The sequence below is a fragment of the Corapipo altera genome, unplaced genomic scaffold, assembly GCF_003945725.1.
Source record: "Corapipo altera isolate COAL_440 unplaced genomic scaffold, ASM394572v1 64, whole genome shotgun sequence".
In the NCBI taxonomy this organism is placed as follows: Eukaryota; Metazoa; Chordata; class Aves; order Passeriformes; family Pipridae; genus Corapipo; species Corapipo altera.
In genome coordinates, this window is record NW_020884893.1 from 7,000,757 (window position 1) to 7,061,704 (window position 60,948).

Sequence of the window (60,948 nt, forward strand, 5' to 3'; positions counted from 1 at the left end):
GTTTGAGGGAAGGAGCTCCAGCACTGAGTAATCCTGGGCTCTCTCTGCTCTTGCTGAACTTTATCTATATACCCCAAAGCATCCCACGGACAGAGTTAGAGAAGTGAAGGCACCTCCACACAGACCTCAGTGAACTCCAGCGCCATCAAAACTCCCTCCCTCATTTCTCTCCCTGCCCTGAAATAGCAATATAAACCCAGCATTTCCAACTTCCTTTTTTTTTTTTTTTTTTTGTACGACATAATTCAGGTTATTGCCAAGAACTGCAAATTGTTTACCAGCCTCGTGCAAACAAAGGCTCCCATCAGCCGCAGAAGCACAGCCCTGGGGCTTTCCAGTGAGCCGGAATTCTTTAATTACTTAACAAAAGCTCAGTCTTACCTTTTTTTTTTTTTTTTTTTTTTTTTGGTCTAATTTTTTTTTCTTTCCTTTGGCTGTTTCCTTGGAAAACCACAATCCTGGATGCCTTCCACACCGCACGCTGCTAAAAGCCTCGTTTAGCAATGATTTTGCCAAAGTAGTTTCCTAGTTGGGATTGAAGTGGGGCCGAAGCCATGCTCCACCAGGGAGAGCTGCCTGGCACCAGCAAAATGGCCTTGGCAGGAGCCTTCCTGCTGATAAAAGTTTCTCCCAAACACACATGTGTGCTCATGGACACACGTGTCAGAGAACGGGCATTTCCTGCAAAGCCTGGTAGCTGCCTCTGGAGCACCCCCTAATTTCTCTCCAGTTTTATACCTTGAGTTTTTCTCTGATCTGGTTTTGGCCACCAGGACCCAAAAAAGTGCTTTGGAGAGAAGCAGACAAGTGAGTTTTCACCCATGTGATGGGAAAGCAGAGTGGGCACTGGGAAAGCGCAGGGTGGCTCTCACAGGCAAAACCCACCTCTCCTCCAGCAGCAAAAGGAGGGAGAAAGGAATCACCATCCTTCAGCTCTCACCTAACACAGGCTCTCCACTGCCACTGTAGCCAGGGAACAAGGCACATGGAAGGCAGAGTTTACTAAAGTTTTTTAAGGTAGCTTATTTCTTCCATCTCGGAAAAGCCTCAAGCCCCTATCATTGAAAAACTAATCTGCACATTTGAAAAAAAAACAATCATTTTTTAATAAAGAGGCCAAATTTGCATTGCATTAACTGAGTAGCAGTTCAAGGTGCAGAATAATTCACTGTCAATCTCGGGAAGGTGCCTGTGGAGGGTAAATAAGGCTCGTGCACAGCCTGCTCGGTGTAAGCTGTCACTGCAGCCAATGCATCAGTCAGGAGAAAAACATAACGTTGGAGGATCTCTGAATACATAAATAAAACATGCTTACCACTTGCCATCAGCAAAAAAAAATTTAAAAAAATAAAAAAGCTGCCTTTCGAGCTCCCCCCCCTCACCCCCCTTTATCTATACCACTTTGCCTTGTAGCATAAATTCAGTTTTCAACATCTCTGTTTTCAGACATCCAAATGGGCTCTGAGGAAAAGGGGGAGGGATGGAAAACAAACCCAAAAGTTTGGCAAAGCTGAGAAAATGCCAACTCAGCACAGAGAGACGGCATCAGCCTCATTAGAGCCCCTGACAGTGATTCCCAGGGTTTGGGAAAAGCAGGAAAGGCATGGCAGGGATAGGCTGAGCTCTGAGTACCCTGCAGGAGTCCCTGGTTTTCCAGCCCAGACCCCGGACAGACTTAATGCTGATGGTGGTGGCACCTCCCAGCCCTCCAGCAAACAACCCCGTCAATTCCCAATCAAATCCCTGGCAGCACGGATGTCACAGTCAAATGCAGTAAATTGATTTGCCATAAGTCATATTTACTGTCTCAGCCATAAATGTGTCAAACCCAATCTTTTTAACTGCAAATAATGCCAGAAATTCTCCTTTTTTTAGAAGCCTCCACTACAAAACCTCCAGCAGAGAACAGGAAGCGCTGTATTAAAGTGTGGGGGTGTCAAGGCTGTCTTTACAAAAAGATCTGATCCAGACAAGTTTTGCTTCATCCTCTGGGATCCACCACGGATGGGGAAGCCAAGAGGGAGGCAGGATGGTGACAGCTGTGGGATAACCTTTGTGCTGGAGGAAGGTGGAGGTGGGACCCCACACACAGCCCTCTCCAGTTCTCCCCAGCAAAGAGAGGAAGGTCAAAAGGGAGAGATGATATTAATTATCTGGCATAATGCTTATTTATCCTTCAGTTCCATGGGGAATTGCACACCTATCAGCAATTATCATGGAGCTATCAGCATCCATGAGCCCATGGATGTCTGATGCTTCATTTTGGGAGGATTCAATAAAGCACAAGGCCCTGAGACGGAGCCTGCCCACTGCCAGCCCTGCCTGCTCTGTCCCCACATGCTGAGTGCTGCCAGGCGTGACTTCCAGAGCTCCCCGTGGCTGCATGGATCTGTGCCCCACAAACAGGGATTTGGGCAGTGCATCACTAGCTGAGGCCACTGTATCCAGCATGTTCGGGGTCTCAGTTCCCACTAAAACACCCTGAGCATCACCAAACCCTATACACTGCCTAATATTCTGCTCTACATCACGTCTGCAAATCAAACACATCTGTCTCCAAAGTGCACTCCCCGGGCTGCTGCCAGACCAGGGAGAGACAGGACTGCAGTAATTGATGTCAAACTGCCCTTTCTGCCAGTGTTTCAGGGCTGATCTGACGGTACCAATGGAAATCACAGCTTAGGTTTAAGAGAAAGCTCTCTCTGAGAAGGAGCCCAAGCCCCATCCTCCCTCTGTCTTTTTGAACAGTGGTTGGAAACATCTCCCTCCACCCCCCTCACCTCCTCCCCATCTGTCAAGACCATCTCCATGATGCTTCTCACCTCCCCTCTCCTTTCTTTGCACTCTCTTTTCTTTCCATCACTCTCCTGTCTTTTCTGACAGGATCAAAGCCTGCCACCAAAACCCATGTAATCACAGACAATCATCCCCATTTCCATGGAATTACACAAGAAAATGAGGCAGTGTGGCTGCAGGAGTGGTGTTTCCCTCCTGCACACAGGCAAGAGCACCATTCCCTCCTTCCAGCCCTTCCCAGCCTCTTGATGTCCCTCCATGGGCATCACAGGCCAAAACACCAGGTCCAAATCCACCCAGACAAATGAGACCCACGGCTGGAGGAAGGTGAGTTCTCTTCCAGTTCTCTGGAGCAGAAAGCTCAGCCTGTAGCAGAGGAGCCCTCTACCTCCAGCCCCTGTGCAATACTGTTTGCCCCCAAAAATCAGCTTTGACACCCCCACCACAGTTTACCAGTTGAATCACCATCCATCTTTCAACCTCCCTGCCCAGTTCTGGGTTTCCCTCGGTATTAAATTGCAGGAGCTGCAGATGGGAGAAGTTCACACTGGAAATCAGAAAATAAGGGCATTGCTTTGTGAACTTCCAGCTCACTGACGCTCTCTCCGATCATTAAAGCAGGCATCCTTTCAAGATGAGCACAAATCTCCCTCTAACCATGCTCCAAACCAGAAGGCACACAATGGAGGCAGCAATTAGGAGCAATTGCTGCATAGACAGAAAAATAATTGGTCAGTATTCCTTTGGATGAGCCCAGTGCTGGGAAAGCAATTGAGCTGGGGTGGAACAGGCTCCCTGGCCATCCCTGTGATTTGGACATTTTTCAGTTTTATATTGGGATAGAGTTAAATAAAAAAGGATCTGTGTTGGGTTTTGTTTGCTAAATGTTGAAAGGTGGAAGAATCAGGAATCTTTGGGAAAGGTTTACTCCAGGTGGGAAGGATAGGACGACTGTGCTGAGTGAGGACAGTTTCAGTGAGTACTACCTCTATAAATGCCACCTCCAAGCATCCAAAACACTGCTCCAGTGGAGCAAGCTGAGACCTGATGTAACATTTATTTACTTTTGTAGCAAGTTTTCCAATTTGTATCATACCCAGTGTCTCCTGAGCTTTCTGGGAGCCATGAGTGGCACAGGAACCCTGGGGTCTGGCCCTCCTAGTGGGCACCCATCAGCAGTGGATGTCCCTCACCACAGCAGGCTGGCCACACAAATTCAATGTTGCATATGCAACAGCTCTAGTTTGCCTCTTGAACTCTAATTTACTCAGTGTCTCTACGGGATCCTAAATGGACTTTGAGATATTTAATAAATGGACCATTAATATTCCCCTGTTTTTCCATGTTCAGCTGCATCAACATGTTTCTAATGCAAACCCTATGGCAGAGCTTCCCAAATGAGCCAGGTCCAGGGCTCCCACCTGTATCTCAGACTAAGCTTCCTGCTTTCCTCTGCTGCATCAGAGCAAAGCCAGCATGACACAGACAGGGAGTGGATACGAAACCCCCAAAAAGCTGATGCATTAGATCCTCCCAACAGCAAAGCCTTCCTCTAAATCAAATAAAGAAATGGCCCCTTGCTTCCATCAGCTAGCAAAGTTTAAACTCCAAGGATAATGTCTGCCACCAATTAAAAAGAAAAATGTGCTATGCCAAAGGATGCAGGGAGGAGATGGTGGTGGTGGATGTAACACAGCAGTGAGGGAAGAGCGTGCCTGGATGCTTGATTTAATTTAGGCTGAGAATTACATGCTTATCTACACTTTTTCCAGGCTAATTGGAAATTTCACAGCTTTTCAGGAGTGGCTCATGGGCGATTACTGAGGTACCTGCTTCCTCCGACCCCCACAGTGCTGTGGGCAGAGTGGCAGCTGGGCAAAGTGTGGGATTGCTCAATTCCAGCTCATCATGGACCCAGGGATGGTTCAGGCCACCATGGAGCCAGAGGGCAAGGACAAGGTCATGTGGTCATCCTGCCTTGGTGTCATCTCCCGGGAGGAAGCAGAGGAGAGCACAGCCCCCCCTGCATCCCCGCCTATCCCGTGCCTGGAACCAGTTGTACAGCTGAGAAACAGCCTAACGCAAACACTAATTACCCTAATTTTGATACAGTCTAAACTTCCCACGCTTGGCTTTGTAACAGTAGTGCTTCTTTTCCATCATCCGGTCGGGTGTGATTATATTTAGGAGGGAGGAAGCACAAGAAAGCTCAGCTGAGCCGTGCTGGAGCCACTGCACGTGTGAAGGAGTTAATGCATTAGAGGCTGCGTTCCTATTATCTCACACCTTAGTCACCATATAATCAGACATAAATCCAATATGCAAAAGAGGCACTGCACAAAAAAAAGCACTTGAAAGTTGCTTATGGTTTTGTTCCATACAGACAGCATTGATCTCCCAAAACATGGGCATTTCAAGGTGCAAATGAGCCTTTCCCGTCTCTTACAGGCTTTTCTAGCACTTCGACTTTGTGTAAGTGAGGTTAAAGAAGGTGTGAGAGGCACTTAATTACAAGCACACCAAATTCCTTTGACAAGTCCAAATGAGAGTTTGCCTAAGCAAGAATCATTTCAGTCTCAGCACAGAGCCACCACAGGCTCTGAACCATGCACGGGGAGGTGAAGGCAGAATAATTTAGGTGAGAGTCAGGGAAAACAAATCCTTTGACTGTAAAGTTCATCAAGGAGAGTTGCTGTTTTCGTACAAAGCTACTGATCTCAAGGGGGGAAGAGTTTGCAGATCCAGCGAGGGAAAAACACAGAAAATTTGCTCAGGAGTCCGAAACACAGACTAAAATTAATAGTGTGGGAGCTAACGCTTGGGTGAGTGCTGCAAGAAATAGCCACCGAATTCGGAGCCTGAATTTTTAAACGAACTCACCTCATTTAGGCTGTGCCTTTCCTCACATTCGCTTCCCATGAATATTCAAGCAGAGCAGAGAATTCGCTGGCAGGAATATTAGCGAGAGCAGTGCCAATATCAGAGCATATATTAGCTGGTACTGGAACGTATTCACAGGAAAGTGCATTTCAGAGCCGTAATTGCACTCGGCGGTGCCCGTTCAGAGGGGCCTGGCAGGGCCCTGCCAGCACTGGAGCCACTGCCAAGACAGAGCCAGGGCAGCCCCCATGGATGTGCTGGGGTCCAGCACCTCTGTACACACCGAGCATCATCCCCCAAAACCTGAATCACCCATGGGGCTGGCAGCCCTGCTCAGGGATAGCCACAGCCAGAGGGTGAAAGAAACAAGGGGGATAGAAAGGACACTGGAAAATAGAACCTGGGAGGGCCTCACCTCTAAATGTCCCTTCCAACCCAAACTATTGAAAGTTTCATTCCAGGATGGGACACTGGGAGAAGACCAAGACCTATGGTTCCCCCTATGGTGACAGGGAACTGATGGCCCCGTTGAGTCTGTTAATATTAATGAAGATGAAACCTATTAGGTCTTTAGCAGATTCTATTCTGCTCAGATGGGAAAGGAGCACATTTGTCCCCCCACGGCAGCAAAAATTTATTAATGTGCCTTTTGCCCAGCACACTCCAATTTCTTCATTAGGTTGAGTGTTTTTTAATGTGGAAATGAAAAACTGAAAGTCGTGAAAAATCCCGAGTGGGACAGGGCTATACCAAGGGCACTGGGTATTAGCTGGGATGGGCACAGCAGGACTCAGAACCCAGCAAACATGGGGGTCCAGTAAACAGAGGGGAGCAGGGAGCCAGGCAGAGGCACCTGCTCACCTTGGAGGGGTGGCAGAACCAGCTCTATGGTGTGTCCATGAAGCTCTGAGCAGTGAGAGATGCAAAAAACTGCAGGGGTTTCCTACAAGAGGGAGGACCACCAGCACCAGCTGAAGGATTGTCCTTGCAGCATTCACAGAACGGGGTCTGCAGAGCAAAATTTAAGGGATTTGCCCATGTGTGGCATCTAGTGGTCACCCTTCAAGCCCACTCTCATCCCCCTTCTCCTTAGCCAGCTGAAAGTGTGTTTCTGCTGAAGGGAGGAGAGCTTGTCCAGTGTTTCTTTTTTTGGCAAGGTCCATATATCTCAGGAAGCCTATAGCCAGTGAAATACATGACACACCGAGGGAAGTAGCACTGAACATATGGCTCTGTGGCGTAATATATTCAAAGAAGTTTGATTTAAAGGTAGCAGAGAGGTAGGTGCAGGTCCCACAATCTGTTTAGGGGGAGCAGTGCCTTTCAAAGGATTTTGAGGTTATTTGCACTGAAATCAGATGTGACACCAAGCCAAGCTCGATGACACCTGTGCTGAGTGTGTGGGGACAACATCAAAGAAAACTGCAGGAGATGCACCACTGTCCAGGTGTGTCTGGACTGGGCTCACATGGGACTTTCCCACTTCTCAGAGGTCACACTATGGCAAGAGGCCCTGGTTCCACCCATGCTAAAAGTCTGGGTCAATGTCAAGCAGTTTCCAGGGCTTTTTTTTTGAGCTCTCAAACCATAAAACCAAAAACCCCATCACTAGAGACCATGTGCAGCGTCCCCACCTGTGCTGACTCCTGCCCGGGAGCAGGAGGGAACTGATGCTGAGCCTCTGGCCTGCAGCAGGGAGCTGCTGGTCTGACAAAGGCTACTCCACACAAGGTTTAAAAGAAATAATTAGGTATAGCAGTTTAAAACACACACAGCAGCATTCTGCTGGTCGAATGACCTTAATTAGACTGTAAAGTGTGGAAAATGCTAATAGGAAACAGTGCCTGCCTGGAGATGATAAATAAAATGCATTGATCTCTAAGTACCAAGCTGGCAATTCTTTGTTTGGAGGGAAACATATGATTAAAAGTAATCCAGCAGTAAATACAGAGCAGCCCCTCTGTCATTTGCTGCGGGATGGCCAAGCATGACTCTGCCTCCAGTGTGGGACCAGCTGCACTGAGCTACAGGTCAGTTTTATACACGAGTTTGTGATATAACTGTCCTTTCCAGCTGAAGCTGGGGTCTGTGCTGCCATCATTGTGCTGTCAGTGAGGCAGAGGGAGATTTCCCTGGAAAATCCCACTTGAACTCACAGACAGCAAAATGGAGAGGTCTTTGCTCACCTGCCTGTATCACCTCCATCTCCCACCTTGTGTCAAGGACAGTCCCTCGAGGCCTCATGTGGTTCCCTGACAGCACAAACACAGCCTCTGTTTCCTCAGTGCTTCTATTCAAGCAGCCCCAAAGCCCGGAGGGTCAGTGGACTGTGCCAACATGCTCCAGGGGCACCCAGGGCCAGGTGGAGCCATGGATTTAACACCTGCTCCCTGCCAGCCTGGCTGTAAACCAGCTCTCTGCAGATCCAGGAGTTCGTTACCAGAGTTGTTCAATACAATTACGTTTTCTAGGGCTTGTCTGGGAGAACGAAGGTGAATCTCTGCAAGAGCAGGAGGAAGGAGGGTTTCGGTGCTCAAGCATCCCAGGGCTCTGGGTGGTTTCCCCAGCAAGGGATGCTGGCTGCATATGTATCTTCTCCTTCACCCCACACTGCTTGGGAATGGATTTTACCCCCCACAAAGCCTCTTTTTTTCCTTTTAAAATAAATTCTCCAATGCTCCCCAGTGTTATTCCATCTGCAGTTAATGGGGCCACCAAGGCTGGCACATCCCCTCACTGCTGCCCCTCGCTTGGGGAACAGAATGGGAAGCAAGCAGGGAATTTATTTTGTTGGTTTTGCCACTGAAGTAAAGCCCTTTTCATTTCCACACAGCTGGGGAGGTCAAAGACTCTTGGCAAAGGAGCCCCCAGCGAACAGGGTTTCTTTAGCTGTTCAGTATTTCTCCTTTCCACCATTCCCACATCCACAGGGTGCTTTGCTGGCTCCTTCCCCTCTCATCTCTCATTCTCCAGTGCTCCTGTGCCTGTCCTTTTCACCCCTATATCTCTCACAAAGCCAGAGGAAGCCTGGAATCATTCTGCATCTCTGTACCCCAGAGAACATGCTGAGTGCCAAGAGATCAGCAAACACAGCATTGACATTGGATTTGGAGGCTACAGGCAAGAAACTTGGAGCAATGTGCCCAGACCAGTGTCCTTGTAATTGCTCCCATCCCTCCTTTTCACCCAGAAGTACCTTCTCTGTGCAAACTGCAGATTGGTTTTACATGGTATGTGCTTGGTTTGTGATGTCTTTTAAGGGACTTCTCTGCAGAACTGTGTATTAAATTCCTTTCCAATTCTTGCTTGTTTTGGTACCAGAAGTGTGTTATCATACACCAGATGGAGCTAAATAAAAATACCAAGAGTGCTGCAGTATATTGATGTGATAGATATATAATAATTAGATGTGCTGTAAAGCTATTAAGGCTGCAAATCTGAAGTATCTATTATATTTTCTCCATTTCTATTTCTACAACATCCCTCACAGCACGGTGACAACTGGCAGTGTTAACATCCACATACATCTTTTTAAGGCACACACAGGCTGTAATATCTGCAGGATTTATCTTGGTGTGACTCAGTCTATCTGATAATAACAGAATGAAAGCAAAGCCCTCTCCCTGCAAAGGAGAACACCCCAGATCCTGATCCATTCCTCTTGGTCAGTGGGTGTGGGGGCAGCAGAACATCCGCGCTGCGAGGATGGGCAGGGACAGAGGGACCGGGGTCGGGGCGTCCAGGGACAGCGTTTCTGATGTGGCAGTGTCACCACACAGCAGCCGAAGGTTTGCAGAGAAACCAGCGTGGGGACACTGCTCCCTGCCTGCAGGCAGCAGGAACACATGCTCCGTGCTGCTGCCTTGCATGGGATGCCAGTGGCTCCTCGGGGATTCCTCGGGATTGTAGGGCCCCATTGCACCAACTCGGGGAGACTCAGTTTGAAGGGAGTGGAGACGAGGAAAGAGCCTGTCTGAGCCAGCATGGGTGAAGGAGTTTCCTGTCTCCAGCAGGTCCACTGGAAAAATATCCCAGAACAACACACCTCTCCCGTGTTTTCCCCTCCAGTATCCCTCAAGTTAAGGGACCAGCACCCCCAAGCTTTCTGATGCAGCAACAGCAGCTGGGTGTTCAGGGGGACGAGCTGCCAATTTACCCAACTTTTCTGGAGAGACAGCAGCTGGCAGCGGATGCCCTGGCTGAGGCATCAGCCCCAGAGCACCCCTGCAACGTGCTCCAGTGGAAACCCACCCACAGCTCCTGGTTCTCCTCTGCTCCCGCTCCACATCCCGCACACCCGCCCTGGGCAGCCAAAGGCACCCGGACTCGCACTTCCCTGTGCCACAAATGCCATCACCTACTCCTCTGCCCCCCCTCCCTGGCAGGAGGATGCAGTTTCCCAGCCCTGGACGGTGCCAGGCACCAGCTCCAGCACAGCCACCCACCCTTTATCCATCGGCTTTTCCAACTGCCTGCGGGTTGTTGTGTTGGCGTTTCTCTCCTAAAACACTGGATTTTATAACTACCCTGCCATCTATGATGAGTGGGTTCTATTTAAAATCACTCTTTATGCTATTCAAAAAAACCCATTCCACTTGCAAAAAAAAAAAAAAAAAATGAAAATCCCACAAAAAGCCACCTCAGGAGCCCTGTGCCAGCTCCACACAGCACAGCAGTGGGTGCATTCATAGAATCATAGAATCCAAGAATCATTAAAGTTGGAAAATAAACCATCAGGTCCAACCTTTGACTGAAAACCACCTTGCCCACTAAACCCTGTTGTGAAGTGCCACATCTACTCGTTTTTTGAACACTTCCAGGGATGGTGGCTCCACCATTTCCCTGGGGAGCCTGTTCCAAGGCTTAACCAAATTCACCCTGTATGGACACCCAGGTGATGCCCAGGGTGGGCATGGTCTCGCTGCCCAGGTGCCTGTGCCCCACAGCCTCCCTCTGACCTGTGAAAATGACATTTTAAGGATATTTTGAGCAGTTCACTCAGTCCTTCCCACCTTCCTGGACTGTTTTTCACTGGCTGCACAGGTGGAAAAGCCAGAGCCAAGCCCCTGGAGCCACAGCAATGTCCGAGAGCCACTGGGATTGGGCTGCAAGTGCCAGCTCAGTGCATCCACCACTGGATTCCCACAGAGGCACTGCTGGCCCCAGAGTCCTGCCCTCCAACAGCAGCTCCCCCAGGACTGGGTTTCACCCTGCAAGGTCCATACAGGGAGAGATGTGGTGAACTCTTTCCTTTGGACTAGGAAAGGGATGAGCCCATTCCCCTGCAGTATCAGTGGGATGCAGGGAAACCTTCACATGAGCAGGGTTGGCAGTGACCCTTGGATTCCACAAGCAGAAGCTCTTTGATCCCTCTGCTCTGCATCCCAAACCCCTCCTGAGTTACCCCAACCCCACTGGATCCTCTGGAGCTTTGTCCCATAGGCAGGAGATATTGTGCCTGGGAAGGACTGCTGATGCTGCCTGTTCTGGAAGTGGTGGATAAAGGGGTTTTTCCTACCTGTTTAATTAAACATGTTACGAAACTGCAAGGGGGAGTTTATTGGTTCCCCCCCACACTTTCAATGCACTAGAGCTCATTAAAAAATAAAAGGGAGGGGGGGGTGTTTTCTGCAAACACAGCTTTCAAATAAGTCTTAATTTAAATAATTAAACAGGCAGCATTTATTTTTCGTGTCGTTTTTATTTTCCTACCAGCTTCCTTGTCAGTTCAGCTCAGATGTGAGGTGTTTTGCAGCAGTGGGCTGGGTGCATGCCTGTGTGATGCCATGGGCTCTGGACCCCAGAAGATGCTTCGGGAGTTTGGCACATTTTGCCAAGACCCCTGGGAATAGTCCCATCCTGCCTGTCTTGGATGATGTTTCTGCCCTGGCAGGACACAATGTCCCCCCTCGCTGTCAATCTGCAGGGGCTGTGTTGAACTCAGCAGCCATCCCTTTCCCTACAACTGCAGCCAAACCTCCAGAGCTTCTGCTTTCAGTTTTCAAAGAGCCTTGGGATACATTAGACAGGATAAAAATTTTATAAGGGAAACATTATACACTTTTATACGTATAACCCTCAGGTTTCAGGGTAAAAGGTACCTTCTAACTGCCTGGGATGAGGAGGAAACTCCTCCACAGGGTGCATTAGAGCCTAATTGTTTGTTATGGATGTCATGTGGTGCCCTGTAAGCTTTTAATAAAACCTCCAAACTTTCCTGAAAACACACACACTGAGAAAAAGTCTCACGGGACAGACTTGGCTCAGGGCAGTCGTCAGCATCAGCCACAGCAGGGAGGGAACTGCCTGCCCATGAGCCTGGGAAAGGGCCAAGGCACTCATGTGGAGATGGTGGGATGGAGAGCCAAGGAAGGGCTCAGACACAGCCCATCCCTGACATTCTGAGCAGGTGGGGTCCCCTCTGCTCCCCAGATAAGCCCCTCTGAAACACAGAGTGTTTTTCCTGTCAGCAAACGCAGCCAACAGACGTGTTTGCATTTGAGTTGTGAACGGTTTCACATCCCCTAAGTGTCTTAAAGTAATACTTGATGATATTCTCTCCTTCAGTAAACATATTGATTAGATTACAAATAAGATTACCACTAAACACAGCCCTTCACAGAGCACGAGGCACCACCTCGGCTTCCTCCTGTCAAGTAGGTTCGAGTTCATTTGTTGCAGAAGCTCTTGATTATTGCGATTTAATGTGACTCTGCTCTTCCTTGCCCCCGGGGACACCAAACAATTAGTGGCTGCATTTTGGGGTGATTATAACACACCTTGGGGGTGTTCAGGAGGCAAAGAATTAAAGAGCAAAGGACTTAACGACCTAGAAACACAGCAATTCCCTGGCACGGCGCTGCCTGTGGGGTGGTGTGACCTGGAATCAATGCAGCAGTCGAGGCTGGGACATGACAGTGCTGGCAGCCAGGGCCAGGCCAGCCCTTGAGCCACAGGGTGACATTAGAGTGTGGCTTTGGGAGCATCTTGGAGGTCTGCAGTGACCTGGCAGAAGGGGCAGGCCAGCAGCAGGGATGGTTTGGAAGCAGGGTCATCCCACTGCACCCATCTCTCTCCATCACTGCATCCCTCAGTGATAGATGAGGGGAGAGAAATCCCACCAAAGCTCAGCTCAACATAAATTAATGGGATTTAGGGCCAAGAGCCACAGGGATCCTGGTTGGATCCAGGCAGCTGGGAAATCCACACCAGCCCACTCCTCCACATGCAAGAATTGTTCCACAAAGGCAAGAAGCAGCAGCAAACCCAATAGTGACAAGAGCCTGGGCAGACCCTGTTCCACAGCCCCCCCTTCCATGGCCTGACAGCACTCCCAAAGCACATTACTGGGATATTTGGGATTTTTTACTTCCAGCAGCCACAGCTCCTGGCTCAGCTTATCTCCACCCTCTCCAAACACAGCTCACATGAAACCTTATAGGTTTGTAACTTGTAGGAATTGCAGCACTTGAAAGAAGGGAAATTAGGAGGCAGTGGTTAAAATGTTGGTTCTGTGTGTACCATGTTTTTTGACACTGATTTTCTCACATCTTGCCATCACCAGAAGTCCCCTTTGAACATCTCTGTCCTGTTTGTAAATGTTTCTAATTGGCAGCTTCACTTTCTTCTGCACCTCCACTAATTCCCCCTGCTTGTACCTGCCTTTGCACTGGTAAGCTCACCAACATCTGCTCCACTCAGCGACTGTGCCCTCCAAAAAGACTTCAATACATAACTAAGTAGTCTGGGGCAGCCATTCTGATCAAAGTCTTCTGAAGCATACTGGGCTCTCCTCTTTCTTTTTTTTAAATTTATCTTTTTAATTGGAGGTTTGGCTTTTTTTTTTCCTGCCGCATCATCCAAGCTACATCCCCTTCTCTCCCCTTCCCACTTTCTATTATTTAGTACTCAGCAAATCAATAATTTATACTTTGCATTAAGAAGAAAGGCATTGCCTTTACCGCGGCCGGTGGTTTCGGCAGGGCTGTGTTTCCCCGAGGAGGGATGGAGCGGGGATGGAGCGGGGATGGAGCGGGGATGGAGCGGGGATGGAGGACTCTGTCGCGGCGTAACCGGGCTCAGAGCACCATCTGCTGCCTGCCGAGGTGAGCCGACCGCCTATGCGGGCTCCCAGCCCTTCCCTGAGCAGGGAGAAACGGACACGGTGCCTTATTAATGACATAACAGCAATTACCGAGCGTCTCCCAGCTGAGGGTTTCCACGTGCTGCCTCAGCAGGAATTCAGCTGAGGCAGGTATGGGATGCGGTCGGTGTTAATCCCCTCTGACAGGTGAAGGCACGGGACAGCAAGAACCAGCTGCCTCCATGATCCCCCTTTTTTCAACACTTTTTTCCCAGAAATCTTTATTTCCTTCTCCCTCAACCACAGGGCAGAGAGACCCCAGCACTGACCTCTTTACTCCCTCCCACCCAGCTCTGCACTGACCCCAGCTCTGCCATTAAACTCACGCTGAGTGTTGAACTACTTTGGCAACACTTTTATTTCTTGTTTTTCTCTCATCTTCTCACACTTCCTCCCCCCACGCCCTTTCCAAATCCAGGTACAAAATACTGTGCAACAGAAATGTTCACTGGATACGTGAGAGGGGAAAACCAGGAGCTTTCCTCAAAGTAGCTGTTAGCACCACCACTCTCACAGTGAGCATCCCACTGCCGTTTCCATGCCCAGCACGAAACATCCAAGTGGGTCCCTACTGCACAGTTACAAAACAATTCCCTCTTACATGTCTAAGGAGCACTGGGTGACACTTACACCCCCCAATTCTGCAAAATCAGCTTTGTCAGGACCAGAAATACTGAAGATCTGGTGGGTCACAGAGCCGGCCCCGCTACAGGCAGAAGGGAGTGTCCCTGCAGAGGACACTTTATACATATAAAGCAGAGTTTTATAAATACCTATATGTGTATGATGTATTTATATGCAAATATATATATACAGACACATATATTACATGTGTGCATGTGTCTGTCCATAAATTAGGTGTGCTGGGAGCAGGGGCAGTGCCTTTTGGCAGCCCATGCCATGAGGAGCCCCAGGGGCTCCCAGCATATCCTGACCTTCCTCCACACTTACAAAGCACCTTCCTAAAGTCACAGAAGAATCCAGCCAGGCCTATAAATCCCCCAAGACAGCAGTTCCCATCTCAGGAATGTGATATTGCCACTGGGGGGGATGAATCCTCTCCTCACCTCCTCCACAGCCCCTGCCCACCCAGCTGACCCCACTCACCCATCACACACAACCTTCCCCACACTCCCTGCCTGCTTCCGTTGCCAAGGAGATGGGGGTGCTCACACAGACCTGCTTTGTGTTGTGTAGGTACCTGGTTTAGCTATTTTTCTAGGGAATTTATTTATTTTTCAAATTTATGGGCAGCCTCGGGCACGTTCCCATGGAGTGAAGCTGCTCAGAGCTTCCAGTTCACCCATCCCACGCTGCCTCACACCTCAGCTGTCCAAGTCTCTCATTCCCTCCTTGCCAGCCATGAGCTCCTGCCCTCATCCCTATCCAGAGGAGTTCTCAGTCATTTTGCAATTATGGAATTGAATTTTGGGGAGTTTTTCTGGGATCAAGCAGCAGCAGAGCTGGCAACGCAGGGACAGGAGGGACAGCCCTCCTCTGGTGCCTAGGGAGAAGGGAGCCTGGATGGGAATGGCACACTCAGCTCTGACAGCACAACTGGTTTAGGGCTGTGCTCCAAACAGGGACCCTGAAATATCTGCATCAAGAATAAGCAAATATACACAAAACATATTCCCACCACTCAAGAATAATAAGGATGAAGAAAAACTACTCTATGGTGGAAAAAATGCACAAATTCAAATCACACACAGCTGCTGTGCATCAGTGAGAATATATTTTTTTTAAGGAACTTAACTCTTATTTCTCAAATAGAAATGATGAATTCCATCAATTCCATCTCGAGGTGAAGGATCTTACCTGTAACTTGCCTAGGTTTTACTCTTGTCCCTCTCAGAGTGGAACAAAGGAGTCAAGGTGCTAAACAGTGACACACTCGACAAGACAGTAGGATTTTCATTTTCACTTAAAGAGGCTGTGCCTAAACATCAGCACGTTGCTCTCCTGGGAAATTAGATATATTGTTCTTCATATTCCAATCTGCCATAATTGGGCAACACTCCAACACATTTGCTTGAAATTAGAGCACCAAATGCATCACAGTAAACTAGAAAGCACCCGCAACTCTTTTTTTTTTTTTGGCATCCTAATTTTGTTATTGGATTGAAAAAGTACATAAGTGCTGAAGTAAAACCATACAGTACTTTCACAGTGCAGTAAAAGCCAGATTTGTTATGCATTTATTCAGCACTTCCACGGCAGCGTGGTACATATCACAGCCCAAACGCTGCTCGCGTTGTTTGTACAAGTCGTCTATTAACTTAGGAACAGGGAAACTCCCAGGAGGAAACCAAACAGGGTGCAACCCAGCTGCTTACACAGAGTAACAGTAAATAAGCCGAGCAGGAAAACAAAGGGAAAATATACTGTGTTTCCCAAGGAAAGCTATTTCTGAAGGAGCAGAACAAAGTAAGATCAGGCAGCGGCTACGAAGCCGCCCCACAGTGCCCTCAGAGCTCCTGCTCGCTCTCCCACATCTGAGGCAGCACAGGGCACCTCTCTCAGGTGCCACAGAAAAACAAGGAATGTGACTGAACGCCTAAAAGCAAGTTTTAAAGAATGTATTTATTCCCTTCCTCACAGGCATTGGATGTAACACCACCACACAAAATTAAGGAGTCCTGGCTTGTCCCGGTCTCTGGCGCAACCCATTCCCAGGACACCAACTGCAGAGTGCAGGGTTTGGTCACTTCAACTTTGCAGGGGGAGGACAGATCTGTGCAATTAAAATGCAGTTTTAATCCCCCAGAGTTCAGCCAGGGGGATATCCTAACTGGGAGGGCTTCTGTGTTGGGCAAATGAAAGGCAGGTCAGCAGCATGTGCTGCCCTCCCGATTCACCCCTTCAACAAACAAGAATCTCCCAAATTTGTCAGCCCGGCAATTTTCACAAACAGGGAAATGTCACTTGCTAAAAAACCTCCCCAGATACTGAGGAGCAAGCTTTACACATGGGGCTGCTTACATGACATTCCCAAAAACTAAAGATTAGGATCAACCCATACTACTGAAACGTTTTCCTCTTGGCACTTTATAGCACATTTTAACATAACAGGTTGGCCTGTACTTGCCTAAAGCCCCGATGGGCAAAAGTCTTGGCACAAGCACTGGAAGTCTTTGGAGGAGGGGCCTTCCCACCTTGCACAAGCACAGGGCTCTGCACACTTACCTGGGCACGTGGGTCCACACTCACACACTGCAGGGAAATGTCACTGCTGAAATGCCATCACCCCGTGTACCCAGCCAAGCTGCCACCCCACCCGACTTACCCTCAAAGGTTAAAACTCTTCTCTGCATCTTCTCTGCAGATGGACAAATAACTGTAAATGTAAGACAATGGTTAGAATTACCATTTGCAATTTAGAAAAATTTCAGAAAGGTGGGAAAACTTGAAAACCTCCAACAAAATCTTAATTACTGTGAATTTAATGGCATTTATCAGGGCTCTCAAGCATGCGTCTCTCACTACATATTTCAACAGGTTTCCTGTATCTATTTAATTATAAACCTGTGAAATAAACAAAACAAGCTGAATTCAGAATGCCTTATTGTAAACTATTTGTTCTGTTCAATTTTTGTGCTAGAAGAATGGTATCAATAGTTCAGGAACATTACAGTTATGCACTACCTAATCAAAGGTGTTAAAAAAAGAGATACCAAGACTTCTGTAAAACAGGGTAGAGAGCCCACTACAAGTCACACACAGGCAAGAGAGAAGCAACCTGTCCCTGGCATGGAGCTGAAAGTGAGATAAAATAAAAGTACAATAAACCTTCACAGACTTGCACATGGAGAGAATGTCCCAGCTGTGGCAAACTTCAGTTTTGGGGGTGCTACAGGGAAGTTGCATCATTCTTTGTACAATGAAGATGAAGGGACAGTAAATTCCCTCACACATGAACCCTCTGGTGGAACTGCACAAGCTTTGGGGCCAGGAAAGAGTCACAATTTCTCTCTTTACAGGTCACCAACACACAAGAGAAGTGCTGTTGTACACGTGTATTGCCCCGTAAATGCCACCTCTGCTCAGTCTTGACTTTGCTTTGAAATGTAAAACTTCTGAGCAGCTTCAGAAATAGTTACCAGTTCTGTCATTAGAAAAAAACCCAATAAATCAACAAAAATCTGCAACTTCTCTGCCATGAGAACCTCTCACAAGTGCCAATGACTGCATGAAGCAGTGTTCACTCCAGTACTGACAATAAAGTTAGATGCCAATTTCCCAGTCCAAAATTACATGAATTGGAACTACTGGAAGGAGATGCTCCCAGCTTTTCAGGCTAAAAGAACAGGAACTTTTAAAAGCTGAGAAAAATTGCATAGAGTAAAGGGCTGGCTATGCACTTAAAACTCACGTTACTTACAACAAAACCAAGAGCCCTGGTCTTACAGACCTCTCCCTCCTCTTCGGTGTATTTCTAAGCTACTACTGAACAGGGAGTGCAAAGTACAGCACACCATGTCTTAACTTTAACTTTTCAAACGTGTCTCACCCCCAATTTGCTGTTGGAAGCAACACCAGAAGGTCAGTTTCTTCCCCACTTACCTCTGCAGACACTGTGCCGGCGGTGATTAACAATTACATCCACACTCTTGCTACAATTAAATGAAGGCTCTGACAGCGTTTTGGCCAAAAGCCAAAGGTGTTTGTTTCCCCTTAATAACAGGGCACAATTTGAAAGACAGTTTGGAGTTTACAAACAATGAAAGTTCTCAGGTCAGTGTTGTACAGGGTGTCAGGTGAGTACATCCCTTTAGGAGCTAATCCGCTTTCCCAGAGACACTGATCTCCCGAGGGCCGGGTGCCAGATCCACAGCAGGGTGCTGGGGGCAGCAGCCTGTGGGCAGATTTGTCTGTGTGCAAGGAATAATCATCAAATTAATGTATTAGCAGGATTAGGCCCTCACAATTGTGAGTTAAGTCGCCCACGAGAGGAGGAATTAAAGAAAACCAAACTAAAAGCTAAATTTTCAGTACCGGGCATCAGAAATACTTCTCGGATTTTCATGCTGATAATCAAAAGTGTCCCTGATTATATTCTTTTATAACTGTGCTCTAAATTGTGTTTTATGTCCCATCTTCTTCTGCAAACCATTGTAGTTAATTGTGTTTGAGGAGCAGGTTGCCCTCAAGGAGAGGGTGTTTTATTAAACCTTCGCTAGACAAACCCAAATATTTCAGAACTCTTCAAACACCTTCCCTGCTTAAAAACCAACCAAACCCACTATCCATTGATCTCAGCCCAAGACCCCTAAGACAGCAATTAAATGTCAAGATTCATGAAGTCACATACCTCCAAAACACTGAAAAAACAAAGCAATATAAAAACACCCCAAAGTGCATCTTCAGGAAACAGCATCCCCTCAGGCAGACTCATCTTTTACTTTACCAAGAAAAATAAATCCAAGTGGAGAAAAGATTTAGAGAGAAAAATACATTAGCAAATACAGATAAATTTGTTTTTAATAAAGGAGTTAATTTTCTTTCAATCCTATATAAAACAATAGCAATTAAAAACTTCATTTTTGAAAGTAAAATATTTACATATGAACAAGTAACTGTGCAAAATTTACATGAAAAAAAAAATGGAAAGACAGGATTTCCTAAAAGACAAAATAAAAGGGGTGTAACAGTTGTCAGGTGTTGATAAAAATACTGATCAGCATTCAGTTTACACGCAAGAGAGTTAAATTCTACCATGAGAGTTCACACAAAGAAAGCCAAAGTATTTACAGTCATAAAAGTACTATCAATAGACAATTTAATACAATAACCTCTGAAAATATAAAGAACCAATTAGTATATTTGTAATAAAAAAATAGGTACAAAGAAGGGACTTTGCTCTGGACATCTTTAAAGTAGGCCCACAGCTTGCATACAGTCTTTTAGCAAAATAATTATAGTTTACATAGCCATTTTTATGTTATGTGCCAAAAATTATGTACAATTACTGACAAAATACACCAACCATTTTTCGACACTTGATTCACACTGAGAAACAGTCTTTTGATGATTCCTCTCAACTTTTGATTTTATTTAATCTAAGCTTTCACTTTAGCTAAAAAACACAGTGCAAGTAAAATATATTTATGCTGAAAAGGTTTCTCTTTTTTTCCTTTTTTTCCTTTTTTAACTTTACAGCTTTACAAACTATAGCAAATAAAATGCATTTTTACAGATGCTGCTATAACATTCAGAAGTAACCCTCCTTTATGGGATTTCAGGGCCTCTAATAAGCAATAATGTGATTAAAATTGAGGTTATGTTTAAAATTAACTGTATATCCCTCTAGATTTTGAGCATTTTGGGGAAAGATAAATATTCTTTAAAAATCAGTTTGCTTTGCTAACTGACTGTTTTAAAAAAAAAAAAAAAAAAGCTAAATGAAATGAGGTCATCTGCTGTAGACATATGCCTATATCATGGATTTAGTTGAATAAAACTGAACTAAAATGAACAATTAATGTTGAAACTGCTACAGGGCTGACAAAGGGTAGCTAGTTATTTGCTAAACGATTCCATCAGTCTTTATATATGGCTTGTTTGGCAAGAAGGCCACTCAATCAAGAGATGAGTTAAAATTTAATTGTCCTTTTATAGTATCCACAGGCCTTGTAAGTATCCTCACTGTTACAGAAATGTATTTCTCTCATACTGAAGAGTTTATTTATAAACAGGAATATAAAACTGTTCCATGTAAAGAGGTGGTTGTTTTTTAAACAATATCCCATTTGCTTGTTACAAAAAGGCGTAATTTGCAAATATATTAAAAAATGTCCTCAGGCGTCTCTCCGTCAAAAATACCTTGATCTTTTCCATTTTACTTAAGGAATGCTTTGTATAGCAATAGTGAATGGCTTGTCTCTCGCTCATTTTCTAAACAAAATATGAGGTCCCTGAGGTTCACCCGCGTTATCCTTTGTCGCGTAAACTGTCTGGTTGTTCCAACTCCAGAGCTGCCTGGGACTGCTGCACTTGAACCAGATCCCTGGAAGTGAGAAGAACAAGGAAATCAGTCCATGCTCCCAGGTATTCCCAAACTTTTCAGAGAAAATGTGTGAGGTAAGAACTAAGTGGCTACGTACAGGAAGCTTTATGCTACCAGATTAGAGATTTTCTATTTAATTCTTATTTATAAACAACAGCTGAACAATTAGAAGTTTTTGGTGATATTTAATACAGACAAGAAAAAAAAAACAACACAAAGCACACCTTGTATTTTCAGGAAGGCACTAAGGACAGGCAATCCCAACAACTAACCCAAACAAAAGGGACAGAATTCTTCAAAACATCAGCATAGAGATCCCAAGGGCAGCCCTGGAGTTCTGGATGACCTGGGGAAGAGTCCTGTTCCCTGGACTGGGAGGCCTTGAGTAATGTCCTAGATCCTTCCCAGTCTCCATGGCAGGGTGCCAGAGCTCTCCTTTTGGTGACAACAGCTGTAACCAAGCTCGGGACTATATTTAGAAGCATCTTTCCTGACATTCTCTAATGATCTCTGAATGCTTCTCCATCATTCAGCATCACTCATCCCTCTGCTACACACTGGTAGTTTCCCACATGAAGTGGTAAGATAAACAAGTAGTATATTATTATATTTGTCACTTTAAAAAATGAGAAAAAAAACAGAAGGGAAAAAATTGTTTGCTGTCTTTAGAGATACCCCCCCATCCTTCAGCTCTTCGGATGCACTCTGTGTAATGCAAGTGAGGTGTAAAGCAGGTCTGCTGGGGCCAACTCCAAGGCAATCTCACTTGTAGAAAACACAGTTGTGATAGGATACGTGTGATTAATGCAACTCTTGTCTAAAACTAAGGAGCAGTAAGGACAAGGATCAGGGACTGCCGCTCCCGGCTCAGGCTGCAGTACCGCCCAGGGACCGGCAGGTGGCGCGCGCAGACCGAAATCCAAGCTTTTCCCTCAATTTTAAAGCCGGGAATATTTCGGGCAGCCGCCTGTTGCTGACGGGTTATTTACACCTACGTAATGGATTCTTTTGGGAACAGGTTACAGATCTGTGGCTCGTGTATAGGTTCTTTTCCTCCTCCAATTTAATTTACTAGAAGGATTTTTCCCTTTTCTTTTTTTTAATGGAACTTTGACACTTTGTGACAAACAGGTCTAAACACACTCCACTACTAAGAAAAGACTTATCTGCCCAAGAGCTTGGATAATTTTAAAAAACTTTTCTGAACAAGAATACCTCGGACTTAAAAAAGTCAAAATTAAGATTAATGCATGAGTCACGTGACTCAGCTGCTGAGGCTCACACTTAACACGTGAAAATAATATATTTAGGTTCAGTGTAAATTATTAGGAAACCAACCTAAACTTGCACTGGAAATGATCACTCTAGGTTAGCAGAACACTGTGTTCAGTGCAGGTGAAGTTGCTTCACCACTGCCAGCAGTGAAGTCAGAGTTTTGATTCTCAAGCAAGTTACCTGTTGGCCCAGCAAACATCAAATCACCAAAATCCTGTACTGAGAACTGCTTAAAGGCTGGATGTTCAAAGGGATATTTTAAGGCACCTGCATAACTTAGGTCCCTAATTTCCACCAACTTCAATGGAAATCAGAAGATGCAGGAGAGCAGTGGATGCTAACTAGATTTTCTCAAATCCATACATATGATTACTGGACAATAGAAAGAATGGCTGTAAGGGGTTTATTTTTGGTTTTCAAATATCCTTTAGTAGAAACTCAAGCCTGACTTTATTCTGTAGACCATTATACTTTAAATGTAAAGGTAAAATTTCAGGAGTCTTTAAAGACTATGCTACTCCTACAAGGCATGGAGTAAGTTAAGAAGCTTTTTGGTAACTTCCAGTAAAATCACAGGGATATAAAACTCTAAAACTGACAGCAAACTGATTTGTTGAATTTGGAAACAAAACAGTGCAACTACTACTTAGAAGTGATTTTACATGTAATTAAGATTCAGTATTCCTAGACATCAAAAGCTTGCATTTACAAATCTGTGCCTAAGTAATGACAAACCTTATTTTCCACACTTCTTGTAATATGCCTTAACCACAAACTGCATACAAATGGTGACAAGTGGAGCCCAATTTAAAAATGTCAAGTGACACAGCAGCAAAAGCACAGCTGTGAGTATCAGATCAAAGGCAGCTGGTTCTTAATTAAACAGACAAAAAGATTAGATTTTCAGGGAACCTGTAGTTAATTGGTTAACCAGTAAGTGATTAATCCAGGATAACTAAATTAGTCAGATTTAGATGAAATACAAACAAGTGTTCACAGTAGATCTAAAATACATCCCATAACCCAAGTGACATTAACAGACCATTAAGGTGGCACAGCTGAGCATGCAGGAGGAAGCAATGCCAACATTAACTCTGCATGAGGTACTTCAGCATATTCCTCTGAGACAACTTCATTTGTGTACACATCTATCTTTGTAAAGTGCCCCATTTGGCAATTTTCATAATTTTAAACCACATTTATAAACCTTTAATACAGTTATTTGTCAGCTTATATAAAAATAAGTCTTATTATCAGTCACAGACACTTTAGGATATTTCAAAACTTAAAATTACTTTAAAAGATGCTCAAGAGGCTTGATTTCTTTACAAACAAAAATAACATTTACTAGTATTCAGATTGTTCTCTAACATTTTATATCAAGCACATGTAAATTATTGCTTCTAGAAATTCAGCATAAACCAAGGTAAACTCTTTTGAGGCTTTTCTACAGTATAAATGCTGTAGCACTGAAAATTCAGAATGCTCAAGGAATAATAAACAGAATTATTAAACTATTACTATCCTGTCACTTGCCATCAGGCAAAAAGCCCCACAGGGAAAAATTCTCAAATTATGAACAGAGCTTTTGGCCCAACAAATGACAATTTTCAAGAAGATTTTGTTCTTTTTAAACAGTGGAGAAATCCCACATCGAATGTCTCACGCAGAAAGCAATTTTATATCATTTCATGTTTATTCATTTGTTTAGAAATACAGTAGGTAGTCCTCTGCCAGAATGTAAATTAATATTAAACGAATCAAACACTGAGCATTCTGATATTTAATCTGCAGAGAAATGTTTGAAAAGCCAGATTCAACAGTACAATACACAAAGGATATGCAAGAACACCATAATCAGATGGAACTGGTCAAACTGATCTGCTGTGGAGACACTAAAACTAAGGCAACTCAACTGCTGAAGAAAGAAATTAGGCAAGTTCTACAACTTGAAGTTCCTGCTGTCAAACTTAGCAGTGATTCAATTCTATCACCCCACCTACCTCAGCAGCATTACTCTGCACTCTTAGTTAGATTGGCTACAACCACAAAAGCATCTTCCCAAGAACTATGGAGGTCCAAAACACAGAGACTTGTGACTGCTCAAATTTTATTCCAGATGCCACTCCGCAGATGCTAAAAACCGATCCCAGCCCTGGAGTGAGCAAATCTGAACTCAAAATACACTTGTGCTGCTCAGGAAGCTTCCACAAACTCGGGGAAAAGCTCTGAACGGAGAGGTTTGCACAGAGGCAGCAAAACCAGAGATGACCATGATACTGTACCTCTGTCCCTGATCCAGATCCTGGTGAGTCTACTTTCCTTTTCTTCCTGGGGCCGATGGCAGCTAACGCAGTCAGGTTGGCGTCCCTCTGCCTCATCTGGGCGAGCTCCTGCTGCTGCATCTGCATCATTTGCCAGAACAAGAACAGTTCATTACTGTCCTTTCAATTTTCAAAATAAAAGTTCATGTTAAGGTGAACACTCACCTCCTTGGCCTTCTGTTTCAACCTAAGCTGTTCTGGATCTTCTTGTCGAGATCGAGACTGTGTTGACAAGGGATGAACGTGAAATGGTTGGAGGAAAAGAAAGAAAAATTAATTCAGTTACATAAGTAGTTAAAGGTTGTAAGTTTTACATAGCATATGAAAGCTTTTCCTAAACTCCAGCAGGAAGTGGGGAATACCTGCCACTCCCTGAGAGGGTAACATGGGAAAGTAATTTTTAAAAATTAAAAGAAGTTTTCCTGTTTCTTATGGTTTTTTTAAAAAGCACCCCCTTTTTCTGCTTTGTTAAAGATAGCAAAGGAATAGCCAGGCATTCATACCTTAAACAAAACCATTACAAGAGACAAATTACACAGATCTGGGTACAGACACTTTGCATATGAAAAGAGGAATAAGACCTGTACTTTTTGGAAAAATTCTTCCCCTTGCTGTGTAATTATGCACTTATTCAGAACAGATCTTTCTGCTACACCTACACATACAAGTCAGGCTCCTGTGTGAACAAACTGCAGCTGACTGACCCACAGACCATTTACATCAGCAACTGCCCATTTCACTGGGCACCTGCAATTCCTTGTGTGTGTCATACTTTTAGAATCACTGAATTGCTTAGGTTAGAAAAGACCTGTAAGAACATCAAGTCCAGCCGTTTCCCCAGCACTGCCAAGCCCACCACTAAACCATGTCCCCAAGTGCCACATGTAAGTGTTTTTTAAATACTTCAGGGATGGTGACTCAACCACTGCCCTGGGCAGCCTGTTCCAGGGCTTGACAACCCCTTTGGTGATGAAACTGTTCCCAATATCCAAACTAAACCTCCCCTGACGCAACTTGAGGCCATTTCCTCTTGTCCTATCAAATCCTGACTCTTGTTAATCCCATCCATTCTTTAGACCAACAACAAAATAAATTTGAATTTTGACATTATCAATTCATACTGGATCGTGAAATCAACAGAAGCCTTAGGTTGTTTTGTGAATTATTCTAGGGTGCTCTTATCTAATCATATTCATTCTATATTCACTGAGTAAAACCCACAAAGTTTAATGTTTACATCAACTGCTTCTTATTTATTGTATTTCTCCAACTTGTAAAAATCTTTCTGAGTTCTACTTCTAGTCTCCAAAACACCTATGACCTCCCTATTGCATTTAAGAGTACCAAGCTATAAATTCATCTTTTTCACAATGCAAAATGCAAAAGCTAACTTTTAAGGCCTACTTTAATTTGGGACCACGCAACGGGACCGGTAAAGAAGCTGTTTCATGTGCTTTACCACGAAAAGCAAAACTGAGTTCTAGCTAAGAACACATTCATCAAGTCCCATCTTTGAAGATTAGTCTTTCCCTTCACTGCAAGTGTTTTAGAAGGAAAAGAAACTCTGCTGTTTTGATGTCAAAGATGACACTGTGCGACCACGTGTGAAATCCGAGCACTTGCCTTTGCCGCGCGCATTAAAATTTCCCTTTCTTGTTCATCTTTACGCTGCTTTTCTATTTGATCAAGCTGTTCAAAGAACTTGAGCTGTGCCCGAACGTCACTTGCTTGTTCGTATCTTTCATCATCCTGAAAATACAGCAAATATGTTTCTCATTACTTTCTTAAAAACAAAGCTGTTAACTTGTCCTGTACTGGGGGAGAACATATACATTCAAAGCTCCAGTGTTCACGGTGTCCTTTTCAGACAAATAGCAGGTGTATATTTACACCAGTCAAACCAGCTAGAACTCTTAAAAGTGTTTTGTTCTAGTCCATGAAATCATCAGATTTTGACTTCTAAACTAATATCATCACAGCTTTAACCTCTCAAACATATTTCACAGAGCTGTGTGGCTTTTTTAAACGCTGCTCAGGCATTTGCATCTATTAAGAACACACATCTGTCACATAACAGTCTCTTGAGGATTCAAAGCAGTGCTTTTATCTGTCTGTCTGACTGTACAATCACTCAGACTCTAAACATCTGACATAATGAATAAAGGGGAGGGGCACAGTTTCTCAGCATTTGTCTTAAAACCATTTTGTATATGCAAGTTGAAAAGTTCTAGTCACCCATGTGCATTAATAACTTAATGGCAGATGAATCAGTCAAAGAGAATAAACAACACCTGAACTCCTGCATTACAGCCAGCACGACAGCCTGCTGAATTCGTGCAATTATGCCACTTTGTTTGTGCAATTAAATACAGTTACCTTGTAAGAAATATTCCTTTGTTGAGCAGTCTCTGATAACTTTTCCACGAGGTTTTGTAGTCTTTGTTGTGTAGCATGCGATACGTAGCTAACTACATCAGGATGGATTTCTGTTATTCCATGTTTTTTACCTACAATCAGAACAGAAGTCAGTTGTAAATAAATATGTTACAACAGAGCTAAACGTGAGGTCATTTTCAGTCACTGAAATTCAAATGCCTTTTTCAAAATAATGCTTTTGGGTATTGCTCAGACAAGCATCAGATAGGAAATGGCATACACATGAAAATTTACATTAGTTTAACAAAATTTAATATATATTAACAAATGCTGTATATTACAGTATAACAACTAATTCAAGATTGCTTTTTGTTTCACCATCAACTCTAAATTACTAAGTAAACATGATAAAAGTGTTTCTGAGTTTATTTCATTGTTTATGTCATGTTTGTTACACTGTAGCAATTTACAAAGTCAGAATTTTAACCAGGTCGAGTAGTTTTGTGGTGATTGCCATCACTTTAGAAGACAACTCTATAGGTTTGCTACCCCTTGACACTATTCTACTTCCATAAGCCAAGTGATTGCCCACAAGCATCAGAATATACCAGAAAATATCAGAAGGTAACAACTCCAGCAACTTTAAACCATTCAAATCAATTTCCATGGAAAATGCTTTGAATTAAACCCAAGAGTAGTAAAATTTGTTTTATTAATGTTCAAGATAAAACAACATACCTATTTCTAATATCCTTCTTTGTAAAGGTGCTGGGAAAAGGAAGGTTTCATCTTTACAGGACCTTGTTAATGTGCCCACCAGCTCAGAGTTTGTTGCCAATATCCGAGCACTTTCTTCTGACAGGTTGACTCCAGCCATTGATGCAACATCATTAATGTCATCATCATCCCTTAAAGAAAGGAAAACTTATTATAATACTGTATTATAATATTTAGTGCCTATCTGTGCACACTGCTACAATACCACAGCTGCACAGAATGAATTCCACAATTCCACAAAACCAGAATACTTTTATTTTTGCATTTGATTTGCTTTTCTTACATGATAAAACTAATTTAATTGCAAATGAGAAATTACTCCTTTCATTTCAAAGAGCGCTAATTTTGTAGTTCCTGCTTTTTCAAGATCCCGTCTTACGAATTGTTTCAACACCTTAAGAAACAAGAGACCAGACAAATCACTACCACAAAACAATAATAATCTGCCCTCATCACTAAGACAGGTTGTACATCCAAATAATTCAAGCAGAGCTGAGAGAAGCGAAGGAATGAATTCCATTAGCTTGTCTGGGCAGGAATTGTTTATGAGGTTTAGTGCCAGCTAAATGCTAAAACCAGTCTGGCACAAATATGTCCAGTGTTGTCTGTTGAAGTCTTTAATGAAGAAGCAAACCTGCCCTCAGAAAATCCACCTCTAGGTTACTGTGAGTTTCCCCAGTTGGATTCAGTACCACTGCAGCACCCAGGAAAGGCCCAGAGTTCAGCTGCACAGGCAGCACAAGCACAAACATCCAGTGCCTCACCTAAAAGAGCCTCCCCCAGGTTCTTTCAGTTTATTCTTCTGAGCAGCAGCTACTTGTGTTGAAACAGTGGCAATAGCTTTGTTTCCAGGTAATACTGCTGGTTTTACCACAGGTACTGCAAGACACACAAGATTTATACTACATCAGTAAGAGTTCAGATTTACAAGCCAGTCAGTCACAGGTAGTTATGGCAATAGATCTGGTACAAAGACTTTACCTCAATAGCTTCTGACAGCATTTCACCTAAAAAGCAGGACCCTCCCACACAACTCCAGCATCCACAATGATTTCTGACTGTAAATAATGCCCTGAGGAATGTGTATCCCCAGCCTCTACGGCACTACACACTGAAGATTTTAGCAGTAGTACAAAAGCCATCACCCAGCTCCAGGGCACTTAAGAACTGACATTCACAGAATCACAGAATGGGTTGGGTTGGAAGGGACCTTAAAGATCATCTAGATCCAGGGCCTTGACACCTTCCACTAGACCAGGTTGCTCCCAGCCTCATTCAACCTGGCCTTGAACACTTCCAGGGATGGGATGTCAACTTCTCTGGACAAGCAATCCCAAAACTACACTGCAGGTAATGCCATCAAACAGGGCATTTACCAGGTATCTTGACCTCTTACCTGTCTGAAGCTGATTCAGTTGAATTTGAGGAGTTGTGAGCATAATACGACTGTGTGGCTGCCGCAATGCTACCATGGGTGTCTGTGTCAACGTTACTTGGGGGGGCCTTATCAATGCCCCTGCTTTCTGAGACTGTTGGATAACCTGCAAATAACAAGGAAAAAAAAGCACTCTAAATAATCTGACAATCAAGTGGGAAGAAGAAACCCTAACAGCACTTTAATCAAGATGGATTTTAAACTACACTTTTTTTCCTAGAAGCTAGTTTCTCTGAAGAGCTCAAAGATCTTTGAGCTAAACCACTTCAGGCTGCACTTCAGCTCACGTACCAGTGGCGTGGTCTGGCCTTGTTTACTAACACCAACTTGTGTGGGCTGAGTGAGGCTGATGACAGGTTGCTGGAGGGTGCTTGTGACAGTGGCAGTCGCCTTCCCCGCCGAGCGCTGCACCGAGGAGCTGAGCAGCACGGCCGCCGCCGACGGGATCGTGGCTATCGTCGCCTGCGTCGTCGGCTGCTGCTGCTGGCTCTGCTGAATGAAAGCTGCAGAGTCTGGTGTTAACTGTCTCAAGGCAGGTAAACTCCTCTGGAAGAGAGGAAAGGAAAGAATTTCGTTGGGTTTTTTTTTTTTTTAGTCCTCGCACAAGGAAATACGAGCTGGAGAAAAACGCTGCGTTTCGTTTCAATCTGTTGGATCGGTCCGTGTGCACCTGAGAAAAGATGGCAAGTGAGCAGGCAGGAATACCAGGCTGCTCACATTTCATAAGCAGGACAGAGGGACAATGCCTTTTGGATATCAAGGGCATCTAGGTTATGCAGCCTATCTGGAACCCTGGTACATACTTAACAACCCAAGCCCATGCTGCCCTCCTTGACCGTGCTTCTCCACACATTCCCAGCTACATGTGAAGGCTTAAAAGACATACTGGAATACCAAGGAGGATTTCAGAATAGCTCAGAGACCACAGTGTTTTACTGGATTCTTAAATTAGCTGTTTTCTTATGGCAACAATTTTTATCCTCAGGAACAGCTCAAGGTTGAACAAGCATTTAAGAACCCAGAAATGTCAACACACACCTACAACTATATCCCTTAATCATACATTAGTCAAGCAGTTACACTCTTACTATTCAATGCTGTCGTACTTTCCCTGATTTTCTGATGGTAAATGTTTTGGAATAAACACTATTTTGAGATGTGTCCAATTACTACAAAATTTAAGACAAATGTGATTTATTATTAAGAGGTGGTAAATTTCTTGCTTATCCATACAAAGAGTTATACAGCCCAAGGAAAAGACTTGCCCAGAAGGTACAGTTTTCTGTATATATAATTCAATCCCTTGTTTTCTTTCCAGGACTAAAAAGAGAATAATAAATAAACTCATACGTTCGCTGGTCTAAGTCAGAGAAAGAAAACTTTTCAGATTTCTCAAAAGAGCTGCGATGTGACACTGGTAGAAATTAAATTATTTACTGACTGTGCCAAAGAATCACACCAATAAACTCTTGGAACTCAGAGGTAAAAATACTTTTTAAGGGAGCAAAAGCCTAATCAGGCACCATTTAAAACTTCCCTTTACATCATTTTGGAATTCTGTCTACACTGGTAAAGGATGTGCTTGTGTTCATTGCTGCTGATACATAAGCACAGAAATAAAGCAAAGCAGTGCACACAAGTTACCTTCAGGAAAGGCACAAGGTAAGGTTGAGGTGAAGAATTAAGTTCTCTGTACAGCCTACTGGTAAAGTCTTCTGGTTCAATTTTTCCATCCTTTAAAACACAAAAACCAAATGAACAATCATTCAATAAAAAAAAAAAAATAAGCGTAACAATTTATTGGAAATAAGTGGCTTTATCATCCTTCACTATTTTTAGTTACCAACAGCTTTATGGTAGTAACTAATTTTACTATGAATTTCAACTAGGAAGACCTACAGACCTCTGGTTATCACATAAGCATGGAATATACAGCTCTACCTTACACTAAAGGTTGCTAACAATGAGGCTAAGCAATACCAGTACTCATTCCATAAATATTAACTATATCAAGGTTTTACATTCGAATCATATAACATTAGATTTTTTTTTTCTAAAAACGTGATTTTGTACAGTCAGTTATTGCACTGGCTGTAGTGTCTTGTTTCAAGTACATAATAAATTTTTTTATTCACCATTTTATCAAAATGTAGAATTTAAAGAGCCACTATTCACATTACAGTTCAATTTAATTCATGTTCTCATGCACGAATATAAGCAGTAATATCTCATTTACAAACTCAATGGAAAATTTATGCACCTATTTTAATTCAGAAGAAGCAAAGTTAATTTATCTCAGATTTTATAAACTCCCTCCTCTGAAGAAAAATAAAGCCTTCAGTTTTGAGTCTGAATTTGCCCAGAAACTTTTCAGCTTTTCTTACCAGCAGGTTCTGTACTAATTCTTTCACATTGGCCGCAGTCTCTGAAGACTGTTTTCCAGATGATGCCAGTTTTATTAATGTGGACAGGAAGTTTTTGCATTTCTTCACATTTTCCATAGTTTCCTTAGGAGGAAGAGTAGAAGGGGAAACAGAGAAGTGAAGATAAACTCTTCCATATGTGATCTGACCATATACTTTGAGAAATAAAGTTCATAACTGCAGACTATTATTTACAGATTTATGTTCCTCAATGATTAAGATATAACCAGACTGAAATTATGGTTTTGCTTCACGTATATCTATGTACTGTACATTTTTGTTATCAAAATGTAAGAAACTATGATTCTTCATGAAGTAAGGAAACACCAATGATTTTAATAAGGGCACACTGTGTATGAGAAAATAAATGTTTTAGCAGGACAACAAATAGCAAAGCTTTTCTTTCACAGTGCGTGGATTCTCCCTGTTCTGCAGTCCTGGAAACATGCAGCTTTAATGAATCACTGCCAACTTCTTATCCCTCATACTGATTCTACTCTGCAGTACTGAACAATTCACTGCTCTATAAAATACACAGAACATGTTTTAAAAAAATGAGTGCTTTAAAACTGTTAGAGAAATAAAAATTAATATTTTGACACTTACCAAAATTCAAGAGACCTGTATCCCCACGTTTTAGTTATGTGGTTCTACTAAAGTTTACTTTTTCAACACCAATGGCTCACAGAATTCCTGCATCTTCACTGCTCTCCACTCTCTCTGTATTTACATTTTTGTGTGTATATACATACATACATACATGCAGACATGTATATGTGAATAAACAAAGAGATGTTAAATTCATCAGTGTCTTACTGTGGCAGCAGTGGAGGTGGCCGTTGTTCCTTGCACTGTTCTCTGAGGAGTTCCAGTTTGTACAGCTGTTGCTGTCCCCAGCGTGGTTGTTTGTGCAGTACCACCCAGAACAATCTGAGGCTGCAGAGAATACAAACGCGAGATTATTTTACTTGAAAGATATCAAAAAGCTGTTTTCCTGAGCCATCAAACAGAAAACGAGCTCTGGGACAGCAGAACACCTTTCTCAGCTACTATAAATAAGTTACTGATGTGTGATCTGTTGCAGTGAACAGAAAGAGCCACCAGATGGCACTAAACACATTCCAAACGGGAATCCCAAAAGTTGAAAAATTGCGCGATTTTTGGTCACTGAATAAAATACCATAAACGCATCTTCAGCCACTGTGGTTTGAAAACACAGCTTAAACGAGTGTTGAATTCCTGTGAATGCAATACCTTTTTCTACCTGTTTTGTTAAATGCCACTTCCAAAGGGAGGAATTTCTAAAAAGGCACTATGACAAAAGCTCGGATCTTCTCGAGGTCTTTGTGATGAACAATGGGACTAAACACTGTGCTAGTTTTGTAGACAGATCAGCAGCTCAAAGGAGGAACATCACCTCTAAAGAATCACCACTGTAAACAAGAACTTCTCACGAACACAGCTCATTCATGGACTTCCAACACAGTCTAATTATTAACAACAACCCCGGGACAGCAATTCCTATCAAGTTACAGCTGACACTCAGAATTTTAACAAATCATTTGTAAACTTGCTCTTTATATAAAGGTGCACAAGAAAAGAGGCTCCAGTGCTGCCAAAGCTAACTTTCATTGGTATTTTGAGAGAAACTAAAGGAGACAAGGGTTTCATTTGTCTCATTTTTTTGAAATCAGGATAAACGAAGTCCATGGTGTGCTCATTACAGCATAAAATATGCAGATGGAATGATCTTTATTTTTTTTTTGTCCAGTATAACAGCAGTGCAAATTAAGGGGACTCAGTTAGGTAAATTAACTCTTAGATCTGGAAAGATCACGGGCATAGGCAAAGGCTCTCTGAGGGGAAAAAAGGTTAACTGGATGCATAGCAAAACCTGCATGTTTTAAATTAAAACTCTCTAATCCTGTCTACTCAAAGGATGAAGAAAGCACAATGAGACAGATTAGGCGACAGCAATCATATTGTATCAGTGCTGCCTGGAAGCCATGTGGAGAATTTCACACTCTTGCAGTGTTTTTTAAACTCACACCACCATCTCTCAAAAAATGTTTCCACACAAGCCCATGATTACCAGAGGCCAGGCTATGAGAGGACAGCCCAGACTGACACCACTGCCTGTCCTTCAGTTATCAGTCTCTAGAAGAACACAAACCAAAGAAGAGACTTGTGTGAGAGGGAGAAGGCTTGGGGAAGAGAAGGCTGCCAGTGCAGTTGTCTTTGCAATTGTAAATTTTGCTGCAGAATTCAGAGGACTGCAGATCCATCATAGGAATAACACCACAGCTCCAAATCCAAAGGGAATTCCTGTCAAGTTTCTTGAGGCAGAACACAGAAAGGTATTTTGTTTTAGTCAGCTCTGTGGCAATACAAACTACTAACAGGATACCTTTAAACAGAGATTCATATCGGTACAATATGAAATAATAATAACACAGATATAAAAAATTACACCCGTACATCCAAAACATACATTGAGAGCTGCCAATGTTTTAGAAAGGATAATCCAGGAGGCATTTCTTCCCTGCACTTAGCAACTGCATTTCCTGTCTGTCTGGCAGTCTCATTTACACATTACTTTCCTACACACTCACTTGCACAACCGGGGGACGCTGTAGCGTTGTCGTGGGTTGCACTGTTGTTTGAGCCTGAGACACTTGCTTGATAATAGTAGTTGGTGTCACCTGTCGTGCAATAATGGGTGTTCCTGGAGCCTGGGGAAGAGGAAAAAAAACAAACACATCAGTGCCCGTAGTTAAATATCCTCTACCTTATCTAGTATTTTGTCCCTGGACAGTTAATGTTGCTACAGATACCGAAGAATGCACTGAAACCACTAGAAAACTGTGAGAAGGAATTTTAGACTTGAACCTAATGCAACTGTCAAAACCTCAGTGTACATATACCCATATCCACATTTTTCTTTTAGTCTTACATTTTCTCTGGGGAAAAGAGTTGTACACATCAACCATATGAGGTCTTCTCTGTATCAAAATTTTAAACTTAATGAGATTCAGATAGGTAAAAATATTTTTCATGAGTAACAGCCAAGCTGTAACAGAATTAGGACCAAAATACATCACTTTTACCATGTGGAAAGTAGATTTAGAGCAGATATTAGGAATAAATTCTCTACTTATAAGGGTGGTGAGGCACTGGTACAGGCTGCCCAGAGAGGTGTGGACTCCCCATCCCTGAAGTGTTCAGGGCCAGGCTGGATGGGGCTTGGAGCAACCTGGTCTAGTGGCTCGGGGGTTGGAACAAGATGAGCTTTAAGGTCCCTTCCAACCCAAACCATTCTATGAATCTATGAAAAGCCTGTATAGCCCCTGTTAGATCTATGGTTTCTTCAACCCCTAACACCATACCTTACTTTCTGGCGTATTTTTCACAGGAAGAAAATAAATCTTACAGTTTTTAGCCCTACAAATCACTGAACTGACCTGCACTGTCGATATCTGCACTGGGGGTGCACTGGTCGGTGTAGCAGGACGAGGAGTCAGAGTATTCTGAGGCTGGGACTGGGCGTGTGCCTGTGCTTGCATCTGTGCCAAGGCTTGTTGGGGGATCATCAGCAACTGCCCGTTCTCACTGCGCACAAGGACCATGCCTGCAAAACAGATATTGGTCAAGCAACACACACCCTTTCCAAACATGAAAGAACATCTTTTTCTGATCTTTTTATCCAAGTTGGATGCATATGGAATTAATGTACTGCTGAAGGACTAAGCAACTAACAAAAGAGGTTTAGAATAAAATCAAAATACCCGGCTGCATTATGACATTTTGTGTAGAATAGCTTAATATCAGAAATACTCCTTCTCTATCTAAATGCTCAGTATATTGTGCATCAGAACACAGTGAAGTGTATTTGCCCCAACAAAAAATATTTCATGTGATTCAACATTAAAATTAGCAACATGTAAAAATCCTACCTGCTCTTTACTAAGAAATTTGTTTTATGAAACACTACAAATAAAAGAAAATCCTGCCATTAGGCAAGATTCCTGTTAAGAGGGGAAGAAAAATAATCAAACATAAGCTTTACCGTCAACAGGAACACAATTGTCTAAGTTCTAAATTAATTTCCCATAACCAATTCAGTAATGAAAGTGGCTATAAAATCATAATCTCTCTCATGTGCATCAGCAACAGGCTGCATTGTGCCATGTTACACCCCAAAAGAAAAATAAAACAGAGAGGGAAATGAGGCTGTCATTCCCTGCTCAGTCACTCAGATCAATACACTTAACCCCACTGGGCAGCTGGAGGGAAACAGCTTTTAACAGGCAGATTTTCAGATGAGACTCTCTCTTCCTTGAAGGTGCAAACAGGGTCTGGACAACATGAACTGTTTTCCAAGAGCTCCTTCATTCCTCACGCCTCAGTCAGCCCAGGAGAGCCTCAGACCTCATCAGCTCTGAAAGAGCCACCTAAGGAAACAAACTGGGCACTCAGTTAGTTGGCTTTTCTGAGCAACTACAGGAGGAACCTTCACCATGAAAATCAAGAGGCACTACTGAAATCAGAAAGTTTTTCTGAAGTGTTGTTCAGTGAATCAAAAGCCTACACACGCTCCCCAACAATATCTGGAGATCTGGTCTATGCCATCGCAGAGCGTGACTACCTCAAAAGAGTCAAGCTTTTATTTGCTTTTCTATTCAGGTGAAGTGCCAAAATGTTTACAGACAATGCCTTAAACAGTTTTCTTGAACTGTTTGAAAGTTAAACTGCGAAAATCCATATACTTATTTCTATAAAAACGTGTTCAAAAGAAAAGCCTTAGTTGATTTGCCCCTAATTTTTTCCATACATTCTCTACATTAACCCTCTTTTAATGAAGCAGAGTCATACAGAGACATTAAACCAGTTTAAATCCAAAAGGTGATCTTCCATTGCAACTTAATTAAAAATGTTAAGGAGGGACCCACAATGTGCTACGGACAAGTGTTACATCTAGAAACAAATATTCTCAGACTGGTTTTCTGTAGGAAAGGAGGAGGGGGGGGAAACTTATTTATAGTCTTGCAGACTACAGAAATAAATGCTCTTTGTTCAGCTGTCAAGTCCAAAAAACTATTTTCCAAGCCATTCCAAACAGTAATGTATTTTCTCCTGTAACTTATGTAAGAAGAAGTATTTTCCTTAAAACAGCAAGGGCACACACACCATCAGCACAGCTTATGAGAACCTTAAAAGCCTTAATAGTGAACACAGAGCTTGATCCTGTCAGCTGCTCATCAGAACCATCACTACTTTATCTCCATCAGCCTCACGCTACAGGGAGGGGGCTACTGACAAAAAAAAATGAGAAATTCAATATTTTAAAGACTAAAGAGTGACCTACTACTACATCAAGCTCATTCCTGCACAAACAGAACCTGCCATCCTCTTCCAGTGTGCAAACAAAATCCTGGGAAATGAACTCACATTGCCCTTTTTTGTCATTCCTCATAATAATCAGCTGAAGCAGATAAACACTGAATCAGTGGAAATCTTCAATACTGTTATAACTGAAAACATCAGTACAGTGAAAATCTGATTAGAGGAGCTATTTTCAAGTCAACATCAAATATTAAGGCTTGTTGGGTACTATTTAGTTTCTAGCAATTGAAAAGGCACAATGCAACTACCTATGCCTGTACCTTCATCAAGTCCTTAAATGTCACAGAATTATACTGACACCCCATAGAAAACTCTTTTTCTTAAAACTCACCATTTTTTGGGTTCCCTAGGATATTCTAAGGTTAATGTACCACACAAATTCTTTAAAGTTATATATTTTTTCCTTACAGAAGCAACATAAGAGACACTAACTGTACTTTGGGAAGGGGGGATTGTTTTTTAAACTTCTCTCCCAGCGAAATGTGACTAAAATTATTTGAAAGCACCAAGTCAAAACCCCTCACCTGCATATGAGAAACTTTTATAGCATCAGAGCTCTGTGATAACTGTTCCTGTTTCCAGTTCAACACACACAGTCTCAGGAATGGGTGTGCACCACCCACTAATGCCCTGCAACATCACAACTACCCTTTGGCACAGCAGTCCTGTCAACTTACTGGTTTTCTCCCCAAAATACGAATGAGAAGAGAGAAAAGAGGGGAAATAACCACAAAATGAAGGTTGGATACCCATAGAGTGCAAGCACAACGTCTGAACAATGAAATATTCTCCCTGAGCTACATGCAAAATTAGAACATGCCTACACATTAACATAGCACAACTGCTCAAACAGACAGTTGAAAAGCACAGTAATGTGAGCTTTAGAAAACATATCAAGAAAGTTCAATTTTTGGCAGCAGACAGATAAAACAATCATTTGTAATTCAAACCCTGACTTTAAGTACTACCCTGCTAGATTCCTAACTATGGGAAGTCTGAACTTTCCGTCAAGTATTGAAGTCATAATAAAAAAGTAACTCATACAAAGCTACATTTGAATAGTTCTTTCATTCCCACTCAAATCTGATACACAGTTATTTTCAACTTAGAGAGTTTCTAAGGTGTCATTAACTCAGGGTCTTCCCCTGATAAATTCCTGTGCACACATACTGGGCTATATACAAACATAAAGACAATTACTAATATCTGACTAGTCTTGCATAAACTTTAATCATGGTATGATGATATGAGACATTTTACCTGCTTGGAATGTTGATGTATGAGTGATTTCGGACAAGGTGTAAAAATTCAGATTGTGATGAACTTGCTCACTGAAATTTCTGTGCAGCAATTCACCAGTACTACAGTCTGCAGGCAAGTAAGTTTTGACTGAACAAACACATAACACCCCTCAAGCCTTGCTGAGAATTCTTTAAAAAGGGAGGTGGAGCTGCTCTCTCAGCTTCTCTCCCCCCCCAGCCCAACTACAGACTCTTTTCCAACCCAATTAGCTAAAAAAGGAACTCACAAACCCAAAACTACATCCAGGCTGGCACTAAGTGGATTTTCAGTGAAGTTCAGAAGGCTCATTGGTGCTAACTCGATTAAGAATTAAAAAGAAAGTCCCATTTATCTCCTCCTTCTAAACAACGTCAGTGTAGGACTGTAACAGCCCCCTCTCTCCATCCATATGTGAATCTCAGTTGATCCATTTGTGGCAGTAGAGCAGAGGAAGGACAGACAGACACACGTGTAGAAAAACAAATTTCTTTCTCCTACGTTCCAAAACTTATATTTTAAATATTTAAATACAGGTGAGTATCATAACCTCAAACTCCAGTGCATAAGGCTAGAAATGCTGAATGAACCAGGTCAGAACTGACCACCAGGCACTAGTAGATAGCTAGTATTTTATGAGGTATCTCACTGTTTCAATTAAATTTAGCAACATATTTAAAGTAGGATGAAAAAGGATGAAAAACATCTTTCTGTTTCAAGTTTATCATCCAGGGGTTTGTTCCACAAATGGATAAATTACTATTTAAGCTCAAACAGCTAATAAAGATAATTGGAAATGTTCAATTATAAAAAGGTGACAATAAAACTTGTTCATTTTAAATATCTCTCTGCCTTATTTTTCCTAGACAGTCTGATCACGTGTACTCTAAAATCATATTCAATATTAAAAATGCAAATATTCAAGCATTCTTTCCAAGTCTCTCATTAAAAAACTAATTAAAATTAAAATTAATTACCATTTTTGTTAGAAGTCAGAGGCTTAAGAGAATCCTGAAAGAGGCTCATATTTTAGTTTGAATTAAACAATTCATCATGGCTCCAAATGAAGGATTAACAAAACTGAGTTGGACTGCTCCTTAAGCCAAAGGGACCTGTGCTCTTGACCAGTACAATGGTCATCCCATGTGTTCTTGTAGTGGAGACCTTCCCTTATCTTTCCTGTTTACCAGAGTGTTTGGAAGGGAAAATGTCATTATTATAGGATGTAGCTGCATGATTCTGCAGCGTTGTCTCTGCCTCTTGCTTATTTGTGTTTCCATTTGCTATCGGCATTGCCATTTACAAAGTGCTGTGCTTTGGGGGTTTGTTTCTTTGTTGGTGGTTTGTTTTTTTTTTAATTAATAAAAATTGTGAAATCACACACTGGAATCAAAAGTGAAGAGCTCTGGCCATAGGACATGTCAGAAAAACACAAACCAGGCTTTTTTCAAATGTCTCCCTCTTCCTTATTTCTTTGAAACATGGCTTGGCTTAGCAAAGACTAAAGAAAAAAAAAACAACACAATAATAAAGAAGACTAACAAAAATATTTTGTAGCCTTTGCAGACCACTCTGATTATCTGTGCATTTGCCAAAACATACAACTTTCTTGCTAGAGAACCTCTACATCCAAAAAGAAAAAAGCCCACACAAGTTTCCTGTTTTGTTACCAGTTTTTGCTGGTAAAAATTAATAATATTTATAGGAGCTGGACTTCTCAAGGAGAGAGTTAAAACTTGCTGCAGGTATAGCAGGCACCTTCAGATCAATGTTCTGAGGAAATCCCCAGTCCAGCAGACTGTCCCCTCTCACTGCCATATCAGCAGGATTATCTGGGTGTCACCTCTCAGGACAAATGCTCCATGTCTCAGGGACTCCATCCATAGCACAGGTGACACACTGAAGGATTTCACCTGGAGTTAGCGGGCACGTAACAAGAGGATCACAAAAAGGTGCCCATGCTTGTCTCATACCAGTGTGCAAGGACAAAACTTCTGCCAATCTGTGAAATACAAACCCTAGACAGGATCCTATCAGATCCCAAGGGACAACATCTCTCTTCCTAATGCAGACACTGAACAGAAGAACAGAAGGTTCAAGCTTACAGATTTTGCTCATTACCCACAGTGTAGCTCATGGTCTAATCCAGATCAATTCAGAACTATTACTAAGAACCTAGACTTTTAATAGGTTGTTTTTTTCAGTAGCTGAGACATGACAGAAGAATTAATGGGTGTATGATCTTGAAAGTGCATGGGGAATATCCTTTTCCAATCTCCTGAGGAAATTCTCTTCTTAAAAGTAGAAAGGTAACTGAACTTTATCTCCCAAGAAAAAAAAGCTGGGGTCAGGTTAGGCAGCAAAGAATCAATACACACACATGCTGGTGTTCAGAAAGAATGTCCAAGCCTGAAAGAATAACTAGAGGATTGATGCTTCTGGTGTAGGAAATCAAAGTCCTTACAAACACCTCTAGAAAATAAAGTTATTGATCATACAGTCCACTGACATCTGACAAATCTTCAAATCCTAACTAGATTTGCCAGGGAAGTTCACTATGAGGTTATCTCCACGTCAAAGCATTTGGGCCTTAAGCTCTCAAGCACACACTCATTTGTGGCAAGATGCTGCAAACATTTGACATGGCAGGAAATTCTGACAGTAATCCTATGTGGGCTGTGCCATATTAGCAGGAGAAAGCTTTATGAGAGTATCCCTACGGAATTGTCAGAGGAGATTCTGTTGCAACAAAACGGAAAGCAAATGTCTGTAAGGTTATTCAAGTTGTTGCCATACACACCACAAAAACCATCTAAAGCAAAGGGGACGAGTCCAGGCTCTGCAGGTGTTTGGACCAGGTAAAACAGGGACCATGAGATGAAAGAAGTTTTACAAAAGCACAAAGTTTCCATGATTTTTCCAATACAAAAAAGCTGGAATACTGTAGAGAGCTGGAGAAAAAGACAGCTGCCTGTACAAACTACAGGAACAGCTTTAGCAGAAGTGATGTATGCCCCTTATTCCAGAAAAGGAATGGATAACCTGGTACTGACATCAACGCTGTCCAACTATTCCTTCCCTCACAGTAACTGACCCACCTGGGAAAGTTCTAACTCTACAGGAATGAAAGGCCAGGAAAAGCAGAAAGAACCTATTGAAGTCTGCTGGTCCACTGCAGCTCCATGAAAACCTGGGTAATTAAGGGAATCTTCCCTAACATCAGACAACTTCTAGCACATTCACAATTACTTGCACGTGTCAAAAAGTGGCATCTGTAACCAGCACATGTGTAGCAGCTCATGAAGGACAATCTATACACCAGCTCATGAGAAACAGGGATTACAAATCAAGATGAGTAACACAGAACTGTAAATGGTAACACAGCTGTGGATTAGATGTCACTGAAGACATTATTTTGCACCCCATGAGAGGTGTGCACCAGCTGCATTAGGTGCTCTGGCTTAAGTTTAGGTGCTTAGAACCTCAGGTGACCTGTGCTGCACAAGAAATCCAGAAAAAGCTTTTACTTGAGCTTGCTGAAGCTTTCGACACCATCAGAGATCCAGGTTCTCGAGTTTCATCAAACATGGTTGTTTCGTGACTTCTATAAAGGCATCTCAGCTCCACAAGGATAACCACAGTGCTGACAGAGAAGTCTCCACAGCACAGGTATCAGGTCCTGCAAACCAGCCAGCTCAAAATGAACACTATGTGTGACTTGAGCTGCTCCAGAAGTGCCTCCCCTGTGCTGGCACGACGAGGTCAGGCTGTACAAACACGAGTTAGCAGCAGATACGTTCCCTGCTCAGCTGCAGGTCTGCAGGCCATAAAACTGCCAGCAGAGCTAGAGCTGTCCAGCACACTGGAGCAACCTGAGAGTGTGTACCAGATTCCCTCACGGCTTGTTTCAGAGGAATGGGCACCCCAAAGCCATGAAGCTGAAGTTCTGCACAGCTGCACTGAGCACACAGTGCACACTGTGCCCACACATCTGAAAGGCACCTGCTGTGCTGAAGGTGAGCTACAACTTAGCATGAAAAAACATGCCATGACTGTCAGGGGTTGCTTCAGAACATCTCTAACACAAAACACTTGGAGTCTCTCCCAACAGGCACTAAACATTACACATAGTGCAGACTGGCACAGCACAGAGTTTTGGACAAGAACTACAAAAGCACATAACTTGGTTTACTTTTCAACTTCCTGCCACTCTGGAATAAAGTAAAATTCTACCCAGATCCAATGCCTAAAAGTTTTAGTACAGCATCAGTTTAGTACAGCACTCCACTGTTTGCCATCATCCCTTTCTGCACACGCCCAATCTGCACACACAGATCACAACTAATCGTTATGGTCTCGGAAACGCTGATTCCTTAACAGCTGATTTATGATTATTGCCAATGTGGGTGAAAGATACATTTGCAAATACCCTCAAGAATCCTGACTGCAGTGCCCAGAAAGAGTATTTTGTACAGACCAAGTACACAAGTTTGTATTATGAAAAACTGCTTCTTTTTTCTTACTAAAGAGTCAACACACAAAAAATTCAACCTCAGTTTAAAAGCTTTCTCTTACTCTTACTATATAAGAACTCAGTTTCAAATTACAGAACTGTACTGTCTAAAAGGTGAAGAAGTGAATCATTTGTCAAGTATTGATTCACAGGTTGTCTAAGAATATGGTTAAAGGAATAACGTCATGCTGGAGTGCCAAAAAGCCACTGAATTTAACAGTGATCCCACATGGAAAAAATCTTACCTGCTCAGTTGAAAAGGTGTGTAAGAACTGTTCTGGGAAATACATCAATTTATATAGCAACAATTGACAAACGCTTCAACAACAATGTGATTTGAAACTATTCTGACTTCTCTGGAAAGCTGTATTCCTTGAAAGTGTGTTAACATTCTTTTCTAGTCAAGCATACAAAGCCAAAACACCAGAGCACTCTGTTAAATTGCAACCCAATCATCACACAAATCTGTCTTTAGTCTGATGTAGAAAGAGCTAAGAAAAACACTATCAAGAGCTAAACCAATTGCTTTAATTATTGATCTCCAAGTGATTCAGATTTAGCTGTGCCATTAGTTTCAATATACTTACATCATACAATAATGCAGTTACACCAAAATCAGATTTGGTTTTCAGAAAGGAAGACACAAAATTAAGTGTCACTAATCCTTTTCCTCTGTTATTTTAAATAGATTTTAAAACTCAACTAGTCTTCATTTGTGACAAACAGTTTGTCTAAACCAAGGCATATCAAGGTTGGTGCTCAATGGGAATGGCCAATCTACTTTGCATTTATCACAGTCCGCACACACATACTTAATGAGGAGTAACGCCTTAAATGCTTTAAATTATTGTTTTCTTCCTTCAAAAAGCAACACCCTACAACAACTAAGTGCATGAAACCCCATAAAAAATGCATTCCTTTAATATGTCCCCACTGTGAATGCCCTACTCTAGGTATACACCCTTTGTGATTTTAGCAGTGAGAAACCCCTTTGCTGATGTCAACTTTTCACCCAGAGCTGTGGAGACCTGACACTGGACAATTCCACTGACTGACAGTTCCCCAGGGCAGCCTCAGTGGAAAGGTTCCCTCCACATCCTCCTCTGGGATTTCATGCCTCTCTCACTGCCCATACAGAAATTATTCTGCTTTGAGAATATGCCAAACACTACGCCTGCAAGTTCAATACAAACTATCAAGGGGACGTGATATTACATGTCATTTGGCTGATAGCAACATTTATTAAATAGCTCTGCTTTTTCAGTTAGTCTGCACACAGAAACAGAATTATTTTCACACCTGTAAGCTTGAATTCAGAAAGCTTTTAAACAAAATCAGGTCTCGTTTTGATTTTTACCAACCATCAAATGCACAGTCCTGAGTAGTGACTAAGCTTAATGACTGGGTATGACTAACACTTATAAATAATTAGTGCCTTCTCTCCCCCTCCCCCATGGAGGACAGGGAAGGAAAGAAATCCAAATGATACACTGGAAAAAAGGAAGAATGAAAGGAAATAAAGGTTGAAGCTCAAGGCATGAACACTTGTATCTTCTCCCAATCCACCCTTAATACCACTGCAAACACAACTCCACATATGTCTGTTAAAAACCAACAGCTCCTCACGCCTGTCTATTAACTTCCACACAGTTTAGTCATTCTCAGCCTTCCTGCTCCAGATCTCTTCTCCTGACATCCCCCACTGATCCCTCAGCAAACACTCTTCTGGTCACCTCCATCAACTCTTTTGCCACCAGTGCTGCAATTCCTCAGAGTCGGTACTTCTGGCTCACGTGAGCACAACTGGTCCCCCACCCCACCCCACCACCTTGGCTGAGTGCACCTGATGTTATTTTACATTCGGAGAGAGGTTCTCAATCCAACCCTCCCTTACAGAAATATTTGGTTTATAAACTGAAGGAAGGTGTGCAGACAACTTGCTACAGCCTTGCTGCCCCTTCAAACCATTTCAGAAAGGCTCGAGCAGGGCACCACACCTCGTTGTTTGGTTTTGTTTGTACCCTGGTATCTAGAGCACTATATTCAACTATACTGGTTGTCAGCACAGTCTCTCCAGCACGTGCTTTATTCTGCACAAAAGCACTGTGATAGCTTTTAACAGTTCAGCTATTCTCAGAAGCGTATATTAATCAAGTTATAATCATAAGTTAGACCATTCTTACTAGAGAGGCTTACTTGATTCAATAGAAGTCATAGAACAGTCATGCCAGTCATGTACAACAACATCACACACTGCTGCGAGTTTTATGTTACTCGTTGTCTAGGTACTGGTTACAACATGCTACTGAAAAACTTATTTTAGTAATGTATTTTAAAGAAAAATGCACCAAAAGATATACATAATTCATAACTTACAGTTCCAATTTATAGAGCTCTGCAATGGCAAGAAGTTACTTAATTTTTATCAATATACTTTTCCAAATCCCGCAAAAAGAGCTTGATATCCCAGTCAGACCTAGCACTAAATCCTGTATAAATACACAGTAAAAGCACCACCCCTGGGTACAAGGACTCATAACCTACTTATGCACTTTGCTGAGAATCAACCTTTGATATTCAAGTTGTAACTTTCTGATCATGGTAATAATAAGTACAGAAATTCATATTTTTTTTTCTAGCCTTCCAACAGTTACAGACAAAATATTAGCTACATTTGTACAGTGCCTTAAGACAGCTCTACTGAGGTACTGAACAGATCTCACTGCAGGAAGAAGACACAGGTGTATCAATTCCTTATGATTATCACCTCCTTCTTGACTATTGATAATCTATACCATTACATAGTGATGATAATCAGGGTTTTGTTCTCATTAAAAAATATTCTACAGTTTAAAAAAATCCTTAAAGGCATAAATAAGGCTTCAAGGCCAATTTCATTTCACATTAAATACTGTGCTAAAGACACCTGAAGAAAATTACTCCAAGACAGGAGGTTTTGTGGTAAAAAACTGGCTCTCAGTTCCTTGAGATACCCACACCTCCAGAAGACAACCAGCATTTCTGGAAAGAAATTACCACAGAACGGAACTGGGGTAAAAATTTTCAGAGTAAGCTGAGGTAAAACTGTCCTAAAAGGTTTAAAACCACCAACAAGCTCCATTTGTGCGTCCACAGCCTCAATGAAAAACAAAGCCTCATCTAATCTGAAGTGTGAGTGATCACACAGTCTTTACACCTGTTTAATTACAGCCTGGTCTGTGCACAGTTTTTATGCTCCTCTCAACATCTGAGCTGGATATTTCGCCACACTAATTTGGTCTTAAAATCTCCAGTGTGAACACAACTGTGTCCTTGTAGAAGTAGCTTATTGTATGAGCTATTTTGCTTCTCTTATGAGGAACCAGATGCAAGAGGGCTGATACAGCAAAAACTGGATTCAAACAAGAAACCTTTTACAACTTTGAAGAAACCTTTATCAGTACAAATACACAACTTCTCGCATTTAGGCAAGATCTTAATTAGTTTCAAAACAAATTAAAGTTAATGGATTAACAACCTGTAAGAGCACAAAAACAAAGCCTGAACATCCCCACAGTCACCACCTCTGTACAACAACTGTGTGCAACCTGTCAATGGGACAGGGGCATCCCGAGGGTCTGGTCCTGGGAGTGCACCAGGGAACCTTCAGCAACATTCAAGGATCACACAACTCTCTGTACACAGGAACATCCCTGTGGCCGTGCACGGAGCTTTACAGTTCATAACACACTTGAAATAACTGCCTGTTACCTACGACTAAATCTCCTTTCTATCATTGCCTTTGGTTCTTGTATTTTCAAAATTATTTTCTTCATGCCACTACCTTTTCAAATCTTCTTTCAGGAGAGATAACATTGCCTCATAAAGCTAAACTTGCTAAGTCTTCCAACTAGCAAAAGCCTTTTTTTTTTTGACATAAAGCAATGGCATCAAATTCAAGGAGCAGAGTCAGACAGATAAATGAGGTTATAAACATTCAAAAAGTTTCAGCACAACGAATAACCTTGACAACAGTAGCTATTTTCAGGTAAAAATGCTGATTTTGAGTATTTCTGACAAAAACTGCCTATAGTAACAAAAAGTGTTTAATGTGTAAAGTGACTTCTATATCCAGTTCCTTCTGAGCACACTCAGTTTTTGATCACACAGTTTTTATGAGAACAGAAAGCAACCCTTCCACACACCAGCACCTCCTCTTTGCTGAAAACCCGGGTAGTTTAAATATCAGTATTTTCAACTGTGTTCTTGAAATACTTCATAAATTTTTTTAGAGTTCTATTTATAGCCTATTTCCCAAAACAGGGAAGACAAACAATAGTAAGAGTTTTCGTACACCACAGCATTTAATTTGAAGACAGTTTGTGATATCTACTAATTTGTGTCTTATCAGTGCCCAAAATGCATTTTCAGCTCAGTTTGCTAACCTTGCTGCAGCATCCTGTGTTAGTAAGGCATTCAAGTCCTGGGCAGCATCCAAACTTGAGGTCCTCAAACCAAGAAGCTGCATTTTATAAGTAACCTGGTAGATTTCAGAGATGGAAAACACCTAACTTCTTGCAGAGTGCGAAACAGCTCTAAAGAAATAAATCACTCACTTCTGGTCATTGACCAACAACCTTTATCATAAGCCCAGTGACACCCAGAAGACCACAATTTGAAGCATATACAGACATATCCATACATGCTCTTCCAAAGGCTGTTGGGAACAAGAGTGTTTTCCATAACAGAAGTGAACAACATGTAGTCAAAGTCAGTAGCTTTCACAGCTTAATAGAATCACAATTATATTCCCATTAGATCCCATCACTTAACGAGCCACTCTTATCAGATGTGCAAAACACTGAGACACTTTTTAACAGAGCCAAAAAATCCTACTGCACAGCTCTCTGAGCCTCAGGTCCTTTGGGGTACAAAGCCAAGGATGCAGGATTCCTCAGTTATGGAAGTTGCAATGCGAACAAACACAACTTTCAGTCTGGCAACATATGGCAGATCTGATGCAGCAGATTCCAAATAAAGCAGAATGTTCCTTTTGCTGATGCATGGTTTGAACATAAAATCCACCCCTCACCCAGAAGAGTTCTGCAGAGGAGATCCACAGTTATCTTTCAGAAAGGGAGATACCACTTTCCGTGCCAAGTGTAGGACTCCCAAGCTCTAGTCCTGGCAAAATATCGATTCCTGCATGGCCTTGGGCAAGTCAGAACTTCTCTAAGTTGCTCTTTCCCCCAGCTCTAAAGCAGAGTTCATACTACTTTATTTACCAACCACACAGGCATGTTGCAAGGATTAAGTTTTGTAAAATGCTTTGAAAGTAAAACATCCTATAAGTACTTTAAGGAGCTCCTATTGTCATGGTGCATTACAGACCTTATTTTTAACAAAACCAAGCCATGCCAACACGGTGAACAGGCATAATATTGGCAGCACATGCAACACACAGGGAAACTATAATGAGGATATGTTTGAACTTGCTTACTAGTCAGTGAGAAATAGAAACAACCACATTCCACTACTTCATAGTATTTCTATCATTCCTTTCTGTAATTCTTATATTAGGGAAGTCTAATGATTTCCTCATCTATCCACATCCTAGTTACTTTGGGCACTTCTGGGGTTCATGTTTCAAGTACAAAGTAACCCAAGGAATGAGGAGCTCAGTATGAAAAAGTAACACAAATTGTTTGTTTCTTTCTTCTCAGCTGCCACTTCTCTCCATTTTATACACTCTCCTTTGCCCAACCACCCACCACCCCAACTCCCAACTGAAAGAAATGGAACCACTCCTGCAGAAGTTATTTTCCAGTTACTCCAGCTCCAAAATGTATGACTGGCTCAAGCCAAAACGACCTGAACCCATGCTTTCCCATCCCAAAGCCACTATAACCAAGCCCTAAGTCCAAATCCTTCTTGGATAGTGAACACAAGCTAAAAACTGATTGGTTTCTACAAAAGAAGCTCCTGTTTAACACCAAGTGAAGTTTTGAGCCTCTAAGGCCATGAAGAAAACCTTGAGGGTGCATATTCACATAGTATCTTCCAGGATCTGCAGAGGTACAGCACCAACGCTCCTCCAGGTACCCTTTGCTTCTGGAAAGCATCAACAGTAAGTTTTAACCACTGGCAACGTTCAGAGCTCTGGAACATTCCACGTTAAAGGGGTCCCAGCAGTTTCTCAGTCTAGAAAGGGCCCACCCTGACCTCAGCCAGAAATGGCCCATGAGATGCCCTCCAACGAAGAAGCCTTGTCTCATTCCCTGTCTTCAGCTACTGGCAGATCCAACTGAGATTTGGGAAAGTAATAAAGATGTTTTATTTTTAGATACAAAACAAAACAACTCTGTGACAAGAGTTCTACTACAGCTGCACTACTGCCAGCAGGAACACTGGTCATGATTGCAGAAGTAAAAAAAAACCATAAGGACAGCCCATCCTACTTGCTCTCTTCAAACAGGACTGTCACAGAATTGTATTTATTTAGGAAAAAAAAGACTTAGTCTTTAGGATCAAACCACCAAATTTCTGTAAGTACGAACAGTCACCCAGTAGGTAAAATAAAAGAGGGGAAAGGAGGAAGTGAAAGTTTCTAGATTTCAATTCTACTTAAGCTAGTAGAGAAAACTGTCCATACCCACCTGCACTATACTGGTCTTACTGTATACTCACAGCACTCACCAATCTGCTCCTTTCTCTAAGCAGGCACCTTAAAAACTCACTATGAGATGGTTGCACACAAAGATAAAGCAGCAGAGTAACAACACTGCAAGAAGAGAACCCAAATCTTTGAAGCCCAAATTGACAGTAGTGCTAAAGCAGGCACAAACCTCATAGTGCTGGGTTTGTACTACAGCACTAGCTGGACAAGATGGTACTTTCAAAAGTGATTTTGAAGTACACAAGTTTTGCCATTTTACAAGATGATTCTACTCTGTGTCAGCAATGACCTCTAAACACTTTACAAACACTCACAATGCAAAAGATAAATTTTAGGGCATAATCCCAGTCATACTTTTCTGCAGGCTTTTCTAAGCACCTGTAAAAGCTGAACACTGACTTACTGCTTTAACAAACTGATTTTCCTACTTCTTACCATATTATTGTACAAAACATGTTTCACATTACTGAAGTACTTGGAAACAACAAACTTCATCCAATTTATTTTCAGTCACAGTTTCAGTAGATGTTGCCTCCTTAAGGCAGTATTGTATAAAGAGAAACTTCTGTTCCTGCCCCCTACAAAATCATCTCACAATATTTCCATGTCTTTGCTAAGAAGATATAAATAAGGTTATTTTAGGACCATCATTACCCAAACCTGTCCAACTGGACCACAAAGTTTCAAACACAGGCTCCTGAAGAAAAGACTAAGTGCAAGAGTCCTCTTCCTCAAAGATGACAGTAGTGGAAAACCACTACTAATGCACAGATACTCTCAAAAGTCCAGTTGTTTAGAGAATCAATACACCAAAATCCAGCAAGGTCACAACAACTGTGGCCCGTTGGCTCTTCAAACATCTCCAGTTTGTCAGTTGAGGTTTGTTGCACATTTGCCTTGATGCCATACAAAGCATTATTCTAAAAGTCCTGTGTTTTAAAGACCACTGAATGAGCTTATTTCCCACATGCTCTTTTTAAGAAAACATTTGAAACCTTGAAAGGTTTCCAGTTTTCAAGTCCCATGTTAATAACACTTACTGACATCTTATATTCTGCTTTCCATACATGTGACACTGTATTTTGGAGAGCTAGAAACAGTGATTCTGGGTAAGAAAATAACTGTAAAATGTGTTGCTTATTGGTCAAACCTTCCATCAGAACTTGCTTTCTAAGTGTTTGTAATTCTTGGTGTAAAAAGCTGTGTGTGCAGTGTATGATTTCAAGCACCAAGTCTTAGAAACTCTCAGTAGCACACATTACTAACTTTTAAAAACAAACTTGTGAATGCAAATGTGATGCATACAGCAGGTGCACAGCACACAGGCACTGCCAGCTGCACCTTCATCCTACCAAACTGCCTCCAAAAACCTCATCTGTGATGCTGTCATTTGAAATACAATTTCAAAAGCACAGCCACCTATTCTCCTTTCAGGAGGAATGTACCTGCACTCTGCTAAAGTTCTCAGCAGCTGCATGTGGCCAGACTTGCAGAGGTGCTTGGCCCTTGCCCCTGTGAGAGATTTGTAAGAGCTCAGCATCCACCAATTCTTAAGTGTTTTGAAATGTTTTTGCAAAACATTTTCAAAGTTGGCTACTTTGGAAAGTATAACAAACAAGCTAAAGCAATTTAAAAGAAAAATAATCTGTTTCACTAAAAAAATAAAAATAATAATTTTTCAATATTAAGACTGTCTTGTCATGCAAGAACCCAATTTCCAATTTCTATGTATCCAGTCACATAACACTTGCTTATTTTAAGAGTCATGCTTATTCTTCTGAAGTTATAAATATTTCTTAAAGTGTAGGACAGACAAGAAAAGTGTTTAATAAAAACCCGAGTGCTTAGAACTTAAATTGTTTTACTTCAATCTATCCAGAACTCCAAAGAAGCAAATTTATAGTCCAATTTTGCTTAAGAACTGGCAACGTTGCTTCTAAGAGTTACACATTTCAGTACGTTGTGGCAGTTTGAAAACATCAGTCACCTAAAAAAAAGGTCCCACTGGACTCCACAGAAGTATTTTTCCTCATAATCAGGTTTATAATGCAGTATTAACAAAAATGAAGGTATACATGGCAACAGACTGTAAACCTGAACAATCCTTTGATAAACTATGGCAATAAATAAATAAATAAGGATTTTCCAGCCTATCAATTTACAAGCTTCAAATGAAGCACTGGGATTTCAAGATGTGAGTTTTACTGCTATTTTTTAAATTAGCAACATTGCCATTCAAATTACTCATATATGGAATAATCTTCTATAGAAAAGAAAAAAGGAAAAGGAGAAATATTTATGCCATTTAGAACTTGGATATCCAGAATGTTTGACAGATTTCAAACTACATGGCATCATGTACCACTGATAGGATATTACACAAAAAGACAGGGTGTAGTAACATGGTACAGTTCCTGATCTACTTTATGTGACAGGTGCATTGCTCTGAGGTTGGTCAGGAGCTCCAAGAGATGCATTTTTACCAAGACCACTTGAAATAGATGATACACAACCACCACTGACTTCACTCGGTATTAGTAGCAAAATTTAATTAGTTGTTCTTTGTATACTGCCCTGAAAACACTGAAGAGTAAGAATACAGCTATTGTGTGTATTATTAGGAAGACAGGAAGCAACGTGTAGGTTCACACAAGTATTCTCAGTCAAAAAGCAAAGCAGAGAAAAGTAACAAGCCTGGCTCAAAATAACAGCAAATATACAACCTTAAATCTCCAAATCTAGGATATTTAAGGAGGGACACAACAGTTCTCAGCAAAGAAATGCTTCTCATCCTGCTTTTTACTCACCCACTGAGTTCAGGACTAGATTCCTTGTCCAGAGATGCTCAGCACTAAGCACGAGACTAACTACTACAAACGCTGCAGCCCTAGACACAACAGGGTGAGGTAAGGACATAGGAAGTCTGCCTTTTGTATCAGAATGCCAGTGACTAAAAAGATGATCATAAGCTTCAAATCTGTGAGTTTTTAAGTCAGACTTTGAAGGTATTTAAAGCAAAAAGAAGGTAGTTTTCTCGTGTTGTATCTGCTGCCTCTCTATTCACCAGAGCTCTGTGGTACTGAGGGCATGCAGGGACAGAGAGGGAACTGAGCAGCACGTGAAGGTTACGAGCCACTGACAAAACAGCCTGAAAATTCAAAATGCCTTTCTTGAAAATGAAATATCAACATTTCATTGCATAATATTCCATTGTCACACTTTGGCAGTTTGCAGCTTCATCTACACTCACACTGGAACAAAGATACCAGGCAGAATTATTTTCAAATTATTACTGCTGAAAACACTTTCTGGACACCCGAAGTCATACTCTGAGTAGTGGAATGCTACTATGCTACTACTCAACACCAGATGATTCTCATTGTTACATGTAATGCCTTTTCCACAATTGACAATTAAACAGCGAGGAATCTTGCCTGGAACCTCTCCTCCCTGCAAGAAATACACTTCCAAAACAAAATCCCTCAATCCTCTTACTTACCTGGTGGTAACTGAAAGTTCTGAATGTTAGTCGGATTCTGAGGTGGCTGAGGCAAACGAGGTGCTAAAACTGTAGGAGTCAAAGTTGCTCTGATTCCACTCGTGGTTGGTGTTGGAGTCCTTGGCAGACTTTGTGCCACCGTATTGGCAGTGCCTTTAGCCATTCCTGTGGGGGTGCCAGGAGCTGCAGGAGGTATCCCACCAGGATTGGGAGCAACATTTGAGAGCCCAGCTTGCATAGTTTGCCCAATAATCATGTTACCCCCTGTAGTACTGGGCTGGCCACCAGTAGCCAGCGTCTGCTGTTGGGACACGGCTTGGACTATAGTTTTAGGAGACTCAGATTTGATGACCTGTGTGGCAGGAGCTGCTGCCACAGTGGAACCAGACTGGCTGTTCACCAGCGATGTCTGGAGGGAAACTCCAGATCCCACAGTGGCTGTGGCAACAGCAGGAAAACTCCCCACACTGATGGTTGAATTGATCACAGTATTGCTCCCATTCTGAGTGGCTGCACCAGCTGCAGCTACCGTGGGTCCTGCTGTGTGGATCGGGGGCCTCACGAGCGTCACCGTGGGCGCCCCGGTGCCGACGCTCGGCGGTGGCTGTGAGGAGATAACTGTGGGCGAGGAGGAAGATGCAGAGGACACAGCAGTGTTAAGGAAAGAAGTCTGGATGACAGTGTTGGAAGCTGAGGGCAAAACGGCATTAACAGCGTTTCCTTTCCCCACGGATCCAGGTCCATTGTTAACGAGAGGGGCAACAGCAGGTGCGGGAGTGGGGTTGGCAGTCACAGGAGTCCCAGAGAAAGCAGCACTTCCTGTGTGGTGAGAGTTCATCACCACGTTACTCCCATTCAAAGTCTGCACTGTTGTGGTCCCAATCTTGCCATTCCTGGTGGACAAGGCAGTTGCCATGGTGCTGATAACCACCGATTTGCCCTGACTGAGGGTCCCTGGAGCAGCAGTGACTTCAGATCCTCCTGCTGCTGCAGTGGTGGTGCTGGTGCTCGTTGTGGTGGCTCCATCCAGAGCTGAAGTCTGGGACCTGGTGTTATGATTAATAACACCCCCCTGCACTCCTCCTGCTCCTGCAAAACAACAATAAGGGTAAACAGACAGAATGAGCAAGAAGAGAAGACAGAATGTTCTCACTCATCACCAGGTCTTCTCCATCTTCCAAGCTGCCTGCCTGGAGCCAGGAAAACAGGACAGAGTACAAACTGAATATGGCTTTTGAAGACATTATCTTGAAGCCTCCAATTTCCCACTAAACTCTGGTAGATTCAATATTAATTGTAACGCTCCTGCTTTTGACACTACAGTAAGACAAAACAGGGAAAACATTTAATATGAACCAAGGGAAGGGAGGAAGATTATCTTAGACCTCTTCCCCATTCTAGAGTCTGATATCACATTTAGCAAAAGGACTGCAACTGCAAGGAGAGGAAAATGGCCATGGAAGACACATTATTAAGACATATTCCCTACATCCAGCACATATTACCCTCTAATCCTGTCATCACCTACAGAGTAAGTCAGTCAGATGAGGAGGTTCAACAACAGCAAAATATGAAAAGTGAAAGGAAAGCAAAACATTGGCCTGGCAAGATAAGAGGTATTGCAGGACCTCGAGTAGGTTGCTAGAAGACCCCTTCTCTTTATTATAGAATTTGTTCTTATGGACCTGAAGTTCCCACAGCCAGAGACAATTAAAAATAAATAAATAAAAAGCAAAGCTGGGTTTCAGAAAGGACAAGATGATGTAGCTTCTTGTCCTGAATAATCCTCATGCCCCTTGATGAGGCCTGGTGTTATCACAAGTACAATCACACACAGCCCAGGTCCTGGCCCTAAGGAGATAGAAATGGGAAAAGAATAGTGACAGAGAGACACTAAGATGCACGTTATAAGGGTCAAGGAGATCTTCCTAGAAGAGCTTCATCAATCATAACACAAGGTCTGTAGTATCTTCTTACACTTCAGCAAGTAGAAAGCAAAAAAAAAAAAGGGGGGGAGGGGAGGAATTGCAGAGAGATTCTGGGGAGACATTTCTCCCAATCCCCCTGAAAAAACAGCTTCCCTCCATTCCCACGTAGTGAGCCCTCAGTCCCAGCCTTCACACTGCCCCCCTACAACCCTCCCAGCACGAAGGGGGGAATATTCCCAGGCAGCTCCGAGGGTGGGCGGGTGGGAGAAGGCGCTGTGCAAGGTGGGGTGTTGTGGCCTGAATTCCCCCCCTTGCTGGGACCCGGCGTTGTGACAACCCCCCCTTGAGGGCAGAGGAGGAACGGGAGTGTTGGATGCCCCCTCCAAGCCCCTGGAACAAGAGAAGGGGCGCGGGGGGGAATATCAAGTCAGGCAGATATTGGGGGGGGGAAGCATTTTGAGGGACTTCCTCCCCTTGAAATCCCCCCTCGCTTCCTCCTCTACAGGAAATAGGTGTCATGATTAATAACACCCCCTTCCACTTCAGCAACAGCGAAGGGGGAGGGGAAGGAGCATTTACACAGACAGCTAAGGCGGCATTATCGAGAGGGAATCCCCCCCATAACCTCCACCCCTGGAGAGGGAAGGGGAGCAGTCACAGGCGGCACTGGAGGCACAGCCATGACCGAGGGGGTGGGCTCTGCCTCCCCTCAGCCCCCGGGATTAACAGAGCCCTTTTACACTCCAGCAACAAGGACAGGAAAAGCAGAGGGGACCGGCGGAGTCACGGACGGGCACTGCCGGCTCCTTCTGCGGGGCGGCTTCCCCCACACATGATCCAACACCCTCGAGTAAGCACGGGCGAGGAGGGAAAATAAAGGGGAGGGAGCAAGGCGCGGATACACACCGAGGGGGCATGATGAGGGGAGGCTCTCCCCCGTATGATCGATACCACCCTTTGCACTCCCGCTCCTGCCACAACGAGAAGGAGGAGAGAGGGAAAAGGGGGGAAAGCAGAGAGGGAAGGAGGCAGCGGGAGCTGGGGAGTGGGGGGAGGGGAGGGCCCCTCTCCCTCAGAGCCCCCCACCCCTGCCCACGTTACCTGCTTTTGTGATCTCTGGGGCACTCAGTCCCATCTTGCTGCCGCTGCCGCTCTCTGTTTGGGCATTAGCATTGCCTCCTACTACTACTCCTCCAGGGCTGGGGCTTGGGCTGCTGCTGCTACTGCTGCCGCTCACAACATGGTTCCCCAGCAGCCCCCCAGCGGCCCTCAGGGGCTCCTGCGCCTTGTGGTGCTGGTGGTGGTGGCCGGAGGCCGCCAGCTGGGACTCCAGGGAGCCCACCAGGTCGCTCACCACCTTCTCATCCACCTCCGTGTTCAGGAAAACCTCATCCAGCAGATCCGAGCCCGCCGCCATCTTTTTTTCGGAGGGTTCCTGTGAGCGCTCCCTCCTCCCCCCCCTCCCCTCTCACTCCTCCCTCCTCCCCCCGCCCCGCTCGCACCCGCTCCCCCCGCACCAACCGCGCACGCGCGCGCGCCCGGCCCTCACATCACCGGGCCGGGCAGGGATTCCGCCCGCCGCTGATTGGCCGGCGCCCGCGCTATAAAAGGCCGTGCAAATGGCTGCGAAGGCTTAGTTGGGAGTCGGGCGGCGGCGGCGGCTCCGCGCGGGCCGCGGGGCGGGCGGGGGCTGCGGCCCCTTCGGTGCGGCCGCGCCGCGGGCGCGGGTTGGTGCGGGGGGCCCGTGCGGGGCAGGGCGGGGGGGCGGCCGCGGCCGCCGGCGGCTCTTTGTCTGCCTCGGCCCAAAATGGCTGCATGTTTTTCCCTGCTGCTCCCTGCGTCCGGGTCTCCCCCGCCGGCGCGAGTCTGAAGGGCGCCCCGCACCTGTGCCAGCTGCGTGTAACTGATCCACCGGCGGGGCGGGCGGGGTGCACGCCCAGCCCCGGGCGGGGGCAGCGGGCGAGGAGGAGCCCCTGTGCCTGCCTCCCTCCCTCCCTCCGCCGCTGGCGGGGCGACCCGGGGGCCGCAGCCCCTCGGCGCGGCCGGGCCGCGGGGGCGGGTGCCGGGCGCGGTCTGACTCAGCACGGCCGGGGAAAGCGCTGCGAGCCCGGGCGCCGCGGAGGGAAAAGGGAGAGGAGAGAGGGGAGGCGGGGGGGAAAAAGAGAAGGAGGGAGACGGCGATTTTGAACGGTCCAGTCGCAGCTGCGAGCCGGCACGGCGGGGCGATCCCCGCCCGTGTGTCAGCCCGCGTTACACCCCCGGCGCCGCTTAACCCTTGTGGGGGAGCCGCGCTCCGCGCAGCGCCCGGCGGGCAGCGCAGCCCCCCGAGGGTCGGCCCGCGGGCATTGCGCCGGGCGCTGCCGGCAGGTGGGACACGGTCGCGTATACGGGAGGCGGCTGCACTTTGACCTTGTTGTGCAACCGTCATAAAGGAAGTAAATAACGTAAAAAAAAAAAAAAAAAAAAAAAGGCACAACCCGCCGCCTTTTAATAAGCGCGCTCTTCTTGCCGAGCGCTGTTTCCCCGGAAAAGCTGGATTGCTGGAACAATATTGCCAGATGCTACGATTTATCTTTCGGGGAATAAAAATCATAGAATCGTCAAGGTTGGGAGAGACCTTTAAGATAAAGTCCAAGCATAAACCCAGCACTACCAGTGTAACCCCTGAGCTACTAAACCACATCATCCAGCGCCAGGTCCGGATGCCCCTTAAACGCCTCCACCACCTCCCTGGCAACCTATTCCAATGCCTGATTTAACTTAACTTTCAATTAAGTTTTAAGGGGCAACAAGCTTAAAATAGCACCTCTTATATCAGTATTTTAAAATAAGCTTTGCTCTTATGTTTTGGGAATGGGTGGCATTAGAGGCTGGAACTCTGCTGTTAGTGGGATGGGCTCAGCACCTGCTGGTTGGTGATGCCCAGAATTGACTGGCCTGAAAGCTGCTGCCTGAAGGCTGATGGAGACCTGGAAGAACAAGAGCTATGAGTTATCTGTGAGAAGGGGGTTGCTTTAAACAGGTCAGAGTATTGCCTGCTTAGGATTGCCCAAATGTGGGTGTCAGTGCTTTCCCCATCGCATATTTGTGATGATCACTTTACTTGTAATGCTGTGACATTAAATAAATTGATCTGCTTGGCAGTTGACCCTGTGAGCAATGGGAACAGTGCTGAATTACTGTCCATGTCGTACCCTGCCCCCAAATATGCAAATGTACCTTAAAAAGCTCACACGAAAAACCATAAAAACTGATGGGTATTTGGTCTTAACACACAGGCCCCAAATAATAGTATAAGTATCTTTAAATCAAAAATCTTAGCAATTCAGTTCATAGTAAGGGATATTGCTCTTTTAGTTTCTATGTCCTCCTCTAACCTGCAGTAAACTTTGGCTGGTGACTAAAAATTACAACACTGAGCCTTTCCCAAGGCTCCACTCACTTCACCAGGTGGCATGACTAGGAGGGACTGCCTAAGTCCTCTGAGAAGTTATATATTAATCTTTTATTCTTGTACTCAAATACTTTTCTCAGTCATCATTTGAAACTCAAGGAGAGTAACTGCCCTTCCCATCACTATGATTTTTAACTTCCATTTTATCGATTTTTGACAAATTACAGTGCTGCAAAGTAGCTGTGATTTTACAGACATTGCTGTAGGTCAGGTTGCCCGTTTCTTACAAGACAGGAATGCTGCTTCGAGCAGGACAGTCCCAACCTCTGCTGCTGCCACAGTTCAGCACGTTGCTAGTTTTAGCTATGGTGAAATTCTATAAGCAACATACCAAAGAACTCTCTGGAATAGAAGCCCTGTCACGTTCCCTAACCAGCAGAAGAGTTAATCTACATCAGCTGCTCAGATGATTTATTAAGGGTGAAAAAGCTCGACTTTAAGCTAAACCAGCCCAAAGGTGCAGAGTGGCTGAAAGTCTTTGATGGCATCTAACCAGGGTACAGCCCCGTGCTGGGCCACAGTGGCTGAGGGAAGAGAGAGGGACAGGAGGAGATGGAGGATGCTATCAGGTGGCAGCAGCAGCAGCCAGCATCAAGGGGCAGAGCAGCCTATATTCTTCCTCTGCTCACATTCTAGGACAGCTTGAATGTAGTTTACAGATGCCTACAAAACTAGAAATAAAAACCTCGAAATCTTCACGTCCTCATTCTAACACTCTCTTTAGTGTACCATATGGCACATCTACCATATTAGGTAAACAACTTCACAAAATTACAAGAGCAACTGAGATTCATTACAACTTGTGCATTATAAGTGTGTAGGATTCATTACCGAATAATTTATCTTCTCATACTCTCTGTCTGTTGTTTGACACTCGAAGTAAGTTTCTGCACTGAATTCTTCAGGACAAGAGTTCCAGCTCCTCTGTACTGTACTGCTAATGTTTCAAATTATATAAGAGAGCAACTTGCATAAGAATTCTAATAATGGGTTACAAGTAATTATCGATGTTGGTGTACAAATAATCAGACTCAATATACAAAGAATGCTGTGGACTTCACCCATCTTGAATATCAGAAGCACATATGGATTCTCCATGTGTCAAAGAGCAGAACTTAGCAGGAGCTATACAGTAAAACCAGAGAGCTGTCGGTTCTTTCAAACTGCTCCCTTTAGTATATTCTTATTTAAATCCTTATTTTTTCTCCTAGAACCAACCTATGTAGATCATGGCCCAGAGGCTGTGTCTCAGGTTATGGTAATGCCATTCTTTTTGTTTTCTAAAATGTAGTTAGCCTAGAACTCATTACAGGAATATCTGACAAAGGTATGGATTGGGGTGATGAGGGACAGAGCAGAGAAGCCTGCAGACGGTTTTAGTCTTAGCTGACCTTCGGAAGACTAAGGGCCCATCAATAAATAGACGAAAAACTGATAGTGATAGTTCTGACTGGTGATTTTTTCGCTCACATTTCCTGCTCCTCACCCAGACACCGACCATTTAAAATGCTGAAAGGTGGAATTTAACCAGTAAAACCTCGATTCCACAAGTTCAGTCAAACAAGATGATGAAATTAACACAAATTTTGGGTTTATTAGAAAGCATCACTGTTCTTGTAGCCAGTGCCAGTCTCCTCTAACAAGTGTTCAGCAAAACCATCAAGACTTCATATGCATGTGGAATACAAACATTTGACAATCTATAGGAAAAATATTCCTGTGTTTTTACTTTGAATTTAGGGGTAAATGCAGTCTTACTACATACATATACCTGGAAATAAATAAAACAACTTAAGTACCTCTTTGCAGTTTATGCACTTGACTGTCCTCTCCCTGGAATCTCAAAACACTGTTAAAGTCTTGGTCTTCAAATCATCCCATGTACTTCAGTTGTCCTTAAGTGAATCCCTGAAGAAGTCTAATACTCCTAATAGGGATTAATATTCGAAATTAAGTATGGTATGCTCCAGGAAAAAGTCTTAACCCTTGCAGAGTAAAATAACAAGAGATGAACAGTAGATTTGGAAAGGAAGTGTGAAGTCCCCTTTTATTTTGTGATAATCATACTTCTCTACACTCCTATTTCCACTTAAGGACAGTGTCTGCTCTCGTGAGTACTGAACTGTTTCTGCCAGCTACAGAAGCACCACTTTTGACAGCAAATCAGTGTTCTGGACTGAACACCTCTCTAGGGAAGAGGAATGGCAAAAGCATCCACTTTTTTAAATGTTTATATCTACATAACAGTTACTGAAACTCCAGAAGTAGAGCAGAAAAAACCCAGCTCTTCTTTTCATAAAATATATTTGTGTGACAGGGTGAGGGGTTGTCCTCTTTTTAAACACAAGAGGTATTTAACAATACCTAGTTATTAAGTGGGAAATACACAGAAAATACCTGTTAGAGAGAAATTAGTTGTGAGCTTGATTTTCAAAATGAAAAGTTAGCTGAGCACACAACTGCCTTGGCAATGTCCTCTAGTGTTTATGGGACAGAAGACTGTGTCACTATTACATGCTACGTGCAACTCACACAGGAGTTATTTAAGTAGGGCTGTCCTGAGGCATTCCAAAGTCTGTGCAACTCAACATCCTGTGCCCAAAGGAAGATGCCCAGAGAATATACTGTAAAATAAACGATTATTGTTTAAAACCCTTCAAGGCTCTACAGTATAAAAGAGCTGTGGAATACTATTTTTCCTTCCCAACTGCTCTTCATCCAGCTCGTCACGCTCGTTACTGCCTGCCAAGATAGGAAGTATCAATATCCAGACTCATCTGTAC

At 43.3% G+C, this 60,948-nt stretch overlaps 1 protein-coding gene across 2 annotated transcripts; it reads right to left on the reverse strand.

The window, feature by feature from the left end:
- Positions 1 to 19,852: 19,852 nt before the first annotated feature.
- TAF4 (TATA-box binding protein associated factor 4) lies at positions 19,853 to 56,172 on the reverse strand. Of its 2 annotated transcripts, XM_027646223.1 has the most exons (16): positions 55,813 to 56,172; positions 52,784 to 53,872; positions 34,897 to 35,063; positions 34,048 to 34,167; positions 32,252 to 32,371; positions 31,397 to 31,519; positions 30,657 to 30,746; positions 29,304 to 29,558; positions 28,974 to 29,118; positions 28,342 to 28,456; positions 27,539 to 27,708; positions 26,801 to 26,931; positions 26,048 to 26,173; positions 24,590 to 24,646; positions 24,386 to 24,505; positions 19,853 to 20,825 (listed from the first exon to the last, which is right to left on the reverse strand). In XM_027646223.1, the coding sequence occupies exons 1-16, from the start codon at positions 56,126 to 56,128 to the stop codon at positions 20,658 to 20,660; spliced, it is 3,312 nt and encodes a 1,103-aa protein (XP_027502024.1). In that variant the 5' UTR covers positions 56,129 to 56,172; the 3' UTR covers positions 19,853 to 20,657. The 2 variants fall into 2 exon arrangements, 1 of the variants encoding a protein (XP_027502024.1); XR_003528190.1 differs by lacking the exons at positions 19,853 to 20,825; positions 24,386 to 24,505; positions 24,590 to 24,646 and having other exon boundaries at positions 26,067 to 26,173; positions 26,801 to 26,929; positions 27,536 to 27,708.
- Between the last annotated feature and the right edge of the window lie 4,776 nt (positions 56,173 to 60,948).

What these genes read in the sequence shown, in the direction of transcription:
- TAF4 (XM_027646223.1), bottom strand. Translation starts at nt 56,128, where the DNA reads ATGGCGGCGGGCTCGGATCTGCTGGATGAGGTTTTCCTGAACACGGAG. An exon ending in CCCAGAGATCACAAAAGCAG is followed by an intron (nt 53,873 to 55,812) that starts GTAACGTGGGCA and finishes GTTGTTTTGCAG; the next exon opens with GAGCAGGAGGAGTGCAGGGG. An exon ending in TGCAGATATCGACAGTGCAG is followed by an intron (nt 34,168 to 34,896) that starts GTCAGTTCAGTG and finishes CCTCTTCCCCAG; the next exon opens with GCTCCAGGAACACCCATTAT.